General features: G+C 41.4%; 4 protein-coding genes across 10 annotated transcripts; 3 read left to right on the top strand and 1 right to left on the bottom strand.

Annotated features, from left to right (window-relative positions):
- Nucleotides 1–1,713: 1,713 nt before the first annotated feature.
- Nucleotides 1,714–13,533, bottom strand: znf831 (zinc finger protein 831). The gene is made up of 4 exons (XM_058630624.1): nt 13,257–13,533; nt 7,657–11,902; nt 5,637–5,908; nt 1,714–3,824 (listed from the first exon to the last, which is right to left on the bottom strand). The coding sequence occupies exons 2-4, from the start codon at nt 11,852–11,854 to the stop codon at nt 2,949–2,951; spliced, it is 5,346 nt and encodes a 1,781-aa protein (XP_058486607.1). The 5' UTR covers nt 11,855–11,902; nt 13,257–13,533; the 3' UTR covers nt 1,714–2,948.
- Nucleotides 13,534–18,170: 4,637 nt separating this feature from the next.
- cstf1 (cleavage stimulation factor, 3' pre-RNA, subunit 1) lies at nt 18,171–25,505 on the top strand. Of its 2 annotated transcripts, none has more exons than XM_058632795.1 (6): nt 18,171–18,272; nt 18,595–18,810; nt 19,315–19,592; nt 19,681–19,878; nt 20,068–20,458; nt 24,175–25,505. In XM_058632795.1, exons 2-6 carry the CDS (start codon nt 18,642–18,644, stop codon nt 24,432–24,434), a joined length of 1,296 nt encoding a protein of 431 aa, XP_058488778.1. In that variant the 5' UTR covers nt 18,171–18,272; nt 18,595–18,641; the 3' UTR covers nt 24,435–25,505. The 2 variants fall into 2 exon arrangements, with proteins under 2 accessions (XP_058488778.1, XP_058488780.1); XM_058632797.1 differs by having other exon boundaries at nt 18,173–18,262.
- A 575-nt stretch (nt 25,506–26,080) lies between these two features.
- On the top strand, nt 26,081–39,505 carry cass4 (Cas scaffold protein family member 4). Of its 2 annotated transcripts, none has more exons than XM_058630581.1 (7): nt 26,081–26,314; nt 34,694–35,116; nt 35,747–35,830; nt 35,938–36,054; nt 36,744–38,033; nt 38,242–38,319; nt 38,444–39,505. In XM_058630581.1, the coding sequence occupies exons 1-7, from the start codon at nt 26,312–26,314 to the stop codon at nt 38,858–38,860; spliced, it is 2,412 nt and encodes an 803-aa protein (XP_058486564.1). In that variant the 5' UTR covers nt 26,081–26,311; the 3' UTR covers nt 38,861–39,505. The 2 variants fall into 2 exon arrangements, with proteins under 2 accessions (XP_058486564.1, XP_058486562.1); XM_058630579.1 differs by having other exon boundaries at nt 26,082–26,314; nt 38,242–38,325.
- A 4,533-nt stretch (nt 39,506–44,038) lies between these two features.
- LOC131460825 (constitutive coactivator of PPAR-gamma-like protein 1) lies at nt 44,039–61,482 on the top strand. Of its 5 annotated transcripts, none has more exons than XM_058631638.1 (17): nt 44,040–44,849; nt 46,722–46,968; nt 47,077–47,159; nt 49,134–49,262; nt 51,039–51,129; nt 51,617–51,705; nt 51,805–52,055; nt 52,450–52,525; nt 52,617–52,838; nt 53,595–53,766; nt 54,494–54,743; nt 54,923–55,037; nt 55,680–55,889; nt 57,801–57,984; nt 58,188–58,317; nt 58,408–58,504; nt 59,648–61,482. In XM_058631638.1, the coding sequence occupies exons 1-17, from the start codon at nt 44,376–44,378 to the stop codon at nt 59,960–59,962; spliced, it is 3,135 nt and encodes a 1,044-aa protein (XP_058487621.1). In that variant the 5' UTR covers nt 44,040–44,375; the 3' UTR covers nt 59,963–61,482. The 5 variants fall into 5 exon arrangements, with proteins under 5 accessions (XP_058487622.1, XP_058487621.1, XP_058487619.1 ...); XM_058631636.1 differs by having other exon boundaries at nt 57,801–57,999; XM_058631637.1 differs by having other exon boundaries at nt 44,041–44,849; nt 58,179–58,317.
- The last annotated feature ends 520 nt before the right edge of the window (nt 61,483–62,002 follow it).

Below are 62,002 nucleotides of genomic sequence, written 5' to 3'. Positions count from 1 at the left end.
AGTTTGCATGTTCTCCCCATGTGTGCGTGGGTTCTCTCCCGGTTCTCTGGCTTCCTCCCACAGTCCAAAGACATGCAATATGGGGATTAGGTCAATTGGACACTCTAAATTGACCATAGGTGTGAGTGTGAGAGTGAATGTGGCCCTGTGATGGACTGGCGGGCATTTGCACAGCACCACCCGGGACCCTCATGTGGAGGATAAAGTGGTAGAAGATGGACACAGTTTACAAGGTGACAGTACAAAAACACACCAGTCATCACAATACACCTTGGTTGCATGTAAAACAATAACAATTGATAAAGTGACACTGCATCAACTGTTATTTTGACCTTTTTTTTTATGACAAAAATCAAATGAGCAGGCACTGGGGGAAAACATGACTTCCTTCTGATTGCCAAGTGTCTCTTTAGATCTTATTGTGTGGTCTTGATAAATGTTCCAAAAGTCATCTGCAGTTTATGAAAGAAAGATGTGCGACTTCTGATCATTTTAAAATGCAGCTCAACTTAAAACACATTTTATAATCCTGTTTCGAATTTATTTAGTTACTAATACTACTAATAAAAATGTGTTGTAATTGGTTTTAATAGCCTTAGAATGGTTAGAGAGTTGTTTGTTTGCACTGGAGAGAAGTGGAATGAAGGTTAGCAGGAGCAAGACAGAATACCTATGTGTGAGTCACAGTGAGGCAGGTGGTACGATGAAGGAGGAGAGGAGTTTAAATACCTGGGGTCAACCATCCAAAGTAATGGACAGTGCACAATAGAGGTGAAGGAGAGAGTACAAGCAGAGTGGAGTGGCTGGAGACGAGTGTCAGGGGTGATGTGTGACAGAAGGGTAGCAGCAAAAGGTTACTGTCATTACCCTGGGTTTTCTTAGGCAACTTGCATTTATTCAGTTTGGACTTTTCATTGAAGTGTTTGTTTTTGGATTTTTGTTTCTTTGTTTTTGGTTTTCTGTTTTCCTTAAGAGTTTCCCGTTTGGTTTTGTAGCTTTTCCTAATGTGTGCTACTTGTTTAGTTTCCCTCCGTTTGACTGCTCATCTTTGCCAACTTTCTCTGATTTGTCGCTAACCGCTGGTTATTGTCTCTATGTCGACAGAGTGTGCCTCTCCAGCTGGTTGTTGTCACATGCTGGGCAGGAGGTTGGTTTTGTAGTCTAAATGTATTGAATTATTACTGAACTGAATTATTGGGCATGTATTGTGAGGATCATCTTTTTCCCCCCAGACAGTTTTTTTCTTGATGGCTATCAGGACGTAAAGAGGATTTCAACAAATAAGATTTAAAAAAGACCTTCACAGTGTGTGTGTATAATTATTGCCAAACCTCATGAAGCCCTTTAGGACAAGATGTGATAAGTATTATATACGTACATATACATACATGTATATATATATATATACATATGTATACATGCATATATACATATGTATATATATAGACAGTTGCATGATTTGGAACTAGACTGACTGACTAAATTATTGTAAATTGATTATAAATGGAACAAACCAGCTGCTAAGCAAGTCAAATATAAACTGTTTTTAATTAGGTGCTGCTGTGATGTGTAACCAAAGCCTCTTCCACCCCTGTAGGCCATTAAACAACAAAAAAAAACTATATATAGTTAATATAAATAGATACAACAATAACAATACAAAGTACTGTAGTCGTAAACAGCTGCACATTTGTGTGCCCTTGGTTAACAGCGCTGTAAACACATCTGTCAACAGGCCTGAACAGATTCACTGCACATAAACCTTATACATCACTATACTGCACACATACACCTGTCAGTCCAAAAGGTTTTATCACCACTAATGGGCTGAGGATTGAAGACAGGGTGAGCCATAGCTGTGGATTTAAGTACCAAATTGTTCAGATCCGCCCATTTCCTATTCCGGAGAGATTCATGTCTAATCATAGTTGCTGACTCATCACAAAACCCAGACTGAGAAAGGGGTCATTCCTCTTCAGCCAGTGCCTTGGTGTGAGCAGAAATCTACTTAATGGGTATCGTGCAGCATGCGAGCGTGACTCACACACACACAGGTGTGAACAGGGAAGGTAAGAGTGTTGCAGAGTGGCAATTAGTGAGAGAGCACGAGTGACACAGGCACATAAGCATGTGTGAGTAGAAATGGAGTCACACAACATGTGCAGATTTAGAAACCTTTGCACAACAGGGGCTTTTATTTTACTTGGCTACATCATCTGTTATCTATGTACACTCACTGGCCACTTTATTGGTTTGGGCTGCCAAATGACCACATGGGGCCTCCAGTGTGACACGCACACCCAGGTCTGATCAGCCTGCGGTGGGCCAGCCTCAGATGAGGGTGTATTGTGATAAAAGGCCGAAACACCCAATAAAAAATGAGCTGCACAACTGATGATGTGTCGTATTGTCAGCGCTATAGGGTCATCAACTGCCCCACCTGTTAATGTAAATATCTAATCAATCACATGGCAGCAAATCAATGCATTCAGGCAATTTTCAGAAACTGATCATCTACTAGGATTTCCATCTGATCATCTTCCACGACATGATCCGAAAAGGAGAGAAATATCCAGTGAACATCAGTTCTCTGGGCAACAATGTCTTGTTAATGCCAGAGGAAAATGACAATATGATGAAAATGATAATCAAAAAACAAAACAGGAAGAACCCCATCTCTGAATGCACAACATGTCGAACCTTGAAGCTAGAGATGGGCTTACATGGTCACTTTATTACATAATATCTTATGCAGAGAGCAGCGAGTGTAAATCATTTACCAAACTTGAATATATTTATTTATTTAGAATCACAGGTGAAAATACATGGGTCTTTACATTCACAGAGTTAGCTCAGCCAATAATATTTCCCCTGTCTCTGAAAAAAATAAACATACATATCTACACCAAATACAACTTCAAATGTGTGCGAGTGTGTTCACATTCCCCCTATAGCTCAATGATCAGCTTTCCTTCATCGTCACTGCTGCTGCTGTCCTCTGTGTAGTCCTGGCAGCTTTGGACAGGCCGCACTCCACTGGTCAGACTCTCAGCTGGATGGTACGCATGGAGCTGACTAGCCATGAAAAAAGACTGGTATTTGCTGGCAGTGTCATGTCTCCCAGAGTTACTGCTGTGTGTTGTGTACTCATCTGGTGCTTGATCTTCAGTGTGTTGCTCAGGTTCTGGGTATGCACAGGGCTTTGATGGGGCCCCACTTTTATTACTCAGCATATTGGTGTTTGATGCTTGGGTGTTTCCCGTCCATCCAACAGAGGATCTGCTGACTTGAAGAGAATCAGAAACTTGGCAGTGCTGTGTGGTGGGTGGTGTTTTCTCATCTACTGAGAGACGTGGGCTTTTGTGACTGTCCAATGTTACATTTGCACTATGGCTTGCTGCTGTGCCGCTGTTACCTGCAGTATCTCGCAGCTGAAAGGATTGGTCCTGCGTTTGGTCCTCATGTAGAAGATCTGTTTGCAGAAGGCTCGACTCCACTAGTGAAGAAGAATTGTTTGTTTCTTTTGATTGGGCGTGTGTTTTGATAAAGTGGCTTGAGTCAATTGTGTTTTGTGTTCTTTGGATATGGATTTTATTTTCCCAGTGTTGTGAGAAATAAATATTCATTTCCAGTGGGGGCTGTTGAGACTTGAAGTGGCTCGTCTGACTGCCACTGGGAGGTACATTAAGGTTATTTGACGTGCTTGGAGCTTGCTGTGGGCTCAGTGGATAATACTCAGACATTCCTGAGTGTGTCTGGGAAAGATGCTGCTCAGATAGCCAGGGGTCTTTAAAGGAATCCACGTTGACCTCTGTGTCTTCTCCCTGTTAATTAAAATAATACAAGGAGGAATATTAAATTCACGCATCACAGTAATACAGACTTTGACCTCTACCTTCTTATCGGCTTCCTTCCATAGTTCACAAGTCTCTAGTGAGTAATGAATGAAAACATATACACAATGAACACAAATAAATAACAACAACAACAAACAATAACCTTGCATTTAAAAAGGGATGCTGTGATTGAAAGCTGGTTTTACAACGACATGTGTATGTCATGCTCAAGCGTGTCTTGAATAAATCAATTTAGAGGCAATTTAGAGTGTTATCATACCTTCCCAAACCCACCTCTCAACTCTATGGATACCATTAACATGTTTTAGTAAAGGTTACCTCATAAAGTAAGGAGCTTGATCATGAAAGCCACCTATTAGCATAGCATACTGACAGGTTCTGTGCGAATGAGTCCATCTTATAATTATTCCCTAATGGATTAGCAGCAGCTGTGACAACCATGGACTTATACACACTCAAAAACAAACAGTGTTTGCTAATGGTGATCTAATGTTTTTGCCAGAAATCCATTCAGCCCTGGTCTTAATCTTTTTTTTATTTTTATCCATTGTATCATTTCATTTCATCCTATATTTAGACCAGTGTTTCTCAATCCTGGTCCTCTGCATCAGCAAGCACTGCAGAAGCTTGATAACGACCCATTTATTTGAATCAGGTGTGTTGGAGTAGGGAAACATCTAAAACAGGGCAGTGAGTCCCCTGGATCAGGACTGAGACGACCTCATCTATGCTTGTTCAACAAAAGTATGGAAGTTTTAATAGAAGGCAGCGATAATGCTGTGTTTTTGTGATTGCTAACTTTGGGAGTGGTCTTGTCTTTGCTTTATGGTTGAAAAACAAGAGTACCAAGGAGAAGAAAGCTTCTTATTTACTAATGGTAATGGTTACTGCTGCCTCGCAGGTTTGTGTGCGAATATTATTTCCCCCTCATAGTTTTAGTATAATCATTGACAACACATCTGCATTTAAACTTCAAAGCTGATCACAATCTGTCCTCCATGTCCTCTTGGTTGTATACACCAGTACTTTCATGTGGTTTAACTCTCAGCAATAGGCTGCAAAATGTCTGTATTTTCATTTGTAACCAACCCCACAGAGAACACAGGGAGCTAAACACACTTCATAGCACTGGTGCAGGTTACATGTGATACCACTATATCTGCACTGAAATCAAAACATTTACTATCTGCTGATACCAATATCCGTGCGAACAACTAACGTGTAACTCATGTTGTACAGATGTATTTATAGCCAAAGTCATTCTTTTATAAAACTAAGCTAGAAATGTGCATCAAATGTTCTACTTCTGCTTCTTTATATCTATTGTTTATTTATTTATTTATTTTACTAACTGCATTACATTTTTTTTTTCTTCTGACATCTTAAAATATGTCCACACAGTTGACTTGATTACTGCAATGTGGCAGACATGTGCAGGCCTGGTGCACACATATCTCTCTTCACAGCTGTGCTCAGTGAAGTATCTACATGTTATTCAAGGTTTATGGATCATATAGAATTTAACAATGGGTTATGTCATGAATTGAGCGGGAGAGACACATGTCTATGAGCATTTAAACCAAAGTATATTACAACTTGAAAAAAAAAAAAAAAAAGACAATTACTGTCTAGGTAACCAGGACATTTCGTGAATCGTATGTTTTTCTGTCACTCAAAAGGGAAACTTTACATCAGTTCGTGTCTTCTAATCCTCCATGTTTCACACTCCATAGCCATGAGGCCACACACAATAAACACTAAGAAAAATGTCAGTCTTACCTCTGGCTTTGTCACGTCAGATAAAAGTGTGTTTTTGCAGTTCAACTCCATAATGTTCTTCTGACCTGGCACCTGGTCTGTCTTCATTCCTCCATTCTTATCCTCTAACATCGCTCCTCCACTTCTCTGCCCATCTATTCTTTGATGATTTCTCTCTCCAGCTTCTTGGCTTGGCTTTGGCCTCCAGTTTGCACTGTCTGACTGCCCAGGGCCCCATGTCTGTAACTCCTTCTGGGCTCTACATTCTGACAGGGAGTCTCCCTCAGTAAGTCCTAGGGAAAGGCAAACAAATGGAAAGCAGTCAATTTGTTTGAAAACTAAGGCTGGAGAGAGCCCCCCCACCCCCAGTTGTTCATTCAGTGCCCAAGATGACCTTTTAACTCTGTTATTCTCTGTAACCCTAAGCTCTGTGAAATTAGAAAGTGGGTAAACTGCTGTTTGGTGATGTAATTGGTATCACATGACACTTAAAAAGAATTGGGGTAAGTTCACATGTCATCATAATAAGGACGGACAATCATAGTAACACATTAATGACTTCAATCAATTAATTCATTAATGAATCAATCAAGTAATTAAATAATAAAGGAACATACATGTCAAATTTAGGGCCTGTGCTTTTTTCACTTTATTTGCTTCAATCCTTTTTGGTTACATTCTTAAAAAACACGGTATCTCCTTCCACTGTTAGTCAGATTTATGAACCCTTTAAGCAGAAGGATGCTTTAAGCATTACATGTTAAGCCTACAGTCACAAGTTTTAAGATGGACAGTGATTTTAAATTGGATCCCGCTTTTTCCATTTAAGACAGTTAGCAAAGGTAGAATTTATCCTTTCAATTCAGCACTTTGAGACAGTAATCCATGCCTTTATTACGTCTCGCCTGGATTACTGCAATGCACTTTATTTTGGAGTCAGCCGGTCTTCCCTCTACTGTCTCCAGCTTGTTTAAAATGCTGCTGTGCGTCTTTTAACTGGAGCACGTAAGAAAGGACACATAACACCCATTTTGGCCCCACTCCACTGCCTGCCCATGCATTTTAAAATGATTTTATTGTTTTTGGTGTTTTTAAATCCTTAAATGGTCATGCCCGGATTAACCTCTCTGAACTGCTTCACCCTTACACTCCTACCTTGGCTCTGAGGTCACCTTTTTTTTTGCTGCACCTAGAATGTGGAACAATCTTCATTTGCATGTTACACAGGCCCCTTCACTGTCTATTTATGAAACATATCTTAAAACCCACATTTCCCCTATGGCTTTTGAGATGTTGATTTATTTATTGATTATTATTGTTTTTATTGTACGATTATTGCTTTTACCTGTGTAGTTATTGTTTGAATTTAGGTCTTATGTTTCTATATTTTATGTATCCCTGGTATACAGCACTTTGTTTCAGCTGTTGTTGTTTTTAAAGTGCTTTATAAATAAAGTTGGATTGGATGTCAGAGGTCTGCTCATTAAATTTTCCCATGAAGATAAGACTTTGATTTAATTTTTTTTTTTTGTCCACAAAGATTACCTTGCTGATTCTGTAGGACTCTGGTTGAGATTGGGCGGTTCTGTACAAATCTGTAATCATTTACTGCCATCTTGTGGTGAAATGTATTTTTAACTAGAAGTTTGTTCTGAAACAAACTGAAACTGAACACAGTAAATGAAAGCTCACTGCAGTGTGCAGGAGTTACTACATGAGGCAGATGTTTATCTTGTTATCTCTAAACTGTAAACTAAGCTTTGGCTATGACGGTACTTCTTCAGGGCTCCACATTACCAGAAACTATACACCGTGAACGTGAGGTTGAGAAGTGCAGTTCTTATTTTCCAGAAGTCAAGTGAGTTACTGAATCACAAGAACATTTCACTGATCTACACTTAAAACCTGTGGCTGCCTTGGCTGTACTCCATGCATTTTAGAGGATCATATCTGCACTATCCTAAAACTAAAAGAAAATACAGTCCAGAAACATATGGAAGTGATCATCACAACTGCTGGATGATTCACGTTTCATATATACCTGCAGCAGGACTCTGTATACTTGTGAGCACAGATGGAGTGTCTTTGGGTCTTTCCACCTCAATGTTCAAGGACACTGAGGTAAACTGCTCCTCTTGTTGTTCTGAGTGGACTGAGCTGATCACTTCCTGTGAATCAGGGAGGGTTGTTTGTGGTAAAAGGACAGAGTTGACCAGAGATTGTTTTGGTTCATGTTTGGATGGATTCTGACTTAATGTAGTTTCTGGAGGACTACTGCAGCAGATGGATGCTGGTGAGTTTAACTGTCTCGTGACTTTGCTGATGGATAAAAGACAAACTGACGCATCAGCACATGCAACATCAGCGGCCTTATTGAAACCAATCTGCAGAGAAGGGAGGGCTTCTCCCTTAGATTCCGGTATGCGAACATTACACGAGGCTCCTTGAATTTCAAGTTTTTGTTGGCTTTCTTTGCTTTGTGGTTCCCTTCCCATGATATTCTGATTTACTGAGCTCAGAGAAAGACAGGTCATGTTCAGCTTGTGTTGGCTAGGTAGTGATTGCACGACCAATCCTCCGTGACTGACTCTCCTTTCCAGCAATAGTTGCTCGTCAGCACAGTGGTTCAGAGAAAGGCCATGTTCCTCCTGTGAAGGTTGTTCCCTTCCTGGCTGTACAGTGTTGTGAAGAATCGGAGCAGCAGTTGACACAACATCCCTTAAAGAGCTCTGAGTCTCGGTTAAATTACTACATTTGTGTGACTGTAACATCAAGCCTAGAGTTTCAGGAGGCTTAGATGCAGCTGATACTGTAGCCTGATTGGAATTGCTGTGCTCAGTCATTTGGATGTTTAGCTGTGCCCTCCCAAACAGGCCAGGCCTCTCCATATTAAGTGTGGGTAAAGATTCACTTTGGTCCGATTCCTTTTGATGTCCACCGACAGCTAGATGCTCCCTTATCTCACTGCTACTTCCCACGGTACCACAGCTTTGAGTTTTATTCTGGGTCCCTTCTGCAGCTTCTATGTCAGGTCTCTGTGAGAGGCTGCTTTCTGCTTGTCGCTCAATCTGCGGTGCAATGAGAGCTAGTTGCTCATCGGTTATGATCTGTAGGCAGATCTGGAGGTCTGCTGTGTGAACATGAAACACGTTATGAGCCGTTGGCTGCACTTGGTCGAATGGTACCACATGACATGGTACGTTTGGGGTCTTTTGCCTGGCGTATGCTCTGTTTTCAGGATTTAACTGATCTGGCACTGGCAAGAGTTGTGAGTGTTGTAGAGGAGGACTAGAGTTAAGTTGAAATTGTGAGAAGGCTGCACCTGCAGCAGCACATGTCTGATTTTTAGCTGTGGTTGTGGTGCATATAGCAGGGAAGTTCCCAACCACAGGTGCAACAGGTGTGGGTAACTGCGCAGGTGCGGATTTCGATGGCTGTAACAAAGTGCTGCACTCTTCTGTTTGAAAGTCCTGTGGGCAGGCTGCGTTTGTTGGATTTCCTGCAAATTGCCTGTGCACCACAGTTGGACTGGATGTTCTAATGTCACCGAATTGTGATGTTTCCACTTGACAAAGCGTTGCGGCTGTGCAAGGCAAGAGAGGCTGAGCTTGTGTGGAACAGAAAGCATTGGCCTTTTTTAAATCACAAGTTCGCATCAGTTGTGAAGTGACAGAATCACAAGATGTCTTTTCAGGAGTTGTGACCGAGGGGCAGGTTTGCTCAGTTGGAGCTGACAGAGAAGAGTTGAAAGTACAGCCATCAGCTCCTGACTGTTTGTCCACAACATGTGGTGAAGTATTTGAATCCGGCTGAGCAGCAGAAGGTAACTTGAGCTGGTACTTGGGTAAGAAACTAGTCTTGGCAGTGGAGAGGATGGAAGTGGATGTCAGGGTGCTAAGAGGTAGTGCATTTGCATTCATTGTGTATGAAGAGAAGAGAGCTGCTTTGAGCTGAGTGTGTTTTTGATTTTTTTGGAGGTTGCTATACCTGAAGTTTGTTTCATGCTCAGGTGCACTGCCAATGACAGCTTGAGGGAGATGAGTCGGTGTGTTTGAGTCAGTCTTCATCTCAAGCTGACTGGCTATTTTGTCATCAGTTCTCTGCTTTTTCCTATCAGAGGGAACATGGGCTTCACATAGGTGAGAGGTGGCATCAGCACATTTCTCGTCATTAATCAATGCCCCTGTCTTTATGCTGCATGTACTGTCTGTTGTGTGGCTAACCAGTGATCCAACAGAAGATAATGGCAGAACTGACAATGACAGATTTCTGTGGATAGGAGTCTTGAGAGAGCTGCATGATGAGTAATGTGGGTTAGTTCTTACGTTTAAATCCACAGAAGAGACTATTGACTGCTTGGCAGGAGGACAGCCTTGATGACAAACTGTTGGCCTGCTGCTTGTGATGTTTATCGTTGAGCCTGTTGTTACTGTCTCCTTAGAAGCTGCTGAAGACCTTTTTTGTGATCCTTCGTGCTCTAGGTTTGTACATTTCCTGCCTTTTAAAGCATTGTTATCCACACCTTTCTCTGTATCGTACAGCTTCTTAAATATCCCGCCCCCGTACATGTACCACTTGTCGTAAGCAAACTTCTGTGCTTTCTTCCTCCGGAACTTTCTGTTGCTTGGCTCTCCACAAATGTCACTGCCATCCCCATCACAGCTTAGGCTGCTGGTGCTTGCCTCCTCCACAGATGAATTCATGAAGAGACCGTCTGTTGCGTGGTTGCAGTCTACGGCTGTCTGTCTGACCAGGGGGCGGTGGGTGGATGACTGTTGGTTCACAGGCTTCGTCGCAAAACCTACAGGATTGATTTGGCCAGAGCTTCCCCTGCGAACAAGATTTAGATAATCTCTTTGAAAAGAGGATGCTGTGCTGCTCCTCTCAGGCTGCAGGAGGGTAACGTTGAAGGGGAGAGAGTTGCTGCGGGTTAACGTGGCATGCTCTATGGTGGTTGAGTGCTGAGTGGGCACAGAGCTGTAAAACCCAGGCATCCTGTTTCTTTGCAACCCCACGTTCGGAGTCTTACTGTTCCTCATGTCAAAGTGAAAGGAGTCCTTGTACGTGTATGGCATTGGGAGGTCAATGCTACCTTGCTTTGAAAGTACCGTTTTCCGTGGCCTTACGTTCTCCAGGTGTTTATCCTCCACCACAGCTGTATTCTCAGAGATCAACTTAGATATGCGCTCCTCCAGTGTCTTCTGTTCCTGTTCCCTCGCAGTGTCTCTGGGCTCCTGTGCACCTTGGCCTGGCTCTGAAGATCTGTGAGTGTCTGTGGTTTCTTCAAGATGCTCTTTGTTGGATTCAGTGAGAGAATCCATACTGTGGTCAGGAAGAACACTGCCTGGGCTTGAGTAGTGGTCGCTGCTTTCACTGAAGCCAGAGTCAGTGCTCTCATGGCTCTGTGATTTTCCTCTGGACACAGAACTCTCCCACTGCTTGGAGAACAGAGTAGCCTTCTGTCTCTGAAGGGGAAGATGTCGACAAACATTCAAGGGTTGTTCATTGTCCATCATCGGTTTCTCTTCTTTTCTTGCCATTGCATTTTCTTTTGAAGCTGTTTTGTGATTTGCAGGCGTCAAGTCATATCCTTGTGTCTTTACAGAGTAGACCTTGGTAGCACTGGCTGCACACATAATCTCAGCAGGAGCAGAGAGCGCGGCATCCTTCTTCATGCTGCCCGACTCCTCGATGTGCTCATCCAGAGATAAACTGGACATTTGAGTCTCTCTGGAGCTGGATATGCTGTCCAGGCTTCCCAGGCTGCTCTGCTCTGACTCAGACGAGAGCCGGGCATGAGCCTGAGTCCGCTTATGTTTGTAAAGGTTGCTTTGAGTCTTAAAAGAAACTCTACAGGTGGTGCAGGGGTAGGGCCGCTCCCCTGTGTGGCAGCGAAGATGCTTCTCTAACACACTGGGCTTCATACAGTCCCGTCCACAGTGAGGACACACATGCTTTCCTGCCGATTTGGGTTTGGCTGTAGGAGGAGCAGCTGTGAGATTCAGTCCTGGTGGAGACTGTAGCCCACCGGCAATATGGAGTGTCAGTGGCAGGGCCAGATGGAGTGTAGCCGGCTCCTGTGCAGCTGCAGGAAGCTGTGGGTAAGGCTGTGTTGGTAGAGTAGGCACTGTGTGGATGTAAACAGCCGTCAGTGGTGCCTGGATGTCCATCCTCCTCTCTGTCTGTGCTGCAACAGAACCGATGTGCACTGGAGCACAACCCAGCTTGCCAGTCTCCATGGTAACACTGCTGCTGTCGTGATGTACCAGGGCCAGGTCTCTAATTACCTGTAAGATAGGAGTTTTCATTAGACCCCAGCTTTGTTTTAGATCAAAACTGTTAGATAGGTCTGAGATTCTAGGCCTCAATTTAAAAGGAGTAAATTAAGAATCCATGGAGAATATTTTGTAACCACAACAGAGAAAGAGAGAGAAATTAGCCTAACCGTACATTTAATGTAGACAGATAGATGCCAAATGTGGCAACTAATCCAATTTAGATTGTGGCTTGTATTTTTCCATGATGTCTCCCACTCAGCAGCACCAAAACAAAAACACTTCTAGAACTGATTGATGTTGTGATGAGTAATAATACCCATGATTAACAAGCCCAAAGAAACACGGAGACATTAAAATCTCTACTGTTTAGTTTCAACAGCAGGTGGTGTCGGAATACAATTCTGAGGGCATACTGTGTATGTGTATGCAGAGAGTGGCGATAGATGAGACAAAAACATGGACATAAATGTGTGGAGAAGCAGGGAATGATGGGGATAAGGGATTTAAGGCAGTAGGGGGGAGAGGTAGAGAGATCAGATGCTCATATCAGAGGCTTTATCTTTTTAAATAAAATGTGTCTCACATTAGCTTTGGCTTCTGTCACCAATCTGCACCAATTAGATGGCATCACCCCCGATTTCCACTGTGGCAGCTTTGTCTCATGACAGATTTGCATGTGTGTGCCAAATCAAAGCATAAAGCCACCTTCACGAAAAGATAAAGGCAAGCAAATTTGATTTCCTGTTGCTGCAATGTCGCCTCTACATGTATGATGATTTTGCATAATTCACCCACAGAATTACAGATGGCATGGTGTATAGCTGCTCTTTGTGAGCTGTGCAGCAGGAGCACGCCCACGCTAGACACTTTTTGAGGTGCTGTTGTAACCAGGAAACTTTGCCTCTCCTCATATACAAGTGAGTTCTCCGTAAAAACGAGAAGTACTGTGACTGCACTAATTTATATATTATTTACTCTGACATTCAGATTTACTGTGTTACTGTAATATGCTTTCACTTCCTTACTTCCATATAAAGAGGTCAGAGCTGCAACTCCAGGACGTACAGCTGTAGTGTTTGACTATTAAGAGAGGTCAAACTGAAGCAAAGCACAGTGTCTGGTTGTTATGAGGACATGAAAAGCATCACAATGAATGTGTCTAAGATTTTTCAGATTTCTTTCAAGACCATGATAAATTAATAAATGTCCAGTTTTATCTCTAGCACTTGCTCTGACTTTATAAAGTGGACATTTGTGTTCCTATCAAACAGTGTAAGAATAACAAAACATACTGTAAGTCAAGGACAACAGTTTAGAAAAGCAGAAACTTTCCTGTAAAAAAACCCAAACAATATTCACTTACCGTCTTGCTTTTCACTTGAATCTGTAACAATTATCCACTTCAGAGAGTCTAGGTCTATGGGCAACCCCATCCTCAAAGCCACTCTTCACAGCCGTGCAAGTCTTCTACATTGTGATATTCTCACGCGGCTCTTTGATATGAACTGTCACAACGAAGCGGAAAAAATGCAAATGAGAGAAAAGATGCACTATGAAAGTGGTGAGGCAGAGAGGAGAGGGAGGGAGGGAAGGAAGGCGAAGGGCTGGCAGTGGGGTGGGGGTGGTTAGAGGTGTCAAAGACTTCCGGAGGACAAGTTTCTAAAGAAAAAAAAAAATTTGATTTCACGAAGTAAAGCAGTAGTGGAAGTGCACAAGGCCTCAAATGACTGGAGGTACACACACACACACACACACAAGAGTGTTGTGCAGAAGTGGTTCCATGGCAGAGGAAGTGCAGTTGCAGAGGCAGGCGTACCTTCATCAGTCACGTTGGCTGATTAACTGACTTTGTACCATCAATAGTTTGAGCCAGTACCTGACTTCTGGCTCTCTTAAATACTCCCCCCACCTACCTACTTCCTCCTACACACTGTATTTCATACACCCACACAGACAAGGCCACAGCAAAGCTCATGTTGATGTGGCTGCCTGGCTGCATGTGTGGCACTCTCACTCTCTCAGGCAGAGAACAAATGGATAAGCTGTGAGTGGCTGAAATGAATTTCCCACCTCCAACCACAGACCCCATCACACAATGTATCATTCTGCTCATTCTTTGCATCAGTACTCACTGCACATGCTTATGCTAACACACTTTTTACTATGCTTTTTAGGAAATCACATTATCTCATCCTTTGTGTTCACAATTTGTTTAATTATAGACCATGCGTAAAGAAATGGATGTAGTCCATTTTGCCAGGTGAGGCCAATCAGGAAGTGAGAACATACTGAATAGCTACAAGGGGGCGACGCTGGTAGTCTTTGAATGAAAATCAAAGGGAAAATGAGCCTATGCTTACATGCATGTTAAAAGTCCAATTTTAGTCGGACTAAGACAGTAATTGGGTTTTCTTAATGTCATGTAAACACGTTGATCTGACTAAAATTGAGCTAGTCTTTGTCGGACTCATCTGGAAAATGTGATTTATAGTCTGGTTACTCCTGCATGTATACACCGAGACTGAGACTTGGAGTTCTACAAATGCACCAAAGTTTCCTCCCCCGGTCTTTGACCCGGAAGTAGAAGGAGACAACGTATAACCTGCAGCACTGTACTGAGAAGAACCTTTAGAACCACAGCACCATCCATCTCACTGTTTGTTTTTCTGTGACATAAAGGTCAACAGGAAACTGATATAATACACACTAGCTTATAGAGAGATAGAGCACCACCTATTTGGGCGGAGTCAGACGTACATGGCCAATAAATCGATTTTCTCCTTAATCTCCTTCTTACTTAATACAACTCTTCGTCCCACTATCAAATCAATTTAGCTGAAAGATTTAACGTTGAGGACACTAAGCAATAGGAGCGATCCTCATCAAAAGTGCAAAAAGCACAGGGAGAGTCGTATGTGAAGAATCACTCCCCTCATGAAGGACAGAGGTGTAATATTGGCTTTAATGTATATTGTCAAACATCGGCGAATGTGTCAAGATACCCCAATATGACCAGCGACTTGATCTAATGGCACCCTCACCAACCATCTGCTGTGGCATGAGTAGGCAAAATAGTATGTTAATTTCACTACAGAGGAGTTTAAATGACATCTGCAGAATAACATATATGAGATGCATATCAGATGTCGACAAAACTTCCAATATTGTGCATCCCACTCCTGTACTCCTGTACTTGATTAGCTGATCAGCTGTGTCTTGCCTGGACTATATATACAGTATGAAGCCCTGCAACCAAGGTCTTGCAAATATTTCACATTACAAGTTTTGTTGGAAAATATGCAAGGATTCAGGAAACCAAAAAAGCTACAGTGCTTTTACTGGTACAGAATGTTTTGTGTTTGTTACATATTCTATTAACAGACATTGAAAATGCATTTTCTGTATTTTCCTGGGAACTGCACACAGCTCAAGAACAAAATACTGTAGGCGAAAGCTCAAGAAGATCAGAACAGGTCACCCACAGCTCCCTGGCAGACGCACAGTCTCACGTGCTGAAAGTATTTAAATGACACCATGGATTCACAGGATTAGTGTGTAGGTATCAGTTTGCATGACTTTATACAAACAATCATAGTGGTCTAACATGGCAGACTCCTTTGAAAAGGGTCCACTGCATTGTAATATACACAGTTCTTCCTAAGCTAATAAAGACTAAGTCTCAACAGTAATTTAATGTTCAGCTGATGGTTAAATCAACGAAAACATCATAATTACACTGGTCAAACAAATTGAGGGGACACTGAAATCACATGTGCAAAATTGATGAATTAAATATCCCAGCTGAAAATATTTACTGATATAAATTGTATGATTCTTTCACAGCAAAATAGTTTAACATCCAGCAGTGAAAGGGATGGATTCAAAATCACCCATTAAATGATAAACTGTGATTATTAAGTGTTCCCTTATTTTTTTGAGCAGTGTGTGTATTGAGCTGTTGATAGATCCTACCCTAAATTCTACACAGTGGACCTTTAAGTGAACAATAGTGGGATAATTTGGTTTGTTTGTCTCACAAATGAACGACCTCTTTGGTGGCATTAAAGAGAGTTCTACTCTCATTACCACTTCACGTAACCGATGTTTTCACCACTCACTGGTTTTTTGAACAATATGTCATTGTGTGGGATCAGCCCTGAAATTCTCATATGAAATGTACTGAAGGAAAACAAATACTTTTCATATCATTCCACTGCTACAGACTTTCGCTGGTCTCCAAGGCAACTGCAAGCTGGTCTGCTGAGAGCATGGTTTGTGTTGACATGGTAACGAGGACACCTCCTACCATGCATGTTTTCTCCTGCCTTTAGATAGCTCACAGTCCTACTGGGTGGAAGAATAGTTCCAGGCATATTCATGTTTGTAAAGAATGAGTCAGATGAAATGTTTATAAATTAAGTGTGTGTGTGTGTGTGTGTGTGTGTGTAGTCCATAACGTAATGATGTACTGTTGTTTAGAGGTTTACCCATGTGAGGATAGCTGAACTTAATTAAACACATGGGCAAATACACCACTAATGATGACTAATACAGGAGTTAATATGATGCTAAACAAACAAATGAATTCATTAAAACTAATGTCACCTACTTAGAAGTTACCCACGTTTTCATGGGCAAGCTAATTTGACTCATGGATCTGGATTGAATGTATCCATATATATTTAAAATATTTACCTTACCTCACTAGTCCTTCACTGTGATTTTGTGCAATCAATGAAGAAAGGACAGATATACCACTCGAATAGGCTAAGCTCCAGTCCTCTATCTTTATGGTATTACATCTAATTTCTTTTTTGGCCACATTTCAGGAAGTGATAGATAGCCAAGTAGGAGACTGCATGTGTGGGTGTTTTATTGCTGGAGGTCTATATCCATTTACATGTTCTCATGCATGATTTCTTTTTAGAAATTGAAGAATAGCAGTCTCACACTGCACTTTTTGCCTTCAGCACCAGTTACAATCAGCTACAACCTGCCTCCTAACATTTACCTGTCAGTGTAAAACAGTAAACTATAAATGTCTTTGTTTTACCCTCGAACAGAGCCTTCGCTGCTGGTATCACTTTGTAGCCAGCATGCTGTAAACCAAAACTGCTTCAGGTACAAAAACAAAGATGTGAACCTGTGCAGGAGTTTTTGGCTTTTCTTCACCAGTGTCTTGAAGACGCTGTACTTGTGCACCCTCTGCAGGCAGATGCCGCATGTTGAGCCTGTGCAGTATAAGAGTGAAATCATTAATGAAATATAAAAATGCCTTAACACCATACTCAGGATAAAAGGCTATCTTTTTCACCTGAGTCAAAATTGCAGTAATCTTACAAAATGTGAGTTTACACCTTATATAGGGGTGGACACTGCTGTTTAATTTCATTAGTGTGATGGACTAAAATTACTTTTCCCTACAAATAGTTTTACCTGATATCAAGGTTTGGGTCAGTGTTTCAGGAAAACATTGTTTCTGCTCATATAGCTATGTTGTCTTGTGCTAATCATAATAATAATAGTACAATAAGGCACTTAACAAAATAACAAAAGAAAACAGTGAAAAGTAATAATTAGATTAAATAAAGACTGTTAATCTTGTTAGTAACACTTTTTTTACATTCATTTGTAACATTTATTTTGCTCTTTAAACTGTTAGTTTTGTTTGCATGTTCTTATGCGCTGTTAAAATTTCTGAATAAATGTTATTTTTATTTATTTGAAGTAAAATTAGTACACTGTAAAAGTACAGGATATATGTTTGGGGTGACGTGACAGTGTACAAACAGGAAGTAAATAAGTAGTGCCAGGGGTTTTTAACTTAAAAATTTTCAGTAAAAATATTACATTTTAAACACAGTTAATAGTTTTTTGATTGCAGTAGACTGATAACGTATTTTTACATTATTGCATTTCGTTTTTGAAGGCACATTGGGGTTTTGTTTTCCCTTGCTTTACATTTGTGTAAATATTTAGCTAACAACATAATGAGGTCGCCCATACAAAATAAATGTTCATGTTTTTTGTAGTTTGTAAAGCCAAATAAAACATTCTTTAAGCCAAGTACAAAGTAATCATCGATAAATACATGTGACAAGTGTGTTCACACGACCAGAGAAGATGGACCAGTGTCTCTAGGTGTCCGTTAAGCCCGTAGTATCGATGTCCCAACAAACGTTTATTAAAATAAAAATCTGTTTAAACCATGGCTGTATTATAAGAACTGGATAGAGCACCGCCCCTTTGGCTTGGGTTTACGCGAGACAACTTCCTCCCTCGAAGGTTTGTGACGTAGGACGCAAGTTACGTAAAGCGTAACGCACGTTTTGGTTTTGTCCGTTATCGCCATTGGAACTTTGCAGAGGGGTAGATATATGTGTGTATTTATTGAATATAGAAAGTATAATGTTCCCGCCATTGCTTTCATTTGTCGACTCCGTCAGTCCAGGGTCTCGCCTGCGCTCACATTACGGCTGTGTTCCCCCTGCCTGAGCTGTAGCAACGAAGCTAACGGCATTAGCAGCCATGCTAATGAAGTTCCATTCATTGACTGTAGCTGGACACAACAATGTAGTCTTAGCTAACGGGAGTGTGTTTAAGTAGCGTTGCTGCATTAGTTGGTTACTGCTACAATAATGCAAATGGAACAATAGGATGTTTGTTTAGTTAATAAGATACATTGTTGTCTTTTGTTGCAGCTAAGTTGTCAGCGTCGACACTGTGCCTCTGGTCACACTGCCACAACATGTATCGTCCCAAACCGACTCTGAAGGACCGACAGCACCTGTACAGGCTCATCATCAGCCAACTGCTCTACGATGGATACACCAACATCGCCAACACTCTCATCAACGAGGTCAAGCCACCGACCGTAGTGTCTCCTTCTGAGCAGCTGATGCAGCTGGCAAAGATAGGTGAGTACTTGTTTGGTCGGTAAAATGTCAGAAATTGTTGATCAGTGTTTACCAATCCTCTACCGCTTTATCTTTATCCTGTGCCAGTCTCAGCTGACATATGGTGATAGGCGGGGTACACCCTGGACAGTTCGCCAGTCCATCACAGGGCCACATAGAGACTAACAACCATCCACTCTCACGGTCAACTTGGTGTCCAATTTACTTAATCGCCATATTGTATGTTGGACTGTGGGTATAAATCTGCGAGCCCGCAGAAAACCCATGCACACACTGAGAGGCCCTTGTTCTGACCAGGTTAATGACCACGATTAATTTAGTAATTGATTAATAATTGAATAATCGGTACAGTCCTATACTGCACTTTACATAGGCTACATTATCCCCACACACTACACACATTCACAGTTGCGTAAAATATGCATTTTTGCAAATTGTCAAAATAACATGTTGTGTTATTCATTTAATTGACCCTAAGTGTATACATTTTCCAATCTCTTTCAGGGATGGAGAATGATGACAGTGCAGTTCAGTATGCCATTGGGCGTTCAGATACAGTGGCACCTGGAGTGGGTATCGATTTGGAATTTGATGCTGACGTCCAGACAATGTCCCCAGAGGCATCAGAGTATGAGACCTGCTATGTTACGTCTCATAAGGGTCCGTGTCGCGTTGCCACCTACAGTCGCGATGGCCAGCTCATCGCCACTGGCTCTGCTGATGCCTCCATAAAAATCCTAGACACTGAACGCATGCTTGCCAAGAGTGCCATGCCCATTGAGGTGAGGCATTGAGAATCTTGGTGGACGGACTGGATATTATGATTATTCTGACTCATGTTTTCTTTCCTTTTGTTTCTCTGTATGTCAGGTGATGATGAATGAGACCGCTCAGCAAAACATGGAGAATCACCCCGTGATTCGGACACTCTATGACCACGTTGACGAAGTCACTTGTCTTGCCTTCCATCCGACTGAACAGATCCTAGCTTCTGGCTCAAGAGATTACACCCTCAAACTGTTTGATTACTCAAAGCCATCAGCAAAAAGAGCATTTAAACATATACAGGTCACAATTACATTTTTTTTTGTCTATCCCAGTATAAATATTTCATTAAAAAGATGTAAGGTCAAGATGATGCATTGTATTGACAGTGGCTTTACAAATGTAGAACTCTATCATGACAGAATTTAAATTTTGCATGACTCAATCACCACATCTTTATTCAGTCTAACCTTTTTATCTTTGTCTCCACAGGAAGCAGAAATGCTGCGTTCAATCTCCTTCCACCCATCAGGTGACTTTCTGCTGGTTGGAACACAGCATCCCACTCTCCGCCTCTACGATGTTAACACCTTCCAGTGCTTTGTGTCCTGCAACCCACTGGACCAGCACACAGACACCATTAGTGGCGTCAGCTACAACCACTCAGCCAACAGCTATGTCACCTGCAGCAAGGATGGCAGCATCAAGTTGTGGGATGGCGTTTCCAACCGCTGTGTGACCACCTTCGACAAGGCGCACGACGGCGCTGAGGTCTGTTCTGCCATCTTCTCCAAGAACTCCAAATACATCATGTCCAGTGGCAAAGACTCAGTGGTGAAGCTGTGGGAGATCTCTACAGGCCGGACGCTGGTCAAGTACACAGGTAAAGATGACTGTTGTTTATAGTGTACTTTCACAAAAAGTTTTAAAAGGCTAAATCCCTTTTTAGCACTGATCTAAACTAGAGTTGTTCCGATTCCGATTCCGATGCCAGTATCGGAAATGCTTCCGATACCAGTATCGGAAATGCTTCCGATACTGCCGAAAATGTGGGCATCGGTATCGGCGAGTACTGGAGGCCATGCACCGATCCGATACCACGTAATTTATTAGAGCTCCGTTAGCTCTGACACGGTTCTTCTTCACCGCTCTTGAAACAGTTGCGCTGTGCTGTTTTAGAGGTGTGAAGAAGAACTGATCACCTGAAACCTGTAGACAAGGAGCTAACGTTAGCTCATCATGTCGGCGGGTTGGCAGTATTTACCAGTTAGCTCTGTTAGCGTTGTTAGCTGCGCTAGCTCTGTTAGCGCGCCTACAGTCAAACTGGAGCGGCCCGTTGATTAAACGAAAAGAACAGCGCTACAACTTACCAGCGTACCTGTGTCCTGCGTATGTATGCCTCTGTTTTTAAAGTTTAGCGTTACTTCAGAGACTCATTTTAACAATCTGGAGTCATGTAAAAATTATGTCACGCGCGACCTTTTACCGGTCAGTCGTCATGGAAACATGAAGCTCTGCCAGTGCTGCGGTGTTTGGACCAGAGTCAAAATAAACGTACAAGCTGAAAAACGAAATAACATATTACTGGTAAAAATAAATGGTGTCCATTTGCTTTATTTGTTCATGTTTTACAGAGGGTTTAACCTGAGCCAAACCTTACCACCAATGATAATCATATCACAGTCATGTTGGCGTAGTATGATATATATATTTTTTTATAACTCACTGGTATTGGTATCGGTACTCTGTATCGGCCAATACCCACAGTTCAAGTATCGGAATCGGTATCGGGAGGGAAAAAATGGTATCGGAACATCTCTAATCTGAACAGATAATACAGAAACAAACATAACAAACCATTTATATCATGTAATTATTAATGCTATATCTATTTGTTATATCTCACATGCTATTTTGGGCACAGTGCTCAAAGTGACATGTGTCACATGATTCAGTTAACACCGTTCATGATTATCGTGATGAGTGATAATAGATACATTTGATTTATATATAGAACATATTTCAAGGTTCTTAGACATTTTACAGGTCATAATCACAACATTACACATTATAAAATATTAAACGTATAAAGTACAGCATTATTTGCTCATGATTTTAAAAGTCATGATGTTATGGTACTGCAATTGCACATTGAAATTGTGCAAACTGACATTATTGAGTTTCTCGTGGACTTGGAAAAAGAAAAACTAAACCCCCTAGACCCGACCAACTGCCAAGACTACCAACAATAAACGGCTGCTGTAAAAAGGTGGCAACTTTTTTTTGGCCAGGCAGTGTATGTTGGGAGACCTGTTGCTGTTAACTACTGTGTCATCATCTGTGGAGTAATTATGATGAATAAAATGCTGGGAATTTGTCCACACCAAACTGTAATCAGCATGACACATGCAGCAAACTCAAGCAGAGTCACACAACAGAAAAGTCCCACTGACAAAAACAAGCCACAGATGGCAAGAGATTTGAGATAAACATTTACATGGCTCCAGTGTAGGTGGTGAATGGAGATGACTTCACACCACTTTAGACCCAAGCTACTCTAGCAAGCAGCTCCTACTAAAATAATCCACGTAGCCAATATATTATATAATTAATAAGCTTATGAGCTTGTTGCGAGATTATTTTTGTCATTCTTCTAATGAAATTGCAATTTAAACCAATGCACCAAGCAAATTGCAAAGGCACACACTTTTGAAGTTGTCTGAAAAGGTTCTGGATGTGAGAACACAGAAGTTGCTCCAGACCTTTTCCTGTCAGCCTTTATGTCAAAGTATTGGATAATGTTTGAGGGAGTCTATGTGAGAATACAGCAGGAAAAGCACCTGACAATTCACAGCGAGCACATCCCACCTGTGACTGTGAAAGCAGCGCCCTCTAGCTTCCTAGCAAAGAAGCACTTATTGTTTCAAACCAGCGAGAAGGGAAACATTTACATGTTCAAATACAGCACAGAACAAGTTCAAATTGTTTCGTTTCCATTAGAATGTGCTAATATAGATAGATAGATAGATAGATAGATACTTTATTCATCTCACAGAGAAATTCAAGAATATGTTACCAAATAGAAACATAAGAGGCATGCAAGTACAGTCTAAATATAAAATGAAACATATATATAAAATATATATATAAAAAATTTAAAAACATTGAAAATAAATGATTTATAAATCAGAAGGTTGCGTCATTACAGTGCAGAGGTAAGTGTGTGCATACACATGTACATGTGTGTGTATGTTTCATGTATGATGCAGGTTGAAGAGTCTGATGGCATGGGGGTGGAGCAGGACATTGACAGCAGTCTGTCACTGAAGCTGCTCCTCTGTCTGTGTATGGTCCTGTCTAGTGGATGGTGTGGATTGTCTATGATGGACAGGAGCCTGTTGAGTGTGCATGTAATGTAATGTGCGTCGCTCAGCTATGGATGTCAGACTGTCCAGTTCTGTGCCTACAACAGAGCCTGCCTTCCTTATTAGTTTGTCCAGGCGTGAATGGAGAGATGTTTTTGCAGTTTTCACACTTTCATCACATTATCATGAATCCAATCTCACCAATTTCATACCCAAAACAACACGGATTACACTAAAAACAAGATATAGATACGCAAAAAAACACATTAAATGTTTTGTTTTATTTTCAAGGGCAATACAAAATGAGCCCTGTCTGTGTGATATCCTGTCGGTTCTTTTTCTGCCTTGCCGTCATCATGATATGACATAGTTGTGTTATAGTGGTGGAACTAAATGTCCACGTTTCCTCTAGAACCCGCAGCTATTTTGGTTGTGATTAGTTAACACGTTTTTTTTGTCGTACTTGTCTTTTACCAATGTTGTATCAGGTGGGCTAGTCTGTTAGGGTTGAATCAATACAAACTGTTTACACTTTAAAAAGTGCGACATAAACCTCAAAATAATCAATAACACGTTCAATATTAGTTGGGAGGGAAAACAATCAAACACAATTTATCCACATTAAATCCATATAAATAAAACCTAACCCACTTACTCGTGTTGACAAACTTAAAACTTTCAAAGCAGTTTGCTTAAAAATGTACAAGTGACTGCTTCTTCTTACCGCTTTTCATCTTAGGCCAGGGTGATATGGCCTTAAATTAAAAAAATTGCCAATTTTCTTTACACCAAATGACACACTGAGGACGGATTGTTATCCGATCTACCAAACCACTTCGAGAGGTGGTCCGCTCCACCCACAACAAATACGTTAGCTGACATATGATGGGGTCTCCGAGCACAGCTAACGTGAAAGCAGCGACCAAACTTCATAGTCTCCTCTAACATGAGGTTAATGTTGTTGTTGATATGGTGGTACACAGGTGTAAAGTGACCTAGTTAAACGGTTGAATACTATGGTAACAAACCATTTGACTTTAAAGTGGGTTCTGTTAGTGGTCGATGACAACCATTTCAGTATGGGAGTGATTTTCTTTGGTGAGTGTTTAGAAGACTGTTGGTGGCAGTCTGATGAGTCAAGGAGAACACTTGGATTTCTAACAATGGAGTGAGAGTTTTTGGAAAGGTGACCAGGTGCAGTTTCTCAACATGTGTTGTCCGTCTGCTGTTCCAGGAGCAGGCTTGAGTGGTCGCCAGATGCACCGCACACAGGGCGTGTTTAACCACACGGAGGACTACGTGCTTCTGCCAGATGAGCGCACCATCAGCCTGTGCTGCTGGGACTCTCGCACGGCCGAGAGGAAAAACCTGTTGTCTCTGGGACACAACAACATTGTGCGCTGCATCGTCCACTCACCCACCAATCCCGGCTTCATGACCTGCAGTGACGACTTCAGGGCCCGTTTCTGGTACCGCCGCACCACCACAGACTGAGACACATCCCACTTCCATGTTTCCAATAAATCACAGACCTTCTCTATCTCATGCCCCAATGTCAACAGAGAACTAAACTGAGTGGTGGTTACCTCGGTTGCTGATCTCATCACTGTCTCCTGATCTGTGGCAGCTTTAATTTGAAATCATGCACTGCGGGAGTTACCTGAATGTACTCTTCGACACAGTTTTATCAGATGCTCTCTCAAGGGCATTAATGGTGCTCGTTAGGCTCACATAGGTTCCCCACATTAAGTAAGTGTTACTTTTGCATCTTTTCCTACAGTTTGTCCGTGGCACCTCTAGCACCGCAACTGCCCTCTGGTCAAGAGATGTCAGTTGTTTTGCTGCCAATCACTCTCCATGATTATTAACTTCATGATTGAACTGTGCAGTCTTTCTATAACAGAAATAGCTTTAGGCCTGGTTCACTCTGGATGCGCGTCGCAGTTGTGCTGCGTCTAGCTCACATTTGTTCATGTGTTCTTCTCCCCACACCACCAAAATGATTATGACTTTATCTCTGACAGAAAACCTCACATGTTTTTTGTTTACTCGTACAAGGTTGTAAAATTGTTTAAAAAAAAAATAGAATATTTTATGTTTTTAATGTTTTCAAATTCAGTCTCTACACTAAAACTGCAGTGAGAGGCTTCAGTTTAATGTAATCATGCTGGTGATAATGTCTATATCAGATCTCTCTGTCTGTCTCACGTCCGTTTGTTGCAAACGTTCTCATTTGTTAACGTTGAAACACAACCACAACACTGCCGTGACACTCGCAGGGCATCCAGTGTGAACCAAGCCTTAGGAAGTGACGGCCAGCACAAAGATGATAAATGATTACAGCAGGAAAATCAGTTTCAGTACTAGAATACTGCCAACTTAAAAAATGAATGAAAATGACACTCTGAAGTCTGTTTGGCCTTTAAATCGCATTGGAAATGTAACTGTTGACTGGTATGTCGTAATTGACCACAGACGTTGGTTAATGTCTCCTTCACTTTTTTACTTTGTCAGTTAGATTTTTATTAAACTATTAAAAGAAAGAAGGCTCTTCTCTGAACTTGACGTTGAAGTCACCCTCATATCCTGTCCATATTTTATGACGACACTTGATGCTGCAAAAATGTAAGAATCAGTTTTCTTCCTAAAATTCATAACCCTGTTCCACTAACATAATATGTCTCCTAAAATTTGTTTTTGCAAAACTTTATTTAGTATCACCACAATTTTGAAAATGAATGCTACAGAAAAATCTTTCCCAACTGGAATTTGGCAATCGGCATCCTCAGACTGAAAGTTCATCGTGACCCCAGCACCCCATTTGCATTCTCCAACACCCAACTCGACTCTCCCAGATGCTGCTGTCTGTGTTGCCTAGGCAACTACAAGGAAACCAACAAGAATTTTCGTTGTCAAACAAACTTCCCCCTATGCTTCCCTCGCAATTCTGCCTATCACTCATAACAAATGAAACATGTCAAAGTTCTAAGAAAAGAGGAACCAAAATAAAAACTAGTGAGGTGCTTTCTGCACCGGAAAGATAAAAGTGAAAGAGGGTAAAGATCCATGAAATTGAGGGGTAAAAAAATCTAGATGGGTGGGGCAGTTACAGAGAAGGGGGGGTGTCTCTGGCCAATGGCACTGAAGGAAAGCAGCTCTGTCAATGACATGGAGTTTGGTTTCCCCGCCCAGGCAGTAAAAGAGTCTGCCTCAGTGACAGCTCAGACAATATGCTTGAGAAACACACAGGAGGAGTAAATCCCCAACAGTTCTCACACACACTCGTGCTGGAGATGGTTCACTGAGGACTCACCGCTCCTGTGTGGACACACCGATTCCTCTGAGTGGAAGCCAAACAAAGCCGCTTAAACATGGTGAGTACTGCAACACACAGCATCAGCTTCAAAGTGTTTTACTTCAATGCACTGTTTTTCATCACAGCTCTGCTTTCATTCTGACTGACGCATAGGAATTCAGTATTTTAATTTTAAACAACGATGCTTTTAGTATCCACCCTGTTGTTGGCCGTTGCTCAGCCAGAGAAGTGTCCATGTATGGACCACCTGCTTGGATTTCACTTTAACATGCGGTGTCAGCTACCACTTATTTCTACACACAGCCCCTCAGAGGCGCTCTACTGTAGGCTGTAACCTGAGTGGCCTGATCCTCAGTTTGAGCTGAGGGGAAACTTTACGAGCCTCATTAACACAGAAGCTTTCACAAGTGAGATTATCATCTCAAATAAATGGAATGTTTTTTTAGTTAATTATACTTTGATTCTTAGATGATTACATTTACACAGTAAAAATCATGATAATAATTTTGTAATAGGAAGTAATATTATAAGGCAATTCTTTTTTATTTCTAAAGTAGTTGCCAAGTAGTAGCTTGATAATAATAGAAAATGTTTGTAGGACTTAAAGGAGGATGAAATTTAACTTTATAATATGGTCATTATCAATTTTGATTCACAGTGTCATGCAAAGGTAAAGGTGAAACTCTAATGGTAGCCTGTAGTATTTCCCATTTGTAAGCAATTTCGTGCATAAATATAACTATAATTGTTGCTACCCATTTACTATTGTTATTAAATAGATGGACATTGCATTATAAATAAGTGGCATTACCTTAGTATTACATCCCTCTGACAAAGTTTTCACTATACCATTACATGTTTGGTATTTAACAGTTATATTGTTGTTATATGATGGAGCACTACTACTACAACATTTATGAATTATTTCCTGTATTTCTCTTATTTTTGATTTGTCAGAACGTAGAGCAATCGAAAACAGAACAAATCAAATTTGGTATAAGTGTTAATAATCCAGCTCTTTTAAAGACATTAAAACATGGCTGCTCAGCTGAATGCCTCTGTTCCCTCAGCTCCCTAACTGGAATGTCATGCAGTGAAAATGGTCTTAAATTTAAGAGTTGGACCACTCGACACCACTATACTTGTGAATCTGTTTTGCAGGTTAACTGGGAAATCATCAGTGCGATGTGTTTGCGTTGTTTCATCTTTACAAGTCAGTGTTTGTCACAGGACTCCCAGAGTAACTCCAGCAGCAGATGGAGAAAACATTAGAGTTATCTCAGTAAGAGTGGGGGCCTGCCAGGCCAAAGCAAGTCAATATTTGCTTTAAGGGTCTTTGTGTGGAAAATGCTTTCTAAAGCCTGAATGTGACTAATGTTTGAATGAAGCCTAATCTTCCCAGGACCTGTGTGTAAAGACAGGAAAAGGATATGTATCATCGTGATTTTTTTCCCATGCAAAGCAACTATATGACTGAGCTTTTCATGTGCATTGCTTCTCCAAGAAAAATAAATACTTGGTCAGGTTGATGACTAAGTGTCAGCTTAAGCAATCTTACTTCCGTTCTTTAAGGTTATTTTGTGTGGGAATTTCTTTCTTTTTTTGGGTTCATTGAGAGCTATTTTTGGTTCTGCCTTGTGTGCTGTTGATGTGAGTGTTTTTATCATCTGAGAGCAGGAGTCAGATAGTCATGAGGGCACACACACACGCACACACACAAATAAGAGAAGTGGCAGCATCCTCTTCACATCCCACTCACTTTACCTCAGAATTTAAGGGAAAGACGAGAATCTTTAAATAATGATTATAAATCATGAGTGAGAAAAGGCACAGTCCCCCTTGTGGCAGGGTTAGGGGATTAGGACAAATTAAAAAACATAAATCTACATCAGGCATGACATTTCCTGAGACATGGATACATTTATAAGCTAATGAATGAAAGAACAAATCAATAATATGCAGTAATAACTTGCAGTAGTGCAGTGGGAAAAAAAGTTATTTGAAGGAACAAATCCACAGAGAATTAATTGTTTTCTGACCTTAGAAGTTTCCCTGAGTGCTGAGGAGCAATTTACCATCTTTTAACTCATTGAAATGTTTAATGTTCAGCTTCACCATTCTCCTCAACACTGTTTCTCCAGCAATAACACACAGTTTCTTCCAGTGAACAAAGGCTAGGATTCAGGTTAAAACCTGCCCGCCACTGAACAACAGAAGCACAATGTTTGTGAATAACTGCAGCACATACTGAATCATTTCTATTTAAGGTAATAATAGTACATTTGGGGTTGCAGATTTATTTTCACTCCTCAGAAAAATCAATTCATATAGGTTTAAATATGCACAATTCAAAACATAGTAATACAGGCGGTTTGTCTTTATATTGTGGTGTTCTAACGAAGAAGTTCCTCAGTTGCAATGAAGTAATAATAATAATAATAGATTTTATTTGTATTGACTCACAAATACAGAATGACCCCCACCCCCCCCAAAAAAAAGATCCTCATAATACTCATGCGTCACATACACAATTTAACTGCTAATTTTCACAACTGAAGGAGTATTCAGCACAGAAGTGACAAAAGGCAGAAGCAGGACTGAGGAAATGTGAATATAAATAAATGTGAGCAGTGAGATAAGTTCCTGCCTCAGAGCAGTGAGCCTGCAGAGCGCTCGTTATCTTCTGCTCCTCACATTGTCCGTCATTCACTCTTTGTGCTCGTTCTGTTAGCTGCTACACAGGCCAATACAAATACAAACGAAATGAGCAAATAGATTTGTACTTTTAAACATCTTTAGATAGCTGCACCGCTAATCTAGTTCACTAGATTCTCTTAGTACACTTCTTAAGACATAAAATCAATACCTCCGTAGTCTTACTTCCATATATTTGTTGTCCTAACTCAACTGTTTTGCAGCCAAAATCTGACAGAGTAATTATTTAGTCTTAACCTACCACCATAGTTCTGTTATTTAAACCTAACTCAATGGTTTTGCAGCCCAGTAGATGTATTGTCAAAACTTAAAGAGGAACTTTGCAAATCTGGCTGTTTTTGCTCCTTGTGTGTACCGCTTTATCCTCACTGTCGTAAAAACTCACCGCTCACGCCTGTTTCTAACGAGACCCGAGACCTCGCGATTCCTGATTTTGGGCCAGAGATCTTGAAAGGCTCCATATCTCCCCGCAACAAGACATTTAACCATCACAATGACTCCGAAGCTGTTGCATCACAGTAAAAATCCTGCATAGTTCCTCTTTAACCAAGTCGTTTTAGCCTAAATCTAACTAAATCTCTACCCCTTAACTGTTGTTGTAATACCTTAACCAGCCCAAAGTCTGTCCCACATGTCATCCTACCTTATCCCTTAGGTCACATGTGTTCAGTTATATGGCATATTCAATTTTGTTCACAAGACCAATACTAGATAGCTAGAAACAGAGATCACATCCGTTTCCCTCGTTTACTTTCAAACCTCTGTCTGTTTCTGTACTTTCATGCTGCTATGGTTGTAGCTGTTCATGTGGAATGTTGATTGGTCACCAAAGTTCTCATCCATTTTGTTTGTGTATAATATTTTGACATAGTTCTCACCAGTTCCAATACAGGAAATACCAGGGCAGCTCCAGCAAGTCAGTGTCACTGCCACAGAGCCTAAATCATTCTCCGAGGCTTCTGCTTGAATTTATTTGGGTTGGAGACGCGGTTGACAAAGGTGATTTTTCCATGGACCACATCTGATCTTTTTCAGATGGTAAAATTGATCATCCAGGAACAAATTTCTCAATATGTTGAAAGACAAATTACTGGAATACCAAATGTCTCGTTTAGTGTTTTTCCCTCTGTTTGCCCCTGTCTCCTGTTGTTGTCTTAATCTGAGACACTGTGGGAAAGTCTTGAATGTCATATTTATGAGCAGACTTCCTGTCCCCATTTAAAAAATAAATAATTAAATAAATAAGAAAGATCATCTCGTTATGTGGTTAATGAAGATTTTTCTAATTTCTAGTGAACGCTCAGTCCTGTGTGCGGGGCCTTACAGATGTCTGAATGTTTAATGGATGAGGTGCTGACCTGACCCCGGGGTCGTCCCCTGACTGTCGAGGGGCAAAAGGTCTCAGTGAACTAAGAGAGTGCAATTCCCACACTGGGAACTGCCTCCTGGTCTGGATTCTGTTTCAGCAGCTCTCTGGGACTGAACACTCTTTTATTATATTGACATAAGCATCACTGCATGTCTCTCCTCTGTTTTAAGGTGCAATAGGAGACATTTTTTGTTGTTACTACTATAAACATTCCCCATGATGCAAATGCAAGTGATCTGAGAATGAACTCCTAGAATCTTCCCATTGGCTGTTCTACTAAAGCTGTAGACACACTACAAGATTTGCCAGAACCCACAATTCAGTTGGGCAGAGCCTGCTCCACTCCGCACTAGTTGGGCACAGTTGGAACAGAAATCTGTTGTGTGAGGGTAAGCCAAATGTTTTAGATGTGTACTGATTACTGACCCAACTAACAAACACATCGCCAACAGCCAATGAAAAAGAGTAGGTGGGACACAGGAAATAGTGTCAGAAGATGAAGACAACAGGAAGGAGTGGGGATATCAAAACAATGATGCCGATGTTTGTTTACCCTGAAACGGTTACTCTCGTAAACACGGTCGCTCTCGTGAGAGTTTCATGTGTGCAGTCATTAAATGTGTCTTTTTGCTGAAACCAGTCGGTTAGTGTGCGCTCCAAGTCTTTTCAAAATCAGTAAGTGGACTGTGAAAGTTGTGCAGTGTGTCTTCCGGCTTCTCTGCATGTGGGTCCCTTTGGTGGAATGATTGCTATTCTAGCATCTGTGACAACTGCCTAGGCTGCAAAGAAACCTACACAAAGGGAAAAGCAAAGGCAGTTGCATGATGATGGCATTAAAACTTGTGTCAACATCTGTGGAGCCTTTCAGAGATACAGAGATTGCCTTCAGTAGTGCATCTGTGCTCATCTAATGGGAGAGACTCAAGACAGGGGCTGCGATGCAAAAAATGTTAGTATTTAACACCCCTTTAATGAGATGAGACTCCACATTTTTCTAGCAATGCTGAAAATGCCTCCTGCAGCTTTAAATGAGGAAAAGCACAGTGAAATACCCGTTGAATGCCCATCAATGCCGCTTATACCTCTTAGGCGCTTCAGGGAGCTACAGTGGCCTTTGCATATCAGGATGGATGTTTGTTGTTGGCGTCGTATGCTTCTGCATCAAAATGCTCTGGGCGGTTTACACAAGATGGCAACAAACAAGGATCTTGCCTATAGTACAAACATACTTATAGAGAGTATACTCCAGCAAACGTATACGGAACACTGCTTTTGTCTCATTTATCCTGAATGAGCCGTTTGAGAGGATAAATCAAAGCATTATCTGCGCTGTGTCTGACGGGCCGGCGTTAGTTTGTGAATGGGATGGAGCAGAGAGAAGGGAGAGGCGAGGCAGCTGTGCAGTTAAAGTCCTGAAGGCCAGCTGTCAGAGGGGCTGATCAGCACAAGCAGGCGTATGCAGGAATCCAAAAGAGTCACAGCTGAACCTGACTTTGTTACTGTATTCAGTGATCAACACAGAGTCAGGGGCACAAGTAAACACCGCTTGTTGTGGAAAGAACGGACGTCTTCTCAGAGCAAGTGACGTGAATTCTCATGAATTGTTTTGGTTGAGTCGTGGTTTTAACAGTGGTATTTCTTTTAGGTGACACGAAAAGAATCAGGTCACCACTGGGCTTTGAAGCCAAATGAAACATTTACATTACATTTTATTATGGATGAAGAAAATGCAGTGCAAGTATGAAAGACTTTGTGGCGATGATGATGATGATGATGAAATCAGTTGCTTGTGTCATCTTAGGATAGTGCCAAACTGATTATTCCAAAGAGAAACTAGAGCAACATAAATCTGGCTGGTGTGTGTTCGCTGACTGTCATCTGAGCCTACGTAGTTTGCCTGCATGTCTGTAGCATGACCCAGAGGATTAGGCAGGGAGATTGTTGAGGCTTGGTGTGTGTGTGTGTGTGTGTGTGTGTGTGTGCTCCACAGGCCTGCATCCCAACAGGTGCTGTGCATGTTGGTGCTCTGATGGTGAAAGGGCTCTTTGTTGAGAATTTAGAGCCTGAGAGCTTCAGACACACACACAGACACACGCAGGCTTATCAGCTGTGGCTCGTGTGTTTGTTTGGCTACATTTCTGTCTGACTCAGTGCACCATCACTGCTATATTTGTATCTCTGTATACTGTATGTGTGTGTGTGTTACCTTTACTTGCATCAGTAAAGGAAGGAACTTGTGTAATTAATTCGTTTTCTGTTTTTTTTCTTTATTACAAATTTCAGGAACATTAATACAAACATATTTAAAGAATAAGAAAAAAAACTGAGCAACAAAAAAAACTACATAAAACAGCAGATACTAAACAAAAACAACATACCCTAAAAATACCATTCGAAAATCCAAAGCGCAGAGCACAGATTGTCGCCCCTCTGGCACCATGAATACACAAGTAAAGGTGTGTGTGTGTGTGTGTGTGGGGGGGGCGCGCATTTACTTTTACCTCAAAAGTATAGTGTCTAACCTCTATAAGATACTTCTGCTTTTATGAAAGACAAAAACTGACCCCAGGCAAGCAAGTACGACACAATTTAGCTGTCAGTAACTCAAAACACATCATTAACTTGTGTCTTCATATCTCAATATTTTTCTCAATGTTATAACATTATACAAACAAAACAACCGAGAATATCATCATCATTATTTACATCCCTGCCGTCCTCAAACACTCAAACGCTCTGTAGTTCAGTCATCATTGTGTAACTAAGTTCTCTGTGAAAAATATCCACACCGCAGTTCCGAGCCGTGTTATTGGGTGGATGGCAGTGGGTGGAGCATCATATACTTGGAAGATTCGTCACCTGTCATGTCTCGCATTTATGTTTCTCAGGAATAATAATAATAATGAGAAATCAAATGTCTGCACACGAAGTCAAACCACAGCGTGTCTGCTGGCTGTCATTTCCTCTCAGCCCCGTGGTTTTGTTGTAAAGGCCCGTTTCATCATTTACAGCGAGTTTCTCACACTAACAGCTAATACCACAGAGAGGATGGCAGTGAAGGAAGGTTTGCTCACAGCAGCGCCATTTGTCACATATAAAAAGAAGCTGGGTTTGTGGGTTGCTCTGATGGTGAAGGCTGCCTCAACACGTGGCAGAGGCTTTGTATGTGCAAATGTCAATGTATTTTTGGAGCGATGAGCGTGGATGCTTGTAGGCCTGCAAGAGGAAGCTTTGAGGAAACTTGTTTTTTTTTTCATTTATCTCTTAATAGGAAGTGAAAATAAACAAAATGAGTGAATTCATAGCGTCAATTTTGATTTTGTTTCATGGCCATGCTAACAATATCGGAAACATGGCGACGACTACTGTTGTCAAGTCTGGTTAATGAAGTGGCAGTGCAATGTTTTCTTGTGATGCAGACATGCAACTTGTTGCAACATACAAGAGGAAATGTTGTCATCAAGCCTGCGTCAGCAAAAAAAAAGAGGCCGGCAATATTTAGAAACACAGTTCAGGTTTTGGTCAATTTCCTGCAATTTGCTACATTACGATCAGATAACTGTTGCTTACCAAGGTTCTTGATGTCAAGTATATAGTGTTGCTTTTGTCATGTTAAAGTTGCTGTCAGCAATGTCACCTTTCGAGCTTCCTTCCTCCTTACCTCACTCACTGTTTTCACCACTAAACAAAATTCTCACCAGTAAGAGGACGTAACGTCCACGAGTACAGTGCGACACCACATTTCGTAAGATTTCTTGATATGTGATGAGTCTACCAAGCAAAATACCGCCACAATGTTAAGTTTTTTCCAGAAAATACATTCCTTACAAAACAAAATTCAAGAATGCAGATTAGGCGTCTGGGAATGTAATTTCTAGGTGACAAGTTTGGACAAGCAATAATGTGCTGTGGGATATTGGAAAAATATTACCCCGATTTTTACTGTCAGTGCCTTCAAACTGATACATCATCCATGCAACTCAGTTTTTGGTTCAGAACACATAAATTCTGCTCCAGATATGCCTGTAGTTAAGTCCCCACTAGCCCTGCTACTGGCTCCGTTTTTGTTTGAAAACTCAGGGGCTGCATATTAGTGTGGATGGGCAAAAACATGTCACATGACCACCGACCCTGATGAAAACAAATGGCCCAAACTGTCTACTTAGTCAAAATAAATAATTCCTTCCCGACACTACTCCATAGTTTTTTTAGCTTTCTATAACCATTACATTTGTCAGAATATAGAGCTACTTAACACAGATTTTAACTACATGATTTAAGTGACACATCTACATTATGTTAGAACCTCCTGATTTATGCATGTATTTTTTTTCTCTCTTCTCTTTATTTTAGAACAAACTTGCCATAGCTCTGTATGACAACACGGCAGAGTGTGCAGATGAACTGGCTTTTAGGAAAGGTGACATCGTCTTGGTGGTGGATCAACACGTGGCTGGCACCAGTGGATGGTGGATGTGCTCTCTGTATGGACAGCACGGCCTGGCCCCTGCGAACAGACTGCAGCTCCTTCCACAGACTGACACCAGTGCAGGCTCTGTACGCCACGCCATGGAAAATGCCAAGTCCGCTGGTGATAAAGCTGATGACTGTATGCAAAATATCTACCAGATCCCCATTGTGCCTCGAGCCCCCAGCAGTCCAGCTTATGAACGCATGGACATGATATACAAGGTCCCGTCCACTCCCTTATCATCGTCAAGAAGTCTAGTTCGTTCGAAACTGAAGCACAGCACAGAAGGACCCGAGAGAGACAAGGTACGAAAAGGTTTATTTGTTACAAGTGTGATGCAGTGTTTATGTTTGTTAATCTATTGCTCTCAGGTCAGAGTCAGTTATTTTCCTTGGGAAGTATTCACTCTCATGATTAGAGCGGTAAGCTGCTGGAGAAATGCAATGCTGTGAACTCCCTGCTGGCAAAAGAGCTTACAGATGGGGGACCAGGGGCCTCTCCATGGGGACAGGCATGCAGCACTGGGGTCTTTATGGGCCTGTAAAAGACAAACAGACACAGACTTCAGACATTTTTTAACTGCTAACAGCAGCACATGCCACCAGAGACCCCAGAAAGACAGAAGTGTCTGTACGGGTGCCTATGCGGCACAAGGTGAAGACAAACACACCCAGATGTTCACCATTTCCTCCCCTGCTCCAGGGGAAGTCCTCTTCCCTTCTACAGTAGCCACCTAATATTCAATGAGCGGCATGGTTTCTATTTAAGAGCTGCTTTAATTGGCCAAGTGTATGCGTAATGGGCTTCTGTGGCACTCTCATCAGGCTTCAGAGCAAAAACTGTCCCCATAAATGAATCGATGCAGAGGTCAGTGAGGTAGATGCTGCTTTGATGCCGTCAGTCCTTACATTACAGCCTCTCTGCTTTATCCACAGCACTCTCCCTTTAACACTCTGCCCAGTCGAAGGGGGGAGGTTTATGATGTCCCGAGCCAAGCAAGACCAGCTTCTCTCTTCGCTGTAAGCTCCCAAAAACAATACACAACAAATATGCATCATAAGTAGAGAGTGTTTAAAGATGTACTGTTCTGATATCGCCACTGATTTTTGTCATGATCTATTTGCAGGCATCAACAACACCAAGACACATGTCTCGAAAGCACTCACTGATTCAACTTTCCGAGCTGGAGAAGAAATTTGACGCTCCAGAGATTTCAAGGTGCAATAGTCCAGGAGACACTTATGTAAGTTTCAGACATTTTGATGGTTAAAAAATGATTAGTATAAAAACAAATTGTTCCGTATTTGATAAATGTAAAGTTTCAGTAATATGCTTAAAACAAACCAACAGACACTGTGTGATGAAAAAAAGCACATGAGTCTGTGTCAATAAAGATGTGTTATCTTATAGTATTGAGTGTAGGTCATCTGTGCTTTGGCAGCACTCAGAACCTAAGTCGCAGATCAACAAATCCCTGCAGCTATGCACATTAAATGAAGAAGACAGATTACAATTATGAAGCCAGACTTATTGTTTTGGTGAAGTTTGATGGGTCTAACAGTTAAGTTCAACTTACCGAGGTCACTAAAATCAGAAGAATAAATATTTTTGTAAAGTAAAGTAAAATAAACTAAAATATTGAATCATATCTAAATGATATGGTAGAAATTGCTGATATAACTGAATTAAGTAAATTCAGCAAATTATTTAGCAGAGTTAGCTTGAGTAAGTGATGAGCCATCACACAGTCAGTGTAGACAGCTGCGGTTTCAAGAAAAAAAACAGAAAGTCTTTAATGAATTGAACTTACATTAGGCAAAAGGTAAAACTCAAAATGGAAGCAGATGAAAAGTAAAGTAAAAGACAGGTGCTTCATTCCTGAGAACCTTAACCTGTGCAACAGCGATACTTACAACCTTGTTTTGTGCTCAGGTGTATGCAGTTCCACCGTCTTTGCCTCAGGACCCCAACTATGACATCCCCATTCCCTCGGCCAAAGAAGACCAACAGAAAATGATTGGTGGATGCAACACTCTTCCTAGCCCCCGCAAGCCTGAGTGGATCTATGATGTGCCAGTGAGTCCAGAGAAACCAAGTAACCCCCAAGGCTCCTATGACACCATGCCACACAGAGGTGTTTGTAGGCAGCTCCATGAAACTCTTCCAGCTCATGCTTGGTCCATTCAAAGAGGCAGTCCAACGTCTTCAGTTTATGACATACCAAAATCCAGCTCTCTCGATGTCTCCACTTCACCCAAAGCTGTGTCAGTCCTCCCAACTTACGACAAACCCCCAACTCAGACACTTACAGAGGAGTCGGTTTATGCTGTCCCACCCAAAGAGGAACAATTTGCCCAAGTTCAAAGTGATCATGTGCCCCTAGAATACAGAGGTGACTCAAACAATGTTTATGAATTCAACAAGGTACAGCAGCGGTGGAGGAACTTTGTGGCCAGTACGTCTTTCCGCAACCTTCCAGGAAGTGGAGAGTCATTGGTACAGGAGAACAGCGAGAGAGGTCGAATCCTGCGTCTTTCAGCAGCAGACAGTCAAAGAATCAGCACGGCCTCCAGCTCTTCCACCAGTTCTTGCGACTCCTTGGCTCTGAGCTCGTCCTCTCCTGAGCTCTTGCGAGAGGTCACGCTCAGCCAGGAAGAGGCCTGCCGCAGACTTCTGGACCTGCAGGAGTCCATTTGCAGGGCTGTACCCCGGCTTATGGAGTTTGTCAGCAGTCACTGGAGGAGCAAAGAACATCTTCAGAAACACATGAAGGAGATCCAAGAAGCATCAGAAGGAATTGCAACTTCTCTGACATGCTTCTTAAACTTTTCCCTGGATGTGAAGGGCAATGCACGCCGTCTGACTGATACCAATCTTCAGACGAGGCTCTATAAGCAGCTGTCAATCATTGAGGACTCAGGTGTGATACTACAACAAACAGTGAGTGCTCTGAGCATGGCTGGCTGGCCACTCAACACACTGTGCCAGGACCCAGGGCAAGTCCAGACACCTGACCAACTGGATCGCTTTGTTATGGTGGCGCGCACCATTCCAGAGGATGTCAAGCGTCTGGTTTCCATCGTCATTGCCAACAGCAAACTTCTGTTCAGAGCAGCACAGAAAGATTCAGAGACTCTCAACAGCACAGGTCAACCAGAAGCGAATGAAAGTCCTAACAGGGAAGGAGACTTAGAGGATGACAATGACTATGTAGAGCTACAGGTAAATGCTTTTATCCTACTTCTGCCTCTTATTCTGTGGTGTTTTAGGTAGTTGGCATGTGTAATGTTGCATTACTGCCTCCTTTTTCCTCTTTCCTTTCTTTTCCACTTCATCCTCATATGAAATATAGGCTACTGTGGTAACAGAATGAGGTTGTATCTAAGAAAAAACAAAATGTACTCAGTATTGTAATGTTTTTGCTTTCCAGACCAAGAATGAATTTGAACAGCAACAAAACAAAATGCAGGGAGATCCTAAAGAAAAGGTCACCCCAGTCTTAGATAAGGTACAGGTGAGTTGACACTAGGTATGACCTCTTGCTCAAAGAGCAGGATGGACTTTTTTGACATTTCCTGTTGTCGTTATTGTTGCTATCTTCACCTCCTTTGCTCCATTTCTCCACTCCTCAGGCAGAGAACAAGCGTCATTCCTTGGAGTCCAGCTCTGGCTCAGAAGAGCATCAAACACCGTCCCTGTCAGAACATTGTCGACTTTACTTTGGTGCTCTACAGAAGGCCATTTGCGGGTTTGTGGGAAGCCTTGAAGAGGGCCAGCCACCAGAGAAATTCATCTCTCAAAGTAAGCTGGTGATCATGGTTGGCCAGAGATTGGTGGACACCCTGTGTAGGGAGGCTCAGCGCAGAGGGTCCAACCAGAGCCTCCTGTGTAAGAGCAATCACCTGTGTTCTCTGCTGAAGCAGCTGGCTGTGGCCACCAAGAAGGCGGCACTGCACTTCCCAGAGAAGCAAGCGCTGCATGAGGCGCAAGAGTTTGCAAAGGAACTGGCCCAAAGAGCGCAGCACTTTCGGATATCACTTGACATCTAGCGTATACATATTTTCCTTCTTCTTCTTGTTCCTTTTCCTCTTCTACTTCTCCTCATAAGGGATTAGAAATAAAGAAGGAATATGTGACAAGAAGCATCCAGTAATGTTACATTGCAGATGCCAAATGCTGTAAAACACTGAAGAACAGCATTTGTTTGTACAGCAAAAGACATTATTTTATCAATCCTTTGTTTAGCTAACTATTTGATAACATTTATACTCAACTTCAGTCACCAAACAGGTCAGTGCTCTTCACCAAATACCATAATGGGTGCAGGTGCGGGTTAAAGTATGGAGCTGTGTATATATTTACTAAAATAAAACAATACTGTATTCAAGCATCTTTTTAAAATGCAATATAAACAAGTATGAAATATAATCAATTTTATATATTTTACAACAGTTTTATATTATATGAATATGGTTATCTATATGGATGTTTGTTTGTTCTTTGTTGTTACTTAATATAGTAAGATCTGTACTCTCCGGGATAATTTGAAATGTCTTCTTGTGAATACGTTTGTAAATATTCTAGTAAAAAAAAGACAAAAATGTGTTATCCATTCCCAAACATTTCCTTAACAAAAGACAGATAACAGCAGCTGGTGGATTTCTACTGAGATTTAAATTAAAAACTGAAAATGATTTGTTGTTGATGTCTATTTAAAGCATGCAAAATGCAGTTGTTTTAATGATGTGTATCTACGTGTTAAAACTTGGTGTCCAATCTTCCTTCAAATCTTCAATGGAAATTGCATCATTTAGATCCAACTTCCAAATTTCCAGTTTGGTCTCGGAGGTCTTAGTAGAACCAGATGTTAGCTTGTCATAAATTATTAGTATTAACTCTCTATGAAGGCATCCCCCCCCCCCCCCCCCCCCCCAAAAAAAGATTAAACTCTGCTACTTTGTAATGATTTATTTTTATGGAAATAACTTAGAAGGGGTTTTATTTATGAAGAGATTGTTACTATTATTACTAGTATATTATTACTTTAATATATAATCTCATATGGTGACTCACCACAGTTAATATGATCATATTGACCTTTCAGGGAGTCAAGAGGCTATCATTTGCTGTTGCTTACTCTTCCACACTCTAGATTAAAGCTGCAGTCAGTATGATTGCCAGTGAGATAGATGATTGTTGAATTTCATTCAAAAGACAATAAAATACTAACATTTGGGATTAAAGTACGTCTGACTCTGCCTCCATAGGTGGCGCTGCACCTCTCTATAAACTAGTGCGGATTGAAGCAGTTTCCTGTTGACATTTACGTCACAGAAAAGCAAACAGTAAATGGTGAGATAGGATGTGGTGTGGTTCTGTACGCTCTACAGAACCACACCACATGCAATGCTCTACAAATTAGATCGAACATGGCTCTTGTGGTTACTGTGTTGTTCTAAGAAAGACGCCACTTTAGTTCATACGTCATCCCCTTCTACTTCTGGGTCAAAGACCGGGGAGGAAATATTGGTGCATGGACAGAGTAATGAGTAATCAGACTATGAATCGCATTATCCAGGTATGTTAGTCTGACTAAGACTAGCTCGATTTAACCGAATTATCATCTTAGTCCGACTAAAATTGCATTTATACTATAAGCAGAGTATTAACTTCAGTTGGAATTAAAGGTCATTCTTGACTTGGGAAAAAAATTTGACAAAATAATTCCTCCTCAAGATCCACTTAACTTGTGGTTTCAGCTGTATCTTGATGGCTCAGTAATATAAAAGTATATGAAATCCTAACAGTTTACAGATCCAGATTGTAACAGAACCTTTGGTTGGAATTGTTTTTGTCAAACTACTTCAGATGGTAAAACTACAGTGTGACATTATTTCTCCTGACCAAAAGTCATGTGGTGCTCAGTACAATGTGGGCTTTACAGACTGATGCTAATCCCCGGGGTCAGTTGGAGCCTAGAAATTTATAATAAAATGCGGACATAGGCTGGGATATGCAGTTGGAAGGATGTAGACAGGAGGAAATGTAGAAGCCAATGTTTATGTAGTTGAATCCATACAACCAATACATGTGGTACTCCATTTTTGACCATTCTTTTTCAATTTCAGCTTTTTAACCAACTTAACAAAAACAATAACGTCATACTAAATTACAGAGTCTTGTTGTTCTCTGTGATGGAAATGACCTTCTTCCACTGTGCCGCCTACAAGTCAAGTCAGAGGTGAGTGTCATTAAAAAACAGGAAGTTGAGAGTTCCTGGAGCTTCAGTGTCATTTACTGAAAAACAACTTCCTGTCAGATAGTCTTTTTACCAGCCTCTGTTCTGGATTGCCTGTACCATTTATCTACTGCTCAAGCCACTTCCACACAGCTTGTACAGTGAAAACACTTGACATACGGCATATGCATGTGTGTCTGTGTATAATCCTATGAAAAATATGGAAGGTAAAATGACAGAATATTCAGAATCAGCTTTATTTTTTCTTAAATATCAATATCAATAAAGTGAACGAAAACACAGAAATGCACAGGCAGTCAGCAGCCATTCCATATAAAAACATTCATTATATTAAATCAAAAATAGAATGTATTTTTTATTTAAAAAATTGCAAATGAGGTCAGAATAAATACTGTACATATAGTGTAGTGTACTGATGGATGGTGGTGGTGGTAACACAGGCCACAGCTCTGAGATAGAAGTTGTTCCTCAGGCTGCTGGTGTTGGATCTCAGTTTTGTGAACCATTTACCAGATGGCAGTGGCACAAACTGTGTGTTTCTGGGTGTGTGATGTCCCTGAGAATGCTTCTGGCTCTCTTCCTCAGTCTGTTGGCATATATGATGTCAAGGTGAAGGGGCTTATCCTGATGATCCGCTGTGCCTCCCTTCACCACCCTGTGCAGGTCCTTGCACTGAGCAGCTGTGCAACTGCCATACCACACTGTAATGCCACCGGATAAGAAGCACTCAATGGCAGACCTGCTGAGCAACAGTTTCTGTGGGAGCTGGGCAGTCTGCGTTGACCCTTTTTGACCAGGCATGAGCTGTTGGCAGTCGGTGTCAGCTTATCTGAAACATAGACTCCGAGGTGATGTGTTCCACTGCTTCTCCGTGTATGCGGACGGGGAAGTGCTCAGTCACGTTTGCCCTCCAGAAGTCAATGATCATTTCTTTGGTCTTAGTTGAGGACCAGGTTGCAGTCAGATGTTTGACCTCATGCTGGTATGCTGTTTCATTGTTGTCTGAGATGAGTGTTGTTTGTTGTCTACTGAACATCTGTCCTTCCTGGGAGAGGGATCCCGCCTGTGTGGCTCTTCCTGAAGTTTCTCCCTTGTACAGGTGTTTTTTTTGTGGAGTTTTTCCTCACTCAATGTGAGGGCAGTGGGTGTACACTTGCTGTACAGAGTGTAAAACCCTTCCAGGCAAATTGTGTTTACATTACATTACATTACATGTCATTTCGCAGACGCTTTTATCCAAAGCGGGGTGGAATCAAACTTGCGACCATTGTGACCATGATGTCTTTCGCACACAGGGTACCGGTCTTAACCACTGAGCCACTCCACCCCCATGTGTTTGTGATGTTGGGCTATATAAATAAAACTGACTTGACTTGACCACAGTGGTGTCATCTGGAAATTGTATTATGGAGGTGGAGATGTGGGTGGGCGTACAGTCATGTATGAATAATGTGAAAAGGACTGGGCTTAGCACACAGCCCTGTGGGGGTTCCTGTGTTTATATTGAGCGTGAAGTGTGGAAGTGTGATTGCCTATTCTTACTTGTTGTGGTCTGTCTGTGAAAAAGCTTGATATCCAGGTGTAACTATGAGCAGTGTAAAAAAACAACTTAAGGCCATATTTTGAAGTGGGCTCAGTTCTATTGGAGATTTTTCTTACCATGGACCTCAAGTGTTTTATCAGTGTGTTAACTGCTGGATTTTTTTTCTTTTTCTCTATAATATTGAAACATACTGCTACTGGATCTTGAAATTAATATATGTATAGATAGTATGTCAATCATTGTTCAAATGTACCTGAAGCAGAGCAATATTGGTGCACATGCACAGCAAATGGAAATAAATCAAGAGTCATGACAGTGGTTTAAATTTTAAACTAGAGCTGAAACAATTTAACGATGAATCGATTATTAATCGATTACTAAATTAATCGACAACTATTTTGATAACCGATTAATCGGTTTAAAGCTTTTTCGTGATTAAAACAAGATTTCCGATTGTTTAAGCTTCTTGAATGTGAGTATTGTCTTTATTTCTTTGCTCCGGATAAAAAAAGAAATCATTATTAATAATTTTGGTTTGTGGACAAAACAAGACATTTGAGAACATCATCATTTCCAGGTTTTCTGATATTTTATGGACCAAACGATTAATTGAGAAAATAATCGACAGATTAATTGATTATGAAAATAATCGTTAGTTGCAGCCCTAGTTTAAACTGATCTTAATGATAGAAGACTGCTGCTTCCTCATACACACCATTCCTTACTGCATGCTGCCCTCTAGGAGAACTTAACTGACATGAATTTACTGTCCAGTACTGAAAACAACTGAGCATTCCTTCCCAGGTCACTGTGGATTTATTAAATTGATGATTGATTGGTCCTTCAATTAAGAGCACATGCCATTATGTGTATATATATGCCTTAACAGCATACACGTCTGCTCATAAATAAAAGGGAAATATTATAAGGTGTAAATACTGTCAAAGAAATGACTCACATGCAGTGTACCGCATAGTTACATTTCAAAAATACACAATGCAATTTTACCAGTCAAAAATAGATTTTTGCTACGTCACGTGAGTCACTTACATGTTGAACAACTGTCAATGAATGAAGCACTGTAGGCGAAAGTATGACGTTCTCTATTTGCCAGGGGTCAACTTTAACCTCAGCACAAACCAGGAAATAAAACCCCAACGATTCAAAACAGTCAAGATGGTTCACGCCTCGCCTTTCGAAACTACAACTTCGCTAAACATATATCGTCCGCTAAAGTTGTGTAGGCGGGTCAGTTTACAAATATAAAAACACCGTTGCTAATTTGACGTTATAATACAATAACTGACATGCATTTATCTGAATGGTTCACAAACTGTCGCTCACGGTCAATTGTGCTTCAAATGGCAGCTAGAAGCAACGCGGAAGTGAATACACAGGAGCTCTCTTGCTACGTCGCATTCCTCTGTACGCGTCCTGGTGCCATTATGTCACGTGCTCCTCGCTCGCTCTCCCTCACTCGCTCCGTGCAGAATTCACAATCTGAGATTATGGCCCCGTGAGCAGACACATGGCGGCCCACAGCCGTGAACCGAACACACAACTCACCAAAAACCCGACGATGGCCTAGACAAAGCTGCCTTCATTCATTTTCTTAGACACCCCTCAAACTCCTGCAATATCCACGGCTGTCACCCAGTGTCACGCGAGCACCGCAGCCTCCACCGGTTTATTTTCACTCAGCTGTTTCGCGCAATTAGAGTCAACTTTTTAAGTTTCCGTTCTTTCCGTATTGACGCTAAACATGGGTGTTCACGGCTTCCAAGAGTTTATTGAAAAGCACTGTCCCAGCGCTGTGGTACCGGTTGAGCTCCAGAAGCTGGCCCGGGGAAGTATGGTGGGAGGTGGCCGGCAGAGACCGCCTCAGAGCCCGCTGAGACTCCTGGTGGACGCGGAGAACTGCCTCCACCGGCTCTACGGAGGCTTCTACACCGACTGGGTGAGCGGGGGCCAGTGGAACCACATGCTGGGCTACCTGGCTGCCCTCTCCAAGGCCTGCTTCAACGGTAACATTGAACTGCTGGTGTGCTTCAATGGCGCCCTGGAGAAAGGCCGCCTTCACGAGTGGGTCAAGCGGCAGGTGAACGAGAGACAGACCGCGCAGCAGATCATAAGCCACGTCCAGAACAAGGGCACCCCTCCACCTAAAGTCTGGTTCCTCCCTCCCGTGTGCATGGCTCACTGCATCCGGCTGGCGCTCCTCAGGTTCCGCGTCAGGGTGAGTGAAAACTCGGCCTGGTGATGCCTGCTGAGCAGAGACTCCGTGGTTAGCCTGTTAGCCTGGCCACCATGTCACCAGTTCACCACTGCCAACTTCACCCACACCGCAATCTTGATGGGTCTGTGTGTGTGTGTTGGCAGTGGGGTCAGGGGGTTCAGGGGATTTTGAGTTTTGTGATCTTACCTCAGGGCATCAGTATATGTGATCAGCACTGTAATATGGTTCGATCATGTAATTAAAGGCCTGACGTTTTATTGACCTGTAGTCGAGGCTTTTGCAAATCTTTACAAATAAAATATCTATTTTTTACCCTCCCCCATCGAATAAAATTCACCTGGAGCCCAGAAACCTATTTGATCCTTAAAATGAAGGCGACGTAGCATAAACGTGTCATAGCGTAAACGTGTCATATATAGTTGAACAATAATTGGCAGTTTATTACTTTTTTCCCCGTATTATAATAAATTATAATATTTCTTATGAAGTGGGGGAAAGCACTGTCATGTGTCTTTGAAATAAAAGTATGCAAGCCCTTCCATTATTTGTGGTAAAGTAACACACCTTCACATGATTTTGGATTTGAAAAACTAATCCTAATTCCAATTCTCAGTGATTACTATTTGTGAAACTATTTGTTTGCATAAAGAAGATTCTTTTTTTTTGGTGTTGGAGTAGATACTCATCTTGTGAAGTGGCTTAGCGTCAGACAGGTGTCAGTTCCACAAATGGATACAAGCTGATCCACATTAGCTGCAGTTAGTCTTTCGGTTGCATCTATTGGGTCACAATGGGCTGTTTACCTGTCATTCTGTATATTAGTGACTCTAATGAGGTACATGCAGTGTGGTGTATGTAAATGACATGTAATGTGTATGAATTTTAAATTTGATTTCAGGATGTATAAAGTCACACTGGTGCATCCATAGTGGAGCTGCAACTAACCATTGTTTTTCCATTATCACCAGTATCAGTTGTTTGATTGACTGATTTGTTGGTGAGACTGTAAATGTCATAAAATTGTGTTTCCCAAAATCTTGAATTGACATCATCAGGTGTCTTTTATTGTCCTCAAACTAAAGATATTTTAATATAAATGTCCAAATAATAGCAATTACATATGTATTCAAAATCGTTCAGCCCTACATTGGATACAGTTTAAGAAATATGTTGTCTATTTGTGTCTCTGTCTTTAAATGACCGTCAGCTGTGCAGAGCTGAAAGGGATAGTCCAATCCTCGTTCACAACACTGCACAAGTTCAAAGGTCATTGGGGAGGCGAGGCAAGGAGTTGTCAATCATTGCTCATCGGGTTGCTGAAGTGCTTCTGCTATTTCTTGCCAAAATTTTTTTGTTTTTTTAACTTTGTTGTGGTACTCCCTTGAGGTGACGTCAAAGAGGCAGGGGTACTGTTTCCAAAGTTCAACAAAAGGTTTTTCACGATTCCACCCATGGATGTTACGCCACATCACAACACTCCATTATTCCATTGGTCAACGCCCAGTAGTGTGTCTCGTCCAAATCGCTTGAAAATCAGCCTGAATTAGTGTAGTCTAATCCCGGCACTATGATTTAGATTTATTGTTGGAGCCCTGAGACTGAGAGACCCATGTCCCTATGCAAAAACGTCTCGATCAATGTTAGCTGTCAGAATAAAGAGCTATTTAACACTATTTTACACTAAATCATTATCCTTCAGTAGCAGTATTTTTACCAAAGGATTTCACTGACAGCAGCTTTATCACTCTTAAGAGCAGCATCTTGAAACTCGCTCTCACAACCCACTGTAGCTGTCCTTGTCTGTGTCAGAGGTTCATTTTGATGATTTGGTTTTGATTTATTCTGAAGCCAAATTTCTCATTTTCTTCCCAGGTTATCCAGAGCATTGAGGACCACCACCTGGAAGTAATAGCCCTATGCAGAGAGAACGGTTTCCATGGCCTCCTGGCCCAGGACTCTGACTATGCTCTGTGCAGTGTCCCTCACTACTTCAGTGCCCATGCCCTCAAACTGAGCCGCAATGGGAAAAGCCTCACCACCAGCCAGTACCTGATGCATGAAGTGGCACGGCAGCTTGATCTCAAACCGAGTCACTTCGCCATCCTCGCGTCACTTTTAGGTTTGTGTGGTTCTACTGCGCATAGATTAGGGATGACAGCTCAAATGAGATCAGTTAAACACAGCTGTACTTGAATTATTGTTATTTTTTATATTTTTTTCTTTACAGGAAACCACATACTGCCTGATGAAGACTTGGCTGCCTTTCACTGGAGCTTGCTTGGTCCAGAGCATCCATTAGCATCTTTGAAGGTCTGTGTGGTCCATTTTCCATGAAATGACTGGCCTGTTAATCCACTGTAGTGATAATAGTATAACAGGGAGTTTGAACCTTGTTAATAAATGACTGAAGCAGTGGGAAAGTTGTTCAGCACATACTGTGCTTCAGTGTCCTTTTGAGAGCTGAGTGCCATTGTTCCTGTAGTGGAGATGAGCACTTTAGGCTCCTGTGTTAAGTCATTTCTCAATAAATCACCACAGTCACTCACTCATACACAAGATGCTACTGAGTTGGATGGCAGGAAATGTAGAATTTAGGGTTTTTATCTGTCTAAAAGGAGATATAGGCTGCTTTGGATTTGCATTGCACTGTTGGTGTTTCCTTATTCTCTTTAGATTTAAAAATGTTCATATTCTGCAGAGACAAACTGAAACATCAAGTCACTGTAGTTTTCATCAAACTAGAATGAGAAGAAGAGAACACTGCTTTTATTTGGTAGAAGGGCAGTGTGTATAACAGTATGTTATAAACGTGTCTTAAATCCATCTTTACAAAACACAAATCTCTTGTTTTTAATTCTGGGGAAATGTGTGTGTTCTTTTAATAGTTAGTTTTAACTATTAAGATCTAGTTTAATGCCTGATTCAATCCAAACTGGACTGGTTATAATTATATAAGTTATTTACCCTTGTTTTGGGAATGACTGAGTCATTACTGTCATCTTAAATCTCTGAACCTTCCTGCTAAACTTTGCCCCAATGGCTATAGGTTATTCACAATATCTGTAGCTGTGATCCAGTTAAGAGGTTGGGATCTTATTAACTGCTGGTTGGTTACGAGAAGAGCAGATTCTTCCTGTCATTCACAGTCCATGTTCTCAGAGTTCAGGATATGCTAAACTCCACTTCCCATGTCGTAATTACGAGTTCCACTTGAACGCAGCAGCAATCGATATGAGTCATTTGGTCATGGCCGAAAGTGCTGTAGTTCAAAGTGTTACATGTCTGTGTTCCTGTTGACTTGTGTGTGAGTGATCACAGTCGTGTTGGGTTTAGTCTCACACTCTGGTGCTTGTAATTGCACTGTGCACCTTAAAATGTCCAGCTTAAAACATCCCTGCTGATTCAAATGTTGATGTGAAACTGGTGTGCGCTGGACTCACTGCTTCTGATTTACCAGAAATGTAATTTGGCTAAAAGGCTGTGAGCTCAAACACCAGCGCGATCTCTGTGTTTGGCAGTTTGGCTGAAGTTGAATGGGTAACGCAGCTTTATTGGACTGATGGCTCTTGTGAATGGTTGAGTTAAACAGTTGCATGACAGCAGTGTCAGTCTTGGAACACACTGTGCAAATGTTCAGCTGTAAATGACGAGCTGCAGTTAAACACAAAGCCATCTGCTTCAAATGTTTCACGTGTTGCACACTAACATAACATTTGCATAAGGTGTGCGTGTGCACACACTGGCATGCAAACACTCTCCGCATCATGCCATCTGTTTAGTCTTTTCTTTGCTCTCGTTTATAGGAAAAAAATATTACTGTGTGAATTAGGACGTTTCTGAAAATGAGCATGCCATATTAAGACTGAAAAAGTCACACTGCACCGATATCAGTGGTGTGCTGTCAGGGCAAGAAAGACTAGCAGTGCTAAAAAAAAAAAAAAAAAAGCACCAGTTGAATGAGATGTTGGTCCCAGAACAGAATTTTGTCTCCCAGTGATCAGAAATGATCTGATGTTGCATGCTTGTATTCATGTTTAACTTACTGCCCACTAGTGGTGGCAGTAGGTTATTTTCTTTCAGCTGTTGCCTCTAAATGTTATGTCATTTTTGTGGGTGTTTTGACAAAGTCAAACACAGTGTTGAGCAGCATGTTGTGGAGTTTTTGTGCGTACACGATCAAACCTGGGATCTGGAATGTACAGAAACACCAGGGAACACCAGAGTCTGTTAACTCAAACCTGATTGGCTGACCTGTTGTGGAGTTAATGTGTGACTGTTCCTCAGGTGCGTGCCCATCAGCTCGTGCTTCCACCCTGTGATGTTGTAATTAAAGCTGCGGCCGACTACGTCCGCAATATCCCAGACATCACTGACCTGGAGGCTGTCGCTAAGGACATCTTCAAACATTCACAGGTAGGGGAATGACTTAAAAAAAATATTTTTCTCCCCCGAGACATGTTTACTGTTTGAACATAAACCGCTAAAAGTAGCAGTTTTACCTCACAAAGTGTTAGGATGTCGAACTGACTGACATGATGGAAATATGACTCATGGGTTTGTCTAAAGAAATGTGTCATTCCATATTATTGATAATCGCAATATTTGTGATGGAACAGAATTCCAGAATTGCTTTGGAATAAAGTGCAATTGTAGTTTTGTCACACGATCCTACGCCAAAGCATTTTCTTACCTATAATGACAAATAGACTAATGACCTTTGCTTTGTCAAAAGCTGACTGTAACACAGTTTTAATGAAATAAAGTCAAGCTTGATGATAATTTATATGTTATATATTTTTTTATTACTGTACTTGTGAGGGAGCTGTCTTGTGAACTGTCTGAATTTTTTTAAATGAAGATCAAGAAATTCTGCTGCTAAAAAAAACCCATTAAAATCCTTTGATCGTTGGTTAGAATTAGAAAGCACATTTTCTTCACATTCATTCACACGTTTCAAAGCAGTGCTGTGACATTTCTAACTGCTGCCAAGCTTTTTTTTCTCAAATTCACAGTAAAACATAACCCTGTGCCTGTCACAGCAAACATGTAGACCTGGGTGGTACAAAGCACCGAGCAGCAGAACCTAATGAGAACAAACATGGAAATGAGCTGTTAGGAGAAGAGGACTTTGAGTGTAGAGTGCAAAACTTTTAGGCCACCATTAGATTTGTTGTTTTATTTATTATATATTATTATAATTATTTCTCAAAAAACAGCTCCTACAGGTTAAAGTGTCAAGTATGCAGTGTGACCTACCTTACACTTTTTTTTTGTGATCAAGTTTTTATTGAGTTTGGGTTCGGGTTAGTTTAAGGAAGTATATTATTATACAATAAGACAACACACGCTAGGGTTGTGCGAGGGTTAACCCTAACCCTCGCACACACCCACCCCGTCCCACCCCTACTGTCCAGGCATGAAGAAAAAAAAAAAAAGGGGGAAATCAATCAATCAAACAACACTAGTAAACAAGAGACAAAACAAATATTTGCTGATTTCCTCCGTCAGTGACATCCACAGAAATAGCTTTTGATACATATAGTTAAACCTACCCTTACACTTGAACAATAACACGACCATGGCTCTGGTCGTGCTCCCTAATTAATGTTGTGTCAAAAAATATCTGCTGTGAAAAGAGCATTACATACTCGTGTTGTATGAGTTAAACTCAACTTTCAGTCACATCATTCCCATCACAGACATGAAAACAACAAAGCTGGTGTTTTTAAATAGGTTCTCTGTGCTTTAATGTAGCCCAGGAGCCAAACCACAGCTGGAGGCGTCACAATAATGATAAATGCAACAATCAATCACATCATCTGTAATGAAAATATTAAAGCAATATACATGCTTCATGCAGAGTTGTCGTCTCGTTTAATCATTTTAAATTGGCAACCACAAATATTTCTTTAGTCACTCTGTGGGAAGTAATCAGAGAAGTCACGTTAAAAAATAATAATATGGCCTGAAGACAGTGTTTAGTTGATGAATTATTCACATTTCCTCTTGTCATTAGATTTTAACAACCATGTATAAAAAAACGGTAGCAGCTTTTTGTTTTCCCTGTCAATAATTAACATTACATAACTCAAAGGAGGTAATAAAAGTTAATACTATGACAACTGGGCCAAAAGTTTTGTGTTGACAAATAATAAACCTGCTTGTGATTTTTTTTTTTTTTTCTTTCAGTCATGCAATGACGACAAAATTATACGATTCAAGAAGGCAGTGGAATACTACTCGATGGCCAGCAAACCCCCTCACCGCCCTCCACAGTTAGGTGGGTGTCTGTCTGTTTGACTCTCTCTCTGGTGTTGTGGTTGTCTGCTGTGGAGGACGGTTCAGCTTGTGCCTTCCATTTTTGCAGCAAAGTAACATGACATCACTGTCTTATTTTTTTCTGATTGGCAAAGAGGGCACTCTGAGGCCAAGCTGCACTCAGTAATTACTTTAGATGGTCTGATGCACTTATAGGCTGTATATTTTGAACCGAATTTAAGGGTTTGAACATTCCCTCCGAATTTCGGATAAAATGTGGCACCACTTCTGCACATAAAACAACACTTAAAAACGTGTTGACAACTAACACAGTGATACTTGATGAAAACTAGAAAGGGTGTGTATTTAGGTGTTTCGTGGGAGAAGTGAGATTGAATCAAGTTGTCACAAGAGACGCATCCAGAAGGCATGTTAATGGTTGGGCTGATTACATTAAGTTCAGCCTCCCTTTAGTCTGTGTGCTGAAGCTCTGCGTCTCTGTTTCACAGTCAAACCAAAACACACGGGAGTGCCTGCTGCTGTGCCATCAACGAAATCGCTCAACATTCCACAGGCACCGATGCCTGTAAGACCAGTGGTAAGGCTGTCAGGACCCTGAGTGCAACAGTAAAAGTACTACGGCAGGCTCGGCCCCAACGAGACTCGACATCTTCATGTTTTCCTGTCTTGTCTTCAGGTCCAGCACTTGTACCCAGAGCCTCTGGCAGAGAGCAGCCACACTCTGGACGCAGTGGACAAAGGGCTTCCAGAGCCAAACAGCTTCAGCAACATTCCTCATGAAGGGAAGCACACACCGCTGTATGAGAGGTCCTCTCCCATCAGCCCGGGCCAGACTGGGAGCCCCAACAACACAGAGGCTGCTTTCTTCAACACCTCCTCCACCTCCTCCTCCTCTGAGAATGATGAGAGCTCAGGCTCAACTGCCAAGTGAGTTCAGCATAGACCAGTTCTCTCTCTGCTACAGATTGTTTTCTCACTGTCTGTCACCACCAGTCTGTCTGGTGCCTTCTCCCACAGTCTGCCTAGGCTAGGATTTGATGATCAAACAATTACAAGATGGTTCTGATTGGTCTGTATGCATACATTCATAGTTATTCAAGGTACAATTGCAGTTTTTTCCCCTTTTTAGATACCTTCTGGTATCACATGTTATTGTCTTGCAAATGAAAATATCTGTGAGCATTAACATATGCAAACGTGCGCCCCATTCACACAACAAACCGGTGTTTAAGTTGGACACAGACCTCTCAAAGATATTCCTCATACTGTTAAAATGAAGACATTTTGTTTCTGTTCATTGTTTTTATTTTACATATTTTAGTCATGTGAGTGACCGTAAGGGAGGATGGGAGAAAAATGGACTTGCTCCTCATTCTGAAGATAGAGACCAAACAAAGGTGAGCTATCCATGAGAACACCACACATCAGACCCTGATCAGTATTCTCACTGGATAACTTCATTGAAACTCATGTCTCGACTGTCTACAGACTGACCTCTGTGTGACCCCGTCTGTGAACCTGGGGATGCAGACTGTGGATCTCCACAGCCTGAATGCACACATCCCCTCTCTGCTCTCCATGCCAATCAGGAACCACATGGACATAACCATCCCACCTCTCCCTGCCGTGGCCCCCGAGGTCCTGCGGGTGGCTGAGCACAGACACAAGAAGGGCCTTATGTACCCGTACATCTACCATGTTCTCACCAAGGTCAGCACGTCTGGGTGGTAGAGACTGATTCTGATGTCTGGTTGAAGCTGCTTTGCACCTCTGTTTTCTTACACTTTGCTCATGAAGCTGAAGCAGAAGAAAATGTATATTTAAGAGACCACAGGAATTCTCATGTTGGGTGTATGTGTCATGTGGTGCTGGTGTTACAAGCTGTCGACCAGTCAATTCTAGTGATTGTTTCAAATTTTTATCAAGCCCTTTGATTTAATAGATAATAAATCATAGAATATAACATTTTACAGAAATGGCAGTGAAATAGTCAGAGACATTACAGTATGCACAACTTTGGTGATAAAAAAGTGGGTCTCTTTTATTAATAAAAGTTTAGAGAAAACTATTTTCAGCATGCTGCCTCATTGGAAAGTCTTTTTTAAGTGTAACCCAAACAGCTGATCTGTGCCATCATTGGCATTGATGCGCATAGGAATACATTGTGAAAATAAAGTGCCAATGGAAAGGGCTGTCTTACAGCAGCGAAAACCACTAAAAATGTTCCAAATAGAGCTGACAGTTAGTTTTACGGGGCTACAACACATTTTCTCTGCTGTCACTGTTCACAGTAAATCAATGCATAGATCACTTTCCCATTCTCTTGTCCCCCTTTTCAAACATACAGTATATTAATCCGAACACGGTCCACTGAGCGTGACACAGTGACTATGCATGAGTACCTCATCCACCCTTACCTTAAGAAACCTAAAGCATTCCTTTAAGGTAACAGTGTTGTCTTTGCAGGGAGAGATTAAACTGTCGGTCACCATTGAAGATGAAGCCAACAAAGACCTGCCTACAGCAGTGCAGCTGTTTCGGCCTGTCCGTCAATATGTTTACGGAGTTCTCTTCAGCCTGGCGGAGTCCAGGAAAAAGGCTGAGAGACTCGCCATGAGGAACAACTGCCTTCCTGAATGTGAGTTCTGACCGTAGCATCAGAGAGCTTTCTGACCTCATCTTATATTCAGTTGTAGATTTCCAACTAGCATCTGTCAATGGGGTCCTTAAACATTTTTTATTAAAATCCTCTTTGTGTCCTTATATCCATCAATAAATAAAGTTGTTTTAAAGATGTAGTGTGTAACCTTTAAATGGAAATGTAGCCTGCTATTTTTGGCAGAGCAGAGGTAGAGCAGATTGTCATCTGACCATAAAGTTTGCAGTTTAATCCCAGACTCCTCTGGTCTGTGTGTGCTGATGTGTCCTTGGGCACCACTCCTATGAGCCTACATTGCTCCTGGTGGCTGTGGTAGCATAGGTGAATTATGTTTGTTCATTCATTCATTCATCTTCTACCTCTTTTTCCTCCACGTGAGGGTCGTGGGGGCGCTGGTGCCAATCCCAGCTGCCATAAGGCGAATGGCAGGTCGCCAGTCCATCACAGGGCCACATAGAGACAATCAACCCTCACACTTACAATCAATTTAGAGAGTGTGTGAATTATGTGTGATAGAAAATAATGCTGAATATTAAAACTAGTGTAAAGGCAAACCTTTTACAAATGATTGAGCTTTTCTTTCTCTTAGAGACCCTAGCTTCAGTTGTAAATGGATGATACCTCATTGTGAGGTAATGCTGTATCTACTTTTAAATCCATAACTTTGTAAATATTGAACTGAACATCTTTTTTCCCCCTCACATAGATACACATGTCTTGGTCAAAGAGTGGGGTGCCTCCAAGGGCAAGTCTCCCCATACTCCTGAGCTGGTGGAAGCTCTGCCCTTCAGAGAGTGGACCTGTCCTAATGTGAAGAAGCTGTGGTTGGGAAAGGCCGTGGAGGATAAGAACCGCAGGATGAGGGCGTTCCTGGCCTGCTTGCGCTCTGACACTCCAGCTATGCTAAACCCTGCCAACATCCCCACACCCCTCTTGGTGCTCTGTTGTGTGCTGAGGTGAGCAGACGTCTGTGCTGAACCACCTGTGGTTCTACACACATACAGAATGGAGATTTCATTGTGTAAGAGAAAAGAGAGCCCAGTGTGAAGTACAGTGAAAGGGAGAGGAGATTTGTTGAGACTCTGATCCGTTCCTGGTATTTGTAACACTGTTAACCCTCTGTGTTTTGCTTCAGGTTTATGTTACAATGGCCAGGAGTAAGAATTTTGCGTCGTTACGAACTTGACGCTTTCCTAGCTCAAGCACTTTCTCCTAAACTTTATGAGCCTGACCAGCTGCAGGAACTGAAGGTGATTTTGTAGTGTTCATAAGAGGAGTATTCGAGAAATACACACAAGTCATGAATGGCCAGATGTCTATCACTCACATGCTTATGCGCGCAACCAGCTGCTCTGACAATGGCAGACTGATGAGTGAATTAGCTGGCTTCTTCTGTTAGACTTCATGCTGTCTTTGTTTCTCTTGGTACTCCTCATATTTTGCAGACAAAGCAACATGCTTGTATGAGAGGACCCTGTTTTGTTGCAAGCATGTTGCTGTGAAGCTAGAGCTTTGCAATCAAAAATGCATTTGTAGAGCTTCTGAGATGTTCCCTTGTTGTTTGTGGATGGTTTATGAACTCCTCGTCTGTTTTCATTTGGCCTTTTTTCCTGTAAACCATCCACACATCAGCTTCAGTATGCTTCAGTCTTGTCTGTGTGTAGCTCTGTCAGAACATGTAGATTGTGTCTGCTGGCTTTTTGTGTTTGTTGGGTAGGTTGTTTACTGCTGTATTTTTGGCAGCTGGGAGTGAATGGGCTGCTTATGCTTGCTCTGTGCTTTGTTTCGCACTTGATTACTCTGACTGCTGTGGGTGTAAGAGCAACATGCTCTTTTTTCCCTTTTAATTTGAACTTAATATACAAGTCTGAGGTTTTTTTTGTCTCCCACAGATAGACAACCTGGACCCTCGAGGAGTCCAGCTGGCTGCTCTGTTCATGAGTGGAGTGGATATGGCTCTGTTTGCCAACGACGCATGCGGGCAGCCCATTCCCTGGGAGCACTGCTGTCCGTGGATGTATTTTGATGGCAAACTGCTTCAGAGTAAACTCATCAGAGCCAACAGGGAGAAGGCTCTGCTCATTGACCTCTGTGATGGTCAGGTAGTTTGATCCACACCACCCACAAGTAAAAAAAAAACCAAACCTTCATTAAAAACCACACTGATTCACACTAGTTTGTATAACATGTTATTCAACAATTTCTAAAAGCAGCAACAGCAACGGGAGAGTAAGCTTTTCCATCACAGCCACTTCCTAGCTGTGCTTTAATTAAGATTTCTGACCATTACCACCTGTTCCTGCAGTCCTGCACCTGTCCTGACTCAACAAAAAACATTGCAATAGGCAAAAACAATCATTTGTTCATGGAGGATACCACAAATGCCAAATAACTCAAGTCGGCTCCTTTCCATTATCATCAGCAATCTCAATACCCCCCAATCCTTCAAGTTTTATGTCCCGTCCCAATTCAGTCCTCTACATCCCATCTCCTCTTCCATGTCTTTTTCTATAGCTGCGTATTCACCGAGCAGTGCCAGTATAGTTCAGATTCCCTTGGTACGTTTGAAACCATAAACCCTGATGTGGTTTGCATTGCCACCGCTGGGTGTGGCCATAGCTGCGTCATCATATTAGCACACAACACAAACCACCTTGAGCCCTCTCGCTCTCTAGTCATGCAAAAAAAATAAAAATTACCCATTCCATTTTGGTTACCCAGAAATTATGATTCCCTGTTGACCAATAAACAGATTACACCCTTCAGGTGCCACACCACTGTGCATGGTTACCACAACAGAAGGATGCCAATAATTGTGGATATATTGTGATGACTGTAACTGAGCTGGAAAAGTAGTTTGAGCTCATGTACCACTCTGTTGAATAACACTGTGATATTGATTTGAAACAGTCAGGCTGCAGATAACTGCACTGACTTAACTGGGAAGAGTTTTTTTTTTATGATATCAATCAATATCAGAAAAGTTCATTACAATAAAACCTCACCAAAGCAAATAAGCAGACTATTCAGATAGGGCAGAATAATGTGTTGTAATTAAAGTTTTACTATGTGTATATATACATGAATAATTCCTGCCCTTGAGTACACAGAACAACTTGTGTAACCAGCCTCACAAGCAAACTGCAAAACTTTAGTGATGGCAGCATGAGATGAGGGCTCCCCACAATTTCAACTCCACTGCTGTCCTGCAGCAAAGATGCAAGGATGTCACAGCTGACCTGCAACCAAGGTGTTATTTTTTCAACTGCGTAGAAATCGCTCTTCTGGTACTGCAGCCAAATAATGTTTCATTATAGGTATAGGTTATTATTTGTCAGTTACTTTTTTAGATTAACTGAAGAGAAAGGGTCTGAAAATGTCTTCAAAACGATGACATCCTCAAAAGTCTCTTGTTTTGTCCAAAAACCAAACATACTCCGTTTACTGTCCGAGGAGCAAAAAACCCACAACATATTCCCATTAGCAAACTGAAAACTAAAATTCGATCATACCAACAAATTTATTTCTAAAACAGTTGGTGATTAGATAGCCAATTAATAATGGAGTAACAGTTCCCGTAGGGCTTTCATCTTATCCACTGCAATGTTCAACCAGTGATTTAAAAACAGTTACGTCATAGCTGAGTTTGAAACAGAGACTGAAGCCAAGAATATAAAAGTATAACCACAGTAATGTCGTCACTGGTCTCCATGGAGCTTTCTTTTGTGTTGCATTGTGTTTCATGTTTACGCCACAGCTTTTCCAATACATTGTTGTTGATTTGTTTTTTATGGTCACATTCACTCAACATAGGAAAACAACAAAACTTCCAAAAAATCGTCAGATAATTGGAAAAGGAGGCAATCACCTTTTTAGCAAGTTTACCCACGTCTAAAAAAAATAATAAAAAAAAGTAGTTTTGGTGTAAAAGAGGCAATAGAAGCATTAACAGAGTTGATGTTGTTTGCAGGGGTCATCAACACTTTTTTTTTTTCCCCCTAATCCATCTTCAGACTGAAGTGGTTGCCAAGGTGGAGAGGATGCGTCAGAGTATCCTGGAAGGTCTCAGCTTCACTCGTCCTCCTCACCCTCCCCCGTTCCCCCCGCCACCACCTGCAAACCTTCATGGGATGCCTCTCTACGCCCCTGGTACTCCCTTCTTCCCCCCACCACCTATGATGTCTCCTCAGGGCAAAGGTAGGGGGTTACCTGGTGAGTACAACCATAAAATGTCACGTCAGACGTCAGTCATTCCTTTAGATTTTAAATTTAGGTTCCACTTTAAACCAATTCCTCTTAAAATCACAGATATTGAATTTGTGTGTAATTCAGCTGAACACTGGTCAGAGATGAATGCAAAGACTAACCAACTGTTCTTCTCTTCTAATGAGGACTTGAAGGAATCTCATCTCAGGGTGGAAAGCTGGAGATCGCTGGCACTGTGGTGGGTCAGTGGGCAGGAAGTCGACGAAGCAGAGGAAGAGGAGGCTTCCCTATCCAGGTGGTGTCTGTGGGTGGAGCAAATAGAGGGTAAGAAAGGAAAGAAGACGAGACGCCTTGTGTATGTATTATTACCTGTGTCTATAGTATGTACATGTCGTTCATGTCTGTTGTCTCCAGTCGTGTACGAGGAGTGATTTCCACTCCTGTCATAAGGACATTTGGTCGAGGAGGCAGATTCTACACTCGGGCCTTCCAGGGTCAGGGAGCATACCTGGTACGTCACTGATGAAGTATTGTTCCCACTTTAGTGAGTGTTAATTACCACATTCCACATTCTTACTCTACAGAATCAGAATCAGTCTGAAGAAGAGCCTGTGTATGTGAATATCTGAGTCTGATGCTTTAGTGATGAATATCCTGCAAAAAGGTTCCCAACTATAACGGATGGAATATATGAACCTATTTACCACGAGAGCATCCAATAGTTAAAGTTGGTTGTTCATCCACTTCTTATTAAGATACATTTTTGGGCCTGTGAGCTGAGTTGTGTGTATATAGATACACATATTTCTTTTGTGATGGATGCCTCAAGGCAATCTCTCTGTTTCTGAAACTCTCTGCCACACATTTTAGTCACACATTTTAATTCTTGTATTGTCCAACTCTCTTATAAAAGACAGTAGTGTAGTGACTCACCTTTTTTTGTTACGGTTTATTTGCAGTGGAGGTAGTACGAGTTTAGTTGTGTGGCTTCAACAGAGTCTACAGAGCCGCTATTCTGTTTGGGTCCAGTTGAACATGCTCATGCAATACTAATTCTGTGTTGACATGACTTTTACATGTTCAGTTTGAATTACTAATGCCATGTAAACGTACAGGCTGTGATCTGACATGTCTTTAAACTCAGGCTGGGTAACAACATGGGCTTGGACTTAACTAACAGAAGTTAATCTGTGACTATTTGCATGAACAATGAGGAAGTGAAATTCGATCACAAGTGGTCACTGGAGACACGGTCACATTTAAATGCCAGGTGTGAGCAGACTGTGATCATTTTGGAACATTTTACCATATAGCTCCACTGAAGTATCAGGTATTGACCAATTACTATACTGTAGGTCAAAGAAAAAATACCTCAAAATCTGAAACCACCTCCCCTTGTTGACCCTTTCTTCAATTACAGTGCAACAACAAAGAACTCAACTATTGTGTGAGAACTAAAGAGCCTCCCAGCATGACTCTTTAAACCCTTCAACTGTTCATTAAATCAAAAGCATTTTCGTGTACTCCCTGGACTTTCAGCCCACATCTGTATTTACCTCCACATCTTGCACGATCCCTCACAGTCACTGCTGCAGCGTAACCCTCTTGTCTTGTTTTAATAACATTCCTTTTTTTTGTCTGACCTCTGTACCAGAGTAAACCTGCTCATAAGGCCCCTCATATGTCCAAACATGATGAGGTGAGGGAGAAAAAGTGTCCAGATCCAGAGAAGAAAGTGTCCTCCCCCCCACCTTGTGACAGCTCTGCGACAGAGAACGGTGTAGACAAGGAGCTGGACAAGCTGAACTGCGATAAAGAGGAGTGCAGGGCTCTCATCCGACCTGAAAGTGCCTTTAGCAGTGACTCCAAGATGTGCAATACTAATGCTCACTTAATTGCACTAAACGTAGATGGCGGCTGCCATAGAGATGAAGGTTTGGAGGCCGCCGTCATAAAAAGACAAGTGTAAGCCTATTTTTCTAGAGAGGGTGTAGGATGAAAGATGGAGCAGTGTTTGGGAAATTTGGAAAAGCCTACAGTCACTGTATTGTTTTTTTTCCTCTCATCCAACGGAGATGAAAGTAAATGCACTACATGATACAGTACTAGGGTTAAGGGGGCCGCTCAGATGAAGCATCATTTGCGCCTGGAAAAAAAATCATAATTTTAAATTTCAAGTGTGCTCACATCACAAGGAGCATGCTTTTCTGGTCACAAACAGGATACCCAACTTTCTCAAATGCAGCAAATTCAGTGTTTATTCTTTTTGGCACACATGTCAAGCTTATATATTTCCTGTGCTGGGATTCTATTTGTCTTTCTTTGTTTTATTCACTCCATATTTAACTCCATTAGCAACTTTATTGTTGCCTCAGTGTGCAAGTTTCGGTTACTTCGGTGAGGATAGAAGCACAACCCTGACACCTGGAATAGAAACTAGTCCACACATATTCAGATGCTACATGTGAACGGCCCTGGTTTCTACAGGTTACTGAAATGAATGAAATGTCTCCTTTTCATTAGGATATAAGAGCTTTAAGAAGCATTAATTTTTTTTTAAATATATTTTACTTGTTGTAGGTTAATACTCGTCCAGTACTTGGCACAGATTACTGGCCACAGTACAGTTATCAGTTTTGTGTCGTCATAACAAACCTGAACTAAAGTAAAAATGCAACATGTCCACCTTTTGATTTGATTACTTTGGGTTCGGTTCATGCTCAAAGCGGCAGTTTCCGTCACTCAGCTGTAATGCTTAAAGATATGAGACGAGAGAGATCTCGTCGTGTCCCGAACGGTTTCCTCACACAAGGAGCTTCAGCATCACTGCTTCAACAAACAAAAAAACTCTTCTGCATGGTTCACAGTTAAAAGGTGTGTAGATGTTATGCATGTTGTCCTTCTCCCTCCATCATTACAGGGACTCTGCCCATTTGCAACTCAAAGAAATGGCTAATATCAGTGATATTAACGGTTAGTTAACTGATTTTGTTTTCTCTGTTGCATTTAATAAAAAAAAAAACGACGTTATCTAGCTTATTTTAAATGGTGTATTCAAACTGTCTTGCTCTCTGTTGCTGTTTTCTGCATTAGTCAAATATCTAAAGGGGAAAAAAAGCGCACATAATTAAAAGCTTTGATCAAAATCAGCCCTCTTGTAGCTCAAAGCCACATGATCGATCCTGTGAGTAAGAATTTAACCATCAGCCAGTTATTTACCTAAGTATTTTTCTTCTCACTACTCAATCATCGTTTAACAAGTCCATCTTTCATTAGTGATCAGAGAAACTGTGTACTGTTCCCCCGTCCCTCCCCTGCAAGAGCTAAATGGGTTACCTTCTATGTAAGCTGATCACTTTCTTCCTTACTCATAGACCGTAACCGAATGAACTGCTGTGGGGTTTGACTGAATGTTGATGGAATGTGGATTGATGTACTTGAAGGCACCTTAGCTAAAATGCTTAATAAAACTATATTCTTTTAGTAGAAGCTGTTTGTTGTTATTTTTAACTTTTTGTTCTGTAACTGTGTAGACATTCATATTGCTCATTTGATTGACTCGTTTAAATTGAGACAAAAGAACAACACTTAATGATTAAAATGCATTAGTTTTGCTTTGTTTAATCTGCAATATCTTAACTTTTTTCTTCAATTTATTTTTCAGGAAGTTGTGGAGAAAACCATTTGTCAGATTGATGACATGTTCTTAAACTGAACTGTAAACATGTGAAAATAGTTATGTATGACATTAATGATAACATACTAAGGTAATGTGAGTCATATAATTGTGCTCACGAGTGTGCAAAATACCACTAATCAGCAGCTCCGTCTCCATGACAACTGATTATAGTTGACACAACTATATTACAGTCTTAGTTCACATTGTGTGGTAATATTAGTCATACAGAATCTATGATCAAACTTGTATTGGAGGATAAGGAGAAACCATACCAACCAACCAATAACAGTTTGGCTTTTAATCTGATGATAATGGAATTTACCTACTTGT

Source organism: Solea solea, chromosome 6 (genome assembly GCF_958295425.1).
Source record: "Solea solea chromosome 6, fSolSol10.1, whole genome shotgun sequence".
Classification (NCBI taxonomy): domain Eukaryota; kingdom Metazoa; phylum Chordata; class Actinopteri; order Pleuronectiformes; family Soleidae; genus Solea; species Solea solea.
The sequence above is the reverse complement of the archived record's forward strand: the minus strand, read 5'-3'. Positions and strand labels throughout refer to the sequence as shown.

Bases quoted from the DNA above. Each gene is read 5' to 3' on its own strand.
- znf831 (XM_058630624.1), bottom strand. From the start codon at position 11,854: ATGGAGACTGGCAAGCTGGGTTGTGCTCCAGTGCACATCGGTTCTGTT. The intron at 5,909-7,656 runs GTATATATGAAA...GCCTTTCCCTAG, and splicing joins TATACAGAGTCCTGCTGCAG to GACTTACTGAGGGAGACTCC. The intron at 3,825-5,636 runs GTAAGACTGACA...TTTAATTAACAG, and splicing joins CTGACGTGACAAAGCCAGAG to GGAGAAGACACAGAGGTCAA.
- cstf1 (XM_058632795.1), top strand. From the start codon at position 18,642: ATGTATCGTCCCAAACCGACTCTGAAGGACCGACAGCACCTGTACAGG. The intron at 18,811-19,314 runs GTGAGTACTTGT...AATCTCTTTCAG, and splicing joins GATGCAGCTGGCAAAGATAG to GGATGGAGAATGATGACAGT. The intron at 19,593-19,680 runs GTGAGGCATTGA...TCTGTATGTCAG, and splicing joins AGAGTGCCATGCCCATTGAG to GTGATGATGAATGAGACCGC.
- cass4 (XM_058630579.1), top strand. The intron at 35,117-35,746 runs GTACGAAAAGGT...CTTTATCCACAG, and splicing joins AAGGACCCGAGAGAGACAAG to CACTCTCCCTTTAACACTCT. The intron at 38,326-38,443 runs GTGAGTTGACAC...TCCACTCCTCAG, and splicing joins CAGTCTTAGATAAGGTACAG to GCAGAGAACAAGCGTCATTC.
- LOC131460825 (XM_058631635.1), top strand. From the start codon at position 44,376: ATGGGTGTTCACGGCTTCCAAGAGTTTATTGAAAAGCACTGTCCCAGC. The intron at 51,130-51,616 runs GTGGGTGTCTGT...TCTGTTTCACAG, and splicing joins TCACCGCCCTCCACAGTTAG to TCAAACCAAAACACACGGGA. The intron at 54,744-54,922 runs GTGAGCAGACGT...GTTTTGCTTCAG, and splicing joins GTGCTCTGTTGTGTGCTGAG to GTTTATGTTACAATGGCCAG.